The 70,258-nt window shown below is 42.6% G+C and overlaps 6 protein-coding genes across 9 annotated transcripts; 1 reads left to right on the top strand and 5 right to left on the bottom strand.

Moving 5' to 3' along the window:
* Positions 1-14,231: 14,231 nt before the first annotated feature.
* Positions 14,232-20,615, bottom strand: lrrc32 (leucine rich repeat containing 32). 2 transcript variants are annotated; one of them, XM_047043018.1, is made up of 3 exons: positions 19,741-20,615; positions 18,228-18,321; positions 14,232-16,623 (listed from the first exon to the last, which is right to left on the bottom strand). In XM_047043018.1, exons 1-3 carry the CDS (start codon positions 19,779-19,781, stop codon positions 14,695-14,697), a joined length of 2,064 nt encoding a protein of 687 aa, XP_046898974.1. In that variant the 5' UTR covers positions 19,782-20,615; the 3' UTR covers positions 14,232-14,694. The 2 variants fall into 2 exon arrangements, with proteins under 2 accessions (XP_046898974.1, XP_046898975.1); XM_047043019.1 differs by lacking the exon at positions 19,741-20,615 and adding an exon at positions 19,178-19,731.
* A 94-nt stretch (positions 20,616-20,709) lies between these two features.
* On the bottom strand, positions 20,710-25,537 carry LOC124482604 (NHL repeat-containing protein 3-like). The gene is made up of 7 exons (XM_047043020.1): positions 25,317-25,537; positions 24,582-24,737; positions 24,241-24,391; positions 23,931-24,131; positions 23,756-23,847; positions 22,692-22,804; positions 20,710-22,569 (listed from the first exon to the last, which is right to left on the bottom strand). The coding sequence occupies exons 1-7, from the start codon at positions 25,407-25,409 to the stop codon at positions 22,323-22,325; spliced, it is 1,053 nt and encodes a 350-aa protein (XP_046898976.1). The 5' UTR covers positions 25,410-25,537; the 3' UTR covers positions 20,710-22,322.
* A 4,471-nt stretch (positions 25,538-30,008) lies between these two features.
* akt2l (v-akt murine thymoma viral oncogene homolog 2, like) lies at positions 30,009-38,953 on the bottom strand. 2 transcript variants are annotated; one of them, XM_047042963.1, is made up of 14 exons: positions 38,854-38,953; positions 37,454-37,600; positions 35,838-35,966; positions 33,865-33,976; positions 33,488-33,641; positions 33,220-33,351; positions 32,936-33,001; positions 32,789-32,857; positions 32,369-32,491; positions 31,885-32,013; positions 31,587-31,801; positions 31,123-31,210; positions 30,646-30,748; positions 30,009-30,502 (listed from the first exon to the last, which is right to left on the bottom strand). In XM_047042963.1, exons 2-14 carry the CDS (start codon positions 37,497-37,499, stop codon positions 30,423-30,425), a joined length of 1,446 nt encoding a protein of 481 aa, XP_046898919.1. In that variant the 5' UTR covers positions 37,500-37,600; positions 38,854-38,953; the 3' UTR covers positions 30,009-30,422. The 2 variants fall into 2 exon arrangements, with proteins under 2 accessions (XP_046898919.1, XP_046898920.1); XM_047042964.1 differs by lacking the exon at positions 37,454-37,600.
* Positions 38,954-39,174: 221 nt separating this feature from the next.
* vaspa (vasodilator stimulated phosphoprotein a) lies at positions 39,175-49,857 on the bottom strand. Its single transcript, XM_047042965.1, has 12 exons — positions 49,499-49,857; positions 45,835-46,006; positions 45,318-45,498; positions 45,126-45,192; positions 44,250-44,553; positions 43,843-43,949; positions 43,651-43,699; positions 43,130-43,172; positions 42,976-43,018; positions 41,101-41,173; positions 40,929-40,986; positions 39,175-40,502 (listed from the first exon to the last, which is right to left on the bottom strand). The coding sequence occupies exons 1-12, from the start codon at positions 49,501-49,503 to the stop codon at positions 40,465-40,467; spliced, it is 1,140 nt and encodes a 379-aa protein (XP_046898921.1). The 5' UTR covers positions 49,504-49,857; the 3' UTR covers positions 39,175-40,464.
* A 3,563-nt stretch (positions 49,858-53,420) lies between these two features.
* On the top strand, positions 53,421-55,359 carry zgc:171929 (uncharacterized protein LOC100124596 homolog). Its single transcript, XM_047043300.1, has 4 exons — positions 53,421-53,695; positions 54,004-54,233; positions 54,458-54,644; positions 54,775-55,359. Exons 1-4 carry the CDS (start codon positions 53,596-53,598, stop codon positions 55,098-55,100), a joined length of 843 nt encoding a protein of 280 aa, XP_046899256.1. The 5' UTR covers positions 53,421-53,595; the 3' UTR covers positions 55,101-55,359.
* A 199-nt stretch (positions 55,360-55,558) lies between these two features.
* LOC124482785 (myotonin-protein kinase) lies at positions 55,559-69,939 on the bottom strand. Of its 2 annotated transcripts, none has more exons than XM_047043298.1 (15): positions 69,462-69,939; positions 65,738-65,829; positions 65,570-65,653; positions 65,241-65,336; positions 64,634-64,782; positions 63,809-63,902; positions 63,369-63,566; positions 62,871-63,119; positions 62,490-62,569; positions 62,287-62,383; positions 61,895-62,016; positions 61,498-61,628; positions 60,373-60,434; positions 60,017-60,091; positions 55,559-56,944 (listed from the first exon to the last, which is right to left on the bottom strand). In XM_047043298.1, the coding sequence occupies exons 1-15, from the start codon at positions 69,625-69,627 to the stop codon at positions 56,843-56,845; spliced, it is 1,797 nt and encodes a 598-aa protein (XP_046899254.1). In that variant the 5' UTR covers positions 69,628-69,939; the 3' UTR covers positions 55,559-56,842. The 2 variants fall into 2 exon arrangements, with proteins under 2 accessions (XP_046899254.1, XP_046899255.1); XM_047043299.1 differs by having other exon boundaries at positions 62,931-63,119.
* Between the last annotated feature and the right edge of the window lie 319 nt (positions 69,940-70,258).

Here is a 70,258-nt window from a genome sequence, read left to right as displayed (position 1 = left end):
CGATCTGTGTTTATGTTGAAAGTAAGTATTGATTAATACTACCTTAAAAAGCTGTCAAATTGTTTGAACCTCTCACCTACATGCAGTAAATCCCCCATCTGGTGTTGGAGAGAGAAATGAGATGTAGGGCTTATCCGTCTGAAAAGGCTCCAGCCACCACAGTGTCAACAGGTCACACCTCCAGGGTCGTTACCCACATTACTGCTGTCTAACTGGGCTTCTGGGAAGTTACCCATCTCTCCCCAAGTTCACTGCCATGTTAATTTCATGATTATTATTTTTTTTAATTATGCTTTTATGTAGAAGTATTTGGCTGTGACTTGGCTTCCGGGTCTACCCCCTAGCAATGAGACTGAGCCTCCAGGCAGGAATGCAGACGCCAGCAGCCAGGCCTTGGGACGTGCCCCCTGGGGAGGGCCTGCTGACTCCTCCTGGCCCGCTGCGGGCCCAGCCCAGACCTGGATGCTGGTTCTAGTAGTAAGATGGTTTAGTTAGTGCATTTGTATGTGTCATAGCTTTGCTAGTGGGTGAGTGACAACAGGATAGGTCATCTAGTGTGCTTGGTAAACTGAACCTACACTCAGTTAAATATAATTTAAGATTTTATTTTGTTGTATTCAGAGAACAAGCATACAATGCTTTTTATCAAAGCATTGTGCCAGTATTTTTCTGGAGCATTTTATCCCCTCATAAATCTTTGTATTCCAGATGTTCCAGGCCAGTAGGGTCCAACCACTGGTGTCATCTGCCTGTGTGTGAGTGCGTGCGTGTGTGTGTGCGTGTGTGTGTGACATCTCCAGGATACCTCCGATCTGAATGATGACAAGCAGCTGTGTGTATGGTATGCACATGTCACGTGCAGCCAAAATGACCATTGTGTTATCTTTTGTAGGCCATGTCAACATCTGTCACCAGTAGTGTCCCTTTACCTTCCCCAAATGAGAAACAGTGTTGTTCCAGTAGTATGATTGATTCAGATTTCAATTCTAAGAAAATAACTAATTGTTGAACAGAGTATCCAAAGCTAACAAACACTATTTGCAAGTTAGGCTATATATCTAAGGAGGTCAGAGAACTATGTTATTTAACTTCACTCAACATGGATGTTAATGTAGTATCAACCAGTGGTCCCTGTCCATAGCTTCCCCCTGATCACGTGTTCTGCATGAGACACATGTTTGTTGACCAGCGTTTTGTGTTGTCTGTGAACTCAACTGCAGTAAGTAGAGAGAGAGAGAGAGAGGCAGAGAAGAGAATGGGGGGAAACAGGAATGCGATCTTTCCTTTGGAATAAACAAGTTGGCTGTAACCAGAACAGTCACCGCCCTGCCTGGTAGAGGAAAGAGCAGGGGACATAAATAACCTGAGCGGATGGTCATCTTTGACCTCTTGGTTTCTCATGTTCCTTTCCTGTTACCAAGGACAAACTTGAACCCAGAATCCTCGTCACTGAGGGGCAGCTACCTATGGAGGAAAGCACCGAGATATGGACAGCTAAATCTGTAGTTTAGAACATTTCGAGGCCTTAATATCCCCTTTCTCTGTAAATTAGTTATACTATGCTGTGTCTAGCAATTTAACAACCTCCCAGAATCCCCTATGAAAACTTTTACTGAAGTAAAGATGAATGTTATTAAATAGATTGCAGTTGTAATTTGTATATTTGTGTTTAGTCAATGAGAAGATTATATTTTACATCAAACAAATAAGGAAGTCCCTTTTGTCTGAGAAGTACACTATCAAGTTCCCCCACTCACATGAATACAGACCTCAGCCTAGCACAGGGACACTAGACACACATATGGAGGGTTTACATTTCTCAACTGGTGAATAGATCAAACAAAACCAATGGGGACAGTACAGATGAGAGGAACTGAAATGCCCTAATTGTGAACTGATTACAAGAGATATCTTGCTCTGTGTGTGCTCTGTTTGGATGAAATATTCCCCTTCCAATTCTACATTACATCCTACGGCTGTCTGTGTCTGAAACAGTGGCTCTAAATGAGGAATGGTTTGCAAAAAGAAGTAGGCCTAATGAAGCATGTTGCATAGCCACAACAAAATCTTTACAGCACAATAGCGACAGTTGCTAGCAGTCCAACTTAGAGAGGACAAGTGCTTGGACTAGCAGCTGGGTGGAATGCTCATACAGATATCTCCGGATGTTGTAGAGGGTGATCTACACGACCGGGAGACCGCAGCAATGTGGGCTGTGAGGGAGAGCTCATCATCCATGGTCACCCCAAGGTTCCTGGCAGAGGATGAAGGGGTCACCGTCGCAGATCCCAGGGTGATTGAGAGATCGTGGGAGATGGAGGATTTGGCCGGGATGATGAAGAGTTCTGTTTTGGCGAGGTTCAGCTGGAGGTGGTGCTTGGTCAATGAAATGAAATTACCAATCAGCGTATGTCATTTTACGTATGATAGTTTTCACTGCACACAAACACTTAACAGAAACTCATTAGAACAGAGACTTGTTATTACAGCTCACCCCCCTCTCCTCCAGCACCCAGATGCTGTTGGCAGATCCATGCCACCACACCTAGAGATCATTTCCTTTGACGCACACTTCCTGACTTGGGAGTTTTTTCGGCTTGTTTGTTGTTTATGACTACAGCTTAGAACGCTCAGGAGACTGAATTGGAAGCAGACCCTCGTTCCTTCGTCTTTGTAACCAAGTGCTGAGTCACTGAACTCCAGGGTACAGTGCCCCTCAGCACTAGGACCATCTAATAACTAATTTTAACGTTTGGGGCCAACATTAACCCTAACCCCAACATTGTTGAAAGTATGAGATACCAAACAACCAAACAAAGATGGTAAGTAACGAAGTACAAATACTAATTACACTGTTGATACACTTAATATGTTGTTATTACTGTTATTATTCTGTTATTACACTTATGTTATTACACTGTTATCATGGTGTTGGTACACTGTAGCCTGTTCCCACACTGTACTCCTCTAGGAGCATAGTCTGGGGGTTGCCTTTTTTTTCTCCTCTTTCTCATCATGCTATGCTGAAATGTTCTTTCTGTCCTGTCTAACCCCTTGTCACGTTTGTCTATTAGAAACTGCAAGTGGCAGCTCGGATCTAAGATGTATTCGAGAGACCCTAGTTTGTTATATGTTTTAGATCAACACTTGTATTATTGTTTTTGTTAATTTTATGTAAGCACTTTGAGCAGCAATTGTTGTATAAAAAGTGCTATATAAATAAAGTCTTACTTTACTTACTGTTGTTTTGTTGTTACTGTTACACTGTTAGTCTCTAACCCTCACTGCAGTGAGTTTTTCCTTGTCTTTCTTGAGGGTTTAGGTTGGTTGAGGGGCAGTTCTATGGGCGTATGTGAAGCCCTCTGTGACATGCTTGCGTGTAAAAAGGGCTATACAAATAAATGTTGATTTGATTTGACTGTTGTTACTGTTACATTGTTGCTACACTGTTATTGTGTTGTTACACTGTTTTTACATTTCCTGGCCATCACGCAAAACAAATGTAACTTTTCTTTTCAAGTCTTTTTTCACCTGAGTATCTGTATTTCCACTTGAGTGAAGGATGTGTGTACTTTTGCCATCTCTGTATGTGGACCATAGCTGACCTCACTAAGAGTGTCTTAGATTAAATAAATCACCAGACAGCAGAATGTTCCAAGCAGATTTTCATCTTCAGCTTCCCAGAAGATCAACTTCACATTACGTCTCAGAACATAAGTCTATAATCATAACTACAAATGCCATGTTTTTTAAAATTGCATTAACATGGAAAAGCAATGGGAGACCAAGTATTAGACAATGGCTCAAAGAAATGTCATTATGTCTGCCTCTAGAAAAAATTACTTATACACTCAGGGACAAACAAGAGAAGTTTAAAGTAATATGGGGCCCATTCATTAACTACATCAGGGACAATGATCTCTCTCAGATGCTCGATGAAGTGGAGGAGGGATAAGTACAACTTCTGCTTTTGAGGTTATGTAGTACCCGCAGAGGATAATAAATGCATTATAATGTACCTACTTTTTTTTTTTGTTTTTTCTTCTTTATTTTCATTTGAATATCCTTTTTAAAATTTAATATTTCTGTTAACTTATTATTTATCTAAGCATTTATATATGGGTGTATGTGTATGCGTACATTTACATACTTTTTCTCATAATGTAATATGTCGGTATCCATGTATGCGTATATGTATTTTATTTTTATATATGTATTGTTATTTATACTTTACATTGTACTATTTTATTTTATTCTATTAAGTCTGTTTTTTGTGTTTTTTTCTTTTCTTTTGCCAAAAAAATTAAAACTCAATAAATACATTTTTCAAAAAAAAAAAAAAATGCCATGTTTTAAATAAGAGGTTAAAAAAACTATCACCAGTTATTTTTACTAGAATTCCCAACTCTATCTATCCAACACATTACAAACTTAAAAAGTCCAAAATATTTTGTTCTACCCTTAGGCCTATTTCAGGTCATTAAATAAAATCCTCTTATGTGTGATTTGGCTGAGACTGAAAGACAGTTTTATGTATTGCTAAAAATGTCTTTTGCAAACAATGAAGAGACCAAAGTTGCTCTACAGACTGTTGTTGGACGCAACTCAAAGTGCAGAAACAAAATGTTCGGAATGCCTTTTTCATACAAACAATGATCTGTGAACGAATAGCATATGGTCTTGTTTGTTGTTGTCATCCCCTCCACTAAGGGCTTGAAGCCTAGCAGCTGCCTAATTGTAACAATACTACTCTCTTTAAAATGCAGGAGGGCTCTTTTTTCCCAAAATGTTTTTAGTTAAATACAAAATGTCATCAGTTCTACTTCCTTACTAACGTCTGGGTGCGTAGTGTTAGTGTGACAGCCTGTGTAGCTCTAGATTCCTGGTGGGAGAGGGTAATTACTAGAGGAACCCTAAGATTACTCTACATGAAAAATGTGATTCTGTTTCCACTCTGAGTGGGAGTCAGAACTATGGACCTGGAGAGAGAAACCAGGCACTGCAAGGCCAAGCACACAACCACACATCTAAAACACACACACACACACAGATCTGTATCAGGTTGAGTCAGCGCCGTCACAGACAACCTTCTCTGACGCACCCTAAGAGCTCATATGTAGTCACACACTCACATCCGTTATCACGCACACACGGTGTCTCCTGGACTTCTGGGTCCTTCACAGCAGGCAGATCTGTTTATTTCTCCCTGTACTAACTCCAGTCTGCAAACCTCCCAGCTCAACAGGATCCATCCAGTACTGTTCAATTGTAATCTTCCAGTGTTATTACACTGTGCTTTCCATGTACTATACTGTCATTCAATCACTGTGTGATGTGATTGGTTATTTATATTAGGAAAAGGAAATGTGAGGTCATAATCCCTGATCACCACTGGTACACCACCAGGTCCCTCAGGGGAGATGTAGGATGTTGTCCCAAAGACTGACCAAAGAACAGACCCTGTGCCCTCTGTAAATACAATGAAATAATAAAGTTCGAATTGTTAGAGGAAACAGATGCTTTCCTGCTGCTTGAAACAATTTCCCAACGACAGATCAGACCAAACAAAGTAGAGTGGCTGAGTCATAAATATCTTCAGTGAAATATTGCAATACATGGCTTCATGGTTGCCATACATGGCTTCATGGTTGCCATACATGGTATTATTTTATGAAAAATAAATGAACATGACAAATGAATAGGCTACAGTCTACACTAGGGGAGCATGGTGCATGTCAACTACAACTTTGTGGCTTTGAGGAGAATGCCTTTTATGGACTGTAATAAAGCGAAACATCATGAACCCATCATCCTATCAGGCTATGTGGCTTGATTACATTTACTAATTAAGCTCCACATTCCTTTGTTGAACAGTCATTCAAACCCGACGGAATACCAGAAGTTAAGAGTCCTACTCAGTTGGCCCGTGGACACGTCACAAGGGCTGTTCTTCAAAATGACTCGTTTGTCTGACAGCCCTGTTTCCTCTTTGAATTCATAACAGGTTATATTGTTCAAAGGAGGCTGTGTGTTGTGCAAGTTCCATTGAAGCACTACTGTAATCTTGCGGTTTCATGTGAGGTGATCAACACATACAGTGTGACAATCTGCCATGTCGGAGTCAGTTTCCATTAGAGTACATAATCACAACTGTTTTACAATAATGCTGCTGCTGAAATTGTTAGGGTTAGATAGCTATTCTAAAACTGGTTGTTCCCATCCTTGATTGTGATTGGCTATATCGCATTCCATGCCGTTGTAAAATCCAGCATAACCTCACAGGTTGTCCTCGTAACATTCTTTAACATTCCATATTACTGCGCATCGAATATTTCAAATTGAAAAAGACGGCAAAGATGACCATCTGGCTGTTGCGTGGCAATGTATGTAGGAAAAGTATGTAGGAACTATACTTTGTAGTAGCAGAAGAATGACGGTTTATTATTAAACTATTTTGTTTCTGATTGTTTTTATTGATGAAACCATATCAAATATTTGTAGTAACAGTTTTAGAAAAGCAATAAGCCCCGCAAGTCCGTGGTTTACGCTGATTTTAGAACAGGTAAGGGGAGTTGTTAGGCACGACGCGAAGCGAAGCCTCTTGGGGCTTATTGCTTAAATAACAACCATATGTGTAGACAGTGTATAGAGTGTGTAGAATGTGTGTAGTGTGTGTGCAGTGTGTAGACAGTGTGTAGAATGTGTGTAGTGTGTGTAGACAGTGTGTAGAGTGTGTGTAGACAGTGTTGGCAGAGGGCTTTGTGATGAAAGATGATAATTAACTTGGCGGTACATCTGCTGACCTGCTGACAGAGCAAGGTTGTTAAGGGGTCAAATTGATCTTCTTTGGCACTGGGTGATAACAGCTCTGTTAGGCTAAACTACAGAGAGTGATGAAACAGACAGGGGAACCTTGTAAACACCAAGAAGGTGCATCTGAAGAACCAAGGAGAACCCTGCACAGTATCAAACCCCTGGACTAAGGTCTGGTTCACTGCTTCTTTCATTAGGCTACTTGGTGTTATGATAGGGGTTATTCAGGTGGGGGTCAGGTAGGGAAGCAACAGTAACAGTCTATAAAATAATACCTTGCATGGCAACCATGAAGCCATGCATGGCAACCATGAAGCCATGAAGCCATGTATGGCAATATTTCACAGAAGATATTTATGACTCAGCCACTCTACTTTGTTTACGGCAACTCGCTGCTCGCCGGTCTCCCAGCATGCGCAACCCACCCTCTCCAGAGGATTCAGAACTCGGCAGCCCGCCTGGTCTTCAATCTACCCAGACGCTCCCATGTTACCCCGCACCTCATCTCCCTCCACTGGCTTCCCATCACAGCCCGTATCAGATTCAAGAACCTGGTACTGACCTTCCGAGCAGTGAACGGGACTACACCCGACTACATCAAGTCTCTCCTCCAGCCTTACCCCCCCACCCGCAACCTACTGTCTTCTTCTGACAACTATCTGGTGGTCTCACCACTCGAGTGCCCGGTCCCAACACAAGCTCTTCTCCTGTCTGGCCCCCCAATGGTGGAATCAACTCCCCACCTCAATCAGAGTTACTGACTGTCTCCCCACCTTCAAGAAAAGGCTCAAGACACACTTGTTCCAGGAGTACAATACTACCAAAACACACATACTAACCCATTTGGTAAATTCACCAAAACACACATCCTAACCCCTTCGGTAATTTCATACAAAACACACGTTAACCCCTGTGGTAATTTCTTCCAAAACACACATGATAACCCCTTTGGTCATTTCTCATTGTTTTCCATCCAAATAACTCATGCTAACCCCTTTGGTCATTTCATCCAAAACAAACATGCTAACCCCTTTGGTAATTTTGGGTCACATTTCAGTTGTTTACCATCCAAAACACACATCCTAGCCCCTTATGTAATTTCATTCAAAACACACATACTAACCCCTTAGGTCATTTCATCCAAAACACAAATACTAACACCTTTGGTAAAGTTACAAAAACACACATCCTAACCAATTTGGTCATTTCATCCAAAACACACATACTAACCCCTTTGATCATTTCTCGGTCGTTTTCTTCCAAAACACACATGCTGAACCCTTTGGTCAATTTTCGGTTACATTTCAGTCGTTTACCATCAAAAAACACGTTAACCCCTTTGGTCAATTTTCGGTCACATTTCAGTCATTTTCCATCCAAATAACTCTTTGGTAAATATACCAAAACACACATGCTAACCCCTTAGGTAATTTAATCCAAAACACACATACTAACCACTTTGGTCATTTTTTGTCCAAATAATTAATGCTAACCCTTTGGTAAATTGATCAAAACAAACATGCTAACCACTTTGGTAATTTCTAGGTAGTTTTCTATCCAAATAACTCATGCTGACCCCCTTGGTAATTTCATTCAAAACACACATACTAACCCCTTTGGTAAATTTACCAAAACACACATGCTAACCCCTTTGGTAAATGTATCTAAAACACACATGCTAACCCCTTTGGTCATTATTCGGTCACATTTCAGTTGTTTACCATCCAAAACTCACATCCTAACCCCTTTGGTAATTTCATCCAAAATACACATACTAACCCCCTATGGTAAATTTACCAAAACACACATGCTAACTACATTGGTAATTTCTCATTGTTTTCCATCCAAATAACTCATGCTAACCCCTTTGGTAATTTTACCAAAGCACACATGCTAACCCCTTTGGTAATTCTGTCACACACAGATCCAAACCCCTTTGGTAAAATTACCGAAACACACATGCTAACCCCGTTGGTCATTTTTCGGTTACATTTCAGTCGTTTACCATCCAAAACACACATCCTAGCCCTTTGGTAAATTTACCAAAACACCCATACTAACCCCTTTGGTAAATTGATCAAAACAAACATGCTAACCCCTTTGGTAATTTCATTCAAAACACACATGCTAACCCCTTTGGTCATTTTTCGGTCACATTTCAGTTGTTTACCATCCAAAACACACATTCTAACCCCTTTGGTAATTTCTCGTTGTTTTCCATCCAAATAACTCGTGCTAACCCCTTTGGTCATTTTACCAAAGCACACATGCTAACCCCTTTGGTCATTTTATCCAAAACACACATACTAACCCCTATGGTAAACTTACCAAAACACACATACTAACCCCTTTGGTCATTTCTTGGTCGTTTTCCATCCAAGTAACTCATGCTAACCCTTTGGTAAATTGACCAAAACACACATGCTAACCCCTTTGGTCATTTCATCCAAAATACACATGCTAACCCCTTTGGTCATTTCTCGGTCGTTTTCATCCAAAACACACATGCTAACCCCTTTGGTAAATTTACCAAAACACACATGCTAACCCCTTTGGTCATTTTTTGGTCACATTTCAGTTGTTTACCATCCAAAACACCTATCCTAACCCCTTTGGTAATTTCATCCGAAACACGTAAACCCCTTTGGTAATTTCAACCAAAACACACATGATAACCCCTTTGGTAATTTCTCGTTGTTTTCTTTCCAAATAACTCATGCTAACCCTTTTGGTCATTTCATCCAAAACACACATGCTAACCCCTTTGGTCATTTAGGTCATATTTCAGTTGTTTACCATCCAAAACACACTTGCGTAACTTAACAGAGAAACAGTCCTAACTCTCACCCTAACCCTAACTTTCACAGTGTTACGTGATTAAACCGTGTCAGAGAGGTCCCGCCGCTGTCGCCTGAATGACTTCAATCACCTTACAACACATTTCAGACATGAACATAGAGCATGATCCTCTGACCCATCAGCCCTCCTCCCAGACACAGCTAACATTCCACCAGGTCTTAAATTGCACATTGACCATAATACATGACATGAAATATTACAGTTGGTAAACCAGTGTATAGTGTGTAATTTGGGCATAATGCAACAATCAAAACAAACAGTCTGAATGCCACAGACAGTGTTTTAGAAAGCTGTAGAAAATGAGCCTGTTGCTGAGTATAACTCTTGTACAAGTTGTGATGAACAAGACTAAAGAGTGGCTTTGGGGTGTAGTATTTTAGCCTGGGCACCTGTCAAAACAGAGAGGTCCTCAAGAAAACGTGTTGATCTGAGAGAAGGAGCTCCCTGGCTGCGGTGCTCTAGTCTGAGGAGGCCCCAGCCCTGTCCATCAGTCCCAGCCTCCCCCCGCATGTCTCTAACCATAACCATGTCATGGAAGAAAATTAAATCAAGCTGCTGTAGATAGGAGTTCCCTAATTGATTCCACTTGTGCTTGTAAACTTGAAAATGCAACTCTATAGCAAGAGGCCGTACTGTAGGGAAAACGCTGCAAAACAAAGGGGGCATGTTACAAGATACAGGAAGTAGAAAATATAGCAGGATCATCTGAAAATACCCAGCAGTTCATCTGGGACAGTACGATAGCAGTGTAAACTAGCAGCAGTTCATCTGGGACAGTATGATAGCAGTGTAAACTAGCAGCAGTTCATCTGGGACAGTACGATAGCAGTGTAAACTAGCAGCAGTTCATCTGGGACAGTACGATAGCAGTGTAAACTAGCAGCAGTTCATCTGGGACAGTATGATAGCAGTGTAAACTAGCAGCAGTTCATCTGGGACAGTACAATAGCAGTGTAAACTAGCAGCAGTTCATCTGGGACAGTACAATAGCAGTGTAAACTAGCAGCAGTTCATCTGGGACAGTACGATAGCAGTGTAAACTAGCAGCAGTTCATCTGGGACAGTATGATAGCAGTGTAAACTAGCAGCAGTTCATCTGGGACAGTACGATAGCAGTGTAAAATAGCAGTAGTTCATCTGGGACAGTATGATAGCAGTGTAAACTAGCAGTCCGGATCCAGCTAGTTGATCGGTTTTAAACCAGTGGAAGGGATGCAGTGGTTTACAAAGATTAATTATAATACAAATAGTAAGTCACAAAATCATTTATCTTGTCATTGTTTTATTAAAAAAATATTTGTGATAATGTAAAGAAACTGTACTCTGATATCCCCCCAAATCCCTTTCTTCAGAAGAGTAGGTGGGGTGACAGCTGTTGTGACACATGACATCTGTGAGATAAAAGACTCATTGACAGAAACCTCTTGTTTCCACAGTAGCCAGAACTCAGCAGAGCTTCTCCAGCTCTGACCTGCTGTCAATAGGAAGGAAACAAAGCTGATTTACACACAACTGTATTCTCTAGCTTGACTGTCTCTAAAGGATACAAGAGCTTCACAGGGTCAGGGTCAGTTTCACTGGAGAAGTCTCATGATGAGCCATGACTGGAACCATTAGCCTAATACATTTTATTTTGATGCTCCATGACAGCATCAAGTTATACCCAATGACTTTCGAACTAAGATTCTAACCCTAACTCACAACATGCATCCATTGCATATCTCTGTGCCACAGCCAGACAACAGAGGAAATCAGGAGTAATACTTTAGGGAGAACGGCAGACATAATTGCCTCAAACACAAACAAATATAGAGTGTTTGTTAGGAAGTCCAGGAAGTCAGGCCGGCCTTGAGGTCATGAAGATGCAGATTAAATTTGTTTGTTCCTGACAAACCACGGTCTGAATCTGCTTTGACTACTGTCCTCACTTCTAAGAATCCATTCGATGTTAAGAAGTGATTTTAGCAGCATCTATTTGTACTGACACTGAGTAGTTTTACTGATATCTTCTTGCAACCAACACCACTTGGTACAATAGCTGACCTACACTTAGTGTTGCCCATGAGAAGGGTCTGTGTCCTTGTTGCCGGGGGTGTTGGGAGGGGGCTTTCATTAGTGTGTGATTGCAGACCTCCTCGGGCCTCACAGTATAACCCTGCCATTAACTTGACCAAGCAGAGCTGTCCACCTGGGGCCATTGGACCGGGTCCAGCATGATGAGAACATGAACCACTCATATGAGACACATCCCCTTGGGAAGGAACCACTCTATTTATTTTAGAGACGTGATTGCCTAAACACATGTCTGACCAATAAAGAAACAGTTTGTAGGTCTCACGCTAGGTTTCACCACAGTACATACATTCTTGGAATACTTTTAAAATATTGTTTTACTTTTGATGAAAGGGTTCTTTCCATATGTTTTAATAATTCTATGTCTATTTGGGTTCTAACAATGCAGCCCAGTGTGCAAACTCCTCTGTCATCGAGTCAACAAACCAACACACACACTTCTTTTATTTGGGGTTTTGGGTAAAGAAGGATAATGTTACCAGGTGTTAGTGTGACACCTTTGCATGTGACATCTATAAAGAGACAATGGTCTATTTGAACATGTACTTCCCTGCCTAATCACAGTCATGACACGATCCAAACATACCATTGTACATGGAATCTTTAAGCACTTATCTCCATCTCGCCATAATAATTAAAGCACACAAATAATTCTTAAACACAACGCCTATTTTTTTAACATTAATTAACCGTAAAATAATTATAATTTTCCAGTACCAAATGTATGAGATATAACTGTAATATCACATTACAGGCTGTTCTTTAATGGTAAATTGGGGTTCATGTTGTTTATTTTGTAACTTGTATAACTGCATGCTCTTATGGGTCTTCTCTTTGGCACTTGTTTAGTTTTTCACAATGTATGCTTCATATTTTGGCTGCTTGCCATGTTTGGGACTACCTCGTTGCTATGATCAGTGACCTATGCTCTTTTGTAAAGCTCTCTATTGGAAGTCGCTTTGGATAAAAGCGTATGCTAAATGCATAAATGTAAATATGACTTTTATTAATTTATCTTCTCTGTAAAAACAGCATTTTCATCAAATCAAAATATTCAATAAAGCCCAATTAATTATAATAATTTAACATGTTCATTCCAAACAACGCGTGTGCACAACACACAGATGCTGTAATCAATATCCAGATACTACAGCTATCACCGGCACTTCAGATTACACCTGTAGCGCCAGCTGGCTGTATGAATTGGAGAGAATCGTAGCTCGCCGTACACTTATGTGAATGAAAGTAAATGTCTGCAAAATAACTGTTAAAATAGCTAGTTTTGATAAAGTGAAGTTGTCTTTTAACAGAACATTTTGGTGAAAATGTTATTAATATTTTTTTTTAAACAGACATTTTAGTGTATTTTTTATTAACAACATTTGGCTGTAATTCTTATGCAAAATTATAAATTTACAGTTTGCCATTGTCTTTCTATCTGTATTTCCTGTAATTCAGAAATACAGAAAAAAACACAAACAATTTACAGAAAAAGTGCGGTAATTTAAAAAACATGTTTATAGTGTAGTGTAAACAAATACTTGCAGATTTTGTAACAAATTGCTTCACTTCTGGGTTGACAGGTAGCTAGGTACTTTACTGATCCCAAGGAGAAATTTTAGGAATTTCCAGCGTATCATTTCATCAGACAGACCAGTACAGTCATTCGTTTCTCATTTTCTGTATCCTAGTACAGGGAAGTTAACATGCTGGGAGCTCATTCGTGTATGTGTGAAGACTGAGTTCAACATGTCAGGAAAGCTGTACATGTGCTGCTCCAGCTGGGAAAACAAGCCGCAGGTGCTCCAGCAGTGTAGCATCCTATCATGCTACTCTACCAACAGTCATACAACTATAATCATCATTATTTTCTTACTCTCCTGTAGGAATTACACACGACGTTATGTGGTTAATATATCTGCAGTACTTTAAACAAAAGGAACAGAAAATTATAGACTGATTATGTTTTTATAGCCTAGAATCCAATCATCTATTGCAGGGGTTCCCAACCCTGGTCCTCAGTGATCCCCTGTCCTGCATGTTTTAGATGTTTCCCTGTTCCAACACACCTGATTCAAATGAATGGGTCGTTCTCCAGTTTTGCAGAAGCCTGCTTATGACCATTAATTTGAATCAGGTGTGTTGGAGCAAGGAAGCATCTAAAACATGCAGGACAGGGGGTCCCTGAGGACCAGGGTTGGGAACCCCTGATCTATTGTACAGAAGACATGTTACGATATTTTTGTTATAGAAGAGAAGATTTTCTTCACTGACATCACGCAGAAGCCATTCCTTGGAAAGACTTGGAGCACAATATTCTCCTTAGTGTCATACATTTCATGTAATAAAAACATACACACCAAATAAATTGTTCTATAAAAATACATATAGTTTTTAAAAAAGCAGCTCATTGTTCATAAAAAAAGTTACATGTGCAACCCACTGCATTGATATGGATACTTTTATGTGACAGAAAAAAGCTAAGAATATCAGCCATAGAGCCTTGAGTATTCAACACCTGGGCTCATTCATGCTTATAAATTACGTTAAAAGTGACATTTTTGTTTCTGCCTTTCATTCGTTTTTGTGTTATTGTCAGTTAATTTCTGGAACTGGTGGGCTAAACCAGAGCTTTGCTGTATTAATCAGAAACCTTGTGACCTCAAGTGAATAATTGTACTTCTTGGGAAATATAATGATTCTTGTTGAAAAGATTCCCCCCCTTATGACGGCGCGGTAATACTTTTTGTATGACACAAAATTAAACATGTTACACAGCCTTTTCCTTCATGCTTGGTTTGCTCAAACTTTTGATATTCCCTCAATGTCAGCTTAAGAAGGACTAAATGCTACTTCACATTAATAGGCACCAATGTTCTTCATGTTTCCAGATTTCAGGATTGTGCTTCCACCCAATCACTTTGGGTTCAGGTTGGGGGGGCGTGTTCATCATGCCTTCATCAAGCTACTGTTGAACCTTCTTTTCCTTGGGAGGCACAGCTTGACAAGCAGCGCTAGTGCTGCTATTAACACCACCGTCATCACTACAACTATGATGATCCAGCTCCTGCTGAGAGTCTGGCACTGTTCCTGGGTCACACTCCCGATGTTCCTCTCCACAGGCTCGGGGCCCTGGGTGTCGAGGCAGGTGGCTGTGGCGATGTCGGGGACGGTGACGGCAGCCTGCTGGAGCATGAGGAGGAAGGGCAGGTTTCTGCAGCAGCCCAGCGGGTTGGAGCCCACATACAGCACCTTCAGGCTGCGCTCCAGCGCAACCACCGTCTCATACTGCACTGTCACCAGGCTGTTGTTCTGCAGGTTCAGGGACTCTATGGACGACTGCTTGTTCCACAAAGGGAAGGTGGTAAGTTTGTTAGCGGAGAGGTCCACAAACTTTAGATTGCCCAGCAGGGAGAGGTCCGGTTTCAGTTCTGGCATGTGGTTTTCCTTCAGTGATAGATGAGACAAGGAGTTTTCCAGACCAGAGAGGGCATCATCATGCATCTCTAAACCTGGGTTCAGGGAAAGGTCAAGCAGCCTCAGTGGAGTGCCATAGAAGGCATATGGGGGTAAGGCCTCAAGACTGTTCTCAGAAAGGTACAGAAAGTGTAAGGTTTGTATGGAAGAAAATGAGACGCATCCTGGAGGATTGTGGGAGGTGAAGTCTGCCTGTGGAGAGTTGGGTGGTTTTCTCTGTGTGGCACAGACCTTCAGATAGTTTTGCTGGAGGTGCAGGTATCTGATACTGGGCAGAGTTTGGAAGGTTGCAGGATGAATGGACAGGAGAAAATTTCCCTGCAGGAAGAGCTCCTCGAGAGAGCGCAGGCTGTTCGACCCTAAAGAGAAGTTCTGAAGGGCGTTGAAGCTCAGGTCCAGAGTCTTTAACGAGTTCATGGGGGTTTCCTGGTCTACCAAAAATGCTCCTATACAGTTGTTACTAACATTCAAGACCTCAAGAGACACCATGCTACAGAAAAAAGATTGTGGTATGCTCTTGATCTGGTTGTAACTCATGTCGAGGTACACAAGCCTCGAGAAATCTTGGTGTCTGCTGCTTCCAGCGGACTGGCCTGGAGCCGCCAGCACATCTCTGAGGAGTTCCATCTCCTCTGCCGTCCCTGTTGTGTTGATGCTCCTCAGACGGTTCCTGGACACATCCAGATACATTAGCTTGTTCCTTCGGGGGATGAGGGGAAAGTAGTCGATCCTGTTTTCTCTCAGATCAAGGTAGAGGAGTTCATATTCAAGGTCTGAGTCTGTGGTTTGGAATGATTCCATGCTGTTCTTACTAAGATTTAACACCTTTAGTTGAGAAAGGTTAAAGTCAGCAATGCATCTGATTGAGTTCATCGATAAATCCAGTTCAAACAGCTGTAGCAGTGAGTCGAAGGCCCCGTTTTCGATCTCTAAGATGACGTTGTTGTGAAGGTCAATTTTTCTCAAAGCCAAAGATCCACAAAAGGTGTTTTGGGCGATTTGGGTAATACTGTTGCCGTTCAGAGACAGATTCAGGAGAGCTGGAGCTTCACGCAGGAAGTAGTCAGTCATCCCAGTGAACAGGCCATTGCCTGAGAGGTCCAGCATCTCTACGGCTGTCAGTGGTCCAACATGGGTCTTTGAGACAGCAAACACATCCAAGTTGTTCCTGGAGAGGTTCAGCACTTTAAGACTGGTCATGTCTTTAAACAAGCCAGGCTGGATGAACTGTATCATGTTGGAATGTAGGTTCAGGTGATGTATACTGCTGTAGAATGCCAGACCCTCTTGGGTAAGGTTCTGTAAAATGTTCCACGATAGGTCAATTTTTTGGATGCCTTGGGGAAGCTTGTCTGGAACGGTCTCCAGGTTCAGATTGGTGCAGGACGCGTCCATCTCGATCTGTGGACAAATGATACACAGAAACAACTCCATGAGCTTTGATATTTACAGTGCTGCCTCACTCCCAAAATGTCACCTTGATGCAGAGTCAGTGTATCAGTGCTCCTGGTCTCCTGGGGAGATGTGGTGGAGCTTGTAGGGTAACTTTCATATCAACAAGCTACCCTCACGTCTCCTGCACCCCATTCAGAAAGGTGCACTACCCCCCTTTCAATAACTATTCACACTAGTGTATCAGAGAGGCTTTGATCACTCCGAGTGGCTAATAAAGGATAATGGAAACCATACAGCCTAAGCCCTGTCTCCAAACACAGCCCATAAAAAACACACATACACAATCATAAATGTTTTTTGGCAAATTTGGGGTTTCTTTAGTATGTGGCAAGGACTCCTGACTATCCTGAAGAAAAGCTTATTACTTTTTACACATAAATTCACCAATGCTAACAATTATGTGTTAACTAATAGGTTAGGTCAACATTTTACATTTAAGGTTGCATTAACTACCATTGAACTACATAGCTAAAGTACTTACGAAATGGTATGTACTTAGGTGTACACTTTATTGCGGTTAAGTGGTAAGGTATTGCACAAGAGAAACTTGGTATGGAGCACCTGCAGATGTTAACATTGATCTTGTTTTGGCAGCAACCCTCAACTGCCCCTCACACTCCTTCCCCATACTGGCCTTCTAACACTTTTGTAATGACTAACACTCAACCTAATTTAATCACATAGGAGTTTCTATGTACCTACAATGATTTTACTATAGGTGTTGCTATGTAGTTACAGGGTTACAGTAACGTTAAAGTGTTGCTATGTAGTTAAATCACAATGAAACATAAGCACTATGCCTGGTTATAAGAATAGTATGATGACTGAGGCGATGAGAGTATCCAGGGTTGACCCTGTCCATGACATCGAAATACAGCAGATATCCTCCACTCTATCCTGATAGTCTTAATGTCCAGATGAGTATCCTGACCTCTCCTGTCTGAGGCACGTTCACATTATCAGGGTGTTGAGTAACATCAGGGCCATAATAATGGTCTCTGAGAGAGGACATTCCCATCTGTCCTCTGTATCTCTGCGGCAGACCAGAGGGTTTTCATCCAAACATGTTCACGGACAGAGATTTGTCGTAGCAATAGTTAAAGAAAGATGCATAAAAACTACTCTGGTTCATTGGGTCTCTTAACACAAAGTAGAGAGTTCCTCAAGTATGAATTTCACATCTCCAGACCAGGGTGAGGAATAAAGCATTCCAGCCTCCTCCACATATCCTGGAGTCTAGAGGAGAGACAGTTTATGGGACGCCTGGTCATACTATCCGCTCCTCAGGACACAGGAGAACAGACGCTAACAAAAACAGTTTCTAGACGCCATATCTGCCCGCAGGGACTTAGAAAAAGTACCTGATGTTTCTACTGTTATCTGAACTCTGATGTAAACTATACGGCATGGATACATCCATACTTATATAAACATTAACTAAATAAAGAGGATATGCTGAGCCAACAATTGAGTCTCTAAATAACTCAGATTTCACGCACAGACATCCACATATTTAGAGCTTGGTTAGTGGGCTGGTTGAGGTGACTTACCACTTCACAGGGAGCGAGCTGGCGCAGGGGCAGGAAGGAGGCAACCAGTGGACTGGTGAGAGCCAGGAGCAGCCAGATGGAGCCTGCCATGGTGCTGTGGGAGAGAGCCGATCAGACAGACCAGACGTGAGACACGATGCTGTAGCAACACCACTGAGAGGAAGTTGGACCAGGGAGGCTGACCTTTGACTGAGCTGTTTATCTGCTGCTTTCATTGTTTTACATTTCAGACTTAGAATGACTAATGTGTGACTTTTACACGTAATACTATATTTAGTTTTAGTTCCAGTGAAACATGTTTTTAATCTTGAGTGGCACAAACGAAACTGCTATTCAACTTCAACAAAGATCTGAAAGGTCATTAAATACTAAAGGTATTTTGGCATTATTCAAGCAAACTTGGTTTTGAGGGGACATTTCTCACCATAAATACAGAACAAATCTAAGTTGTGCTGACGTTTTAAAGTGATAGTTTAATGTGTTCTTCACCTCTGGGCATCTTCTGAGGTGTTCAGAAGACACACATCTGTATTATATCTATACCTCACATAACAACAGAGAGAAAACCCCTACCTACCTTCTATGTGTTGAGCAGACCTACCTACCTTCTATGTGTTGAGCAGACTTACCTACCCTTCTATGTGTTGAGCACTATACTGTCCACCATTCAGTAAACATAAACAAAATTACCCTCTAAATTCTCAGTAAGATACTTATTGTAATAATCCAACATTCCAACCAGCATCTAATTTTACATCCATGTTCTGCAACTTTTACATAAGACATTCCTCCTTTGTTTCAGCAAACTTAAATCAGTGCTTTATCATATGTTCCTGCTCAGTCAACTTGTTGCCGAGCAGCAGACTTATAGATTCCATTTGTTCACTAAACCACACACATTTACTTTACAAAAACCTCTGTCGATGTATACATTGATATCTGATGTTTACCTTGTCCAGTGTATCTATTGTCCCTTGCAGTGTGTCCTGCTCATGCTGCCGCTCCTGCGGTACTCTCACATCATCACCGACACTCTTTCACATACTTAGAAGCCAGTACATGCCAGCAAACGCAACTAGAATATCCTGCATAATTGTTGTTTTCCCCCTTCCCCCCTTTACAGAAATGCCTTATATGGTATAGGGACATCCAGATTCCTTCTGCTCAACCCACCTCACCCTCTCTCTTCTAACATGCTCTCCCTCTCTCCTAATCTCAACTGTCCCTGAAACTTGTGGCGAGTCAGCCGTCAGCAGCCGTAAGGATGGGGAGCATTCATACCCTCTTCCTGTAAACCGTTACAGACGCGAACGTAAAATAACTAGTCTGACTATTATGTTGTCTTTCTGTGGCAAGCAAATGTGTTAAACCATACTTGGCGAAAGATATACAGCCTTTTGTTGTAGTTTACTTTATATTACGTTTTGAAAATCGAACAATTAAAACTATTAATCTGCCACGGTACTACTATAATACAAATGGTAAGTGCACTCTTGTAGGCTAGCCTACATACCAGCTATGCGATCTCCATTTTCCTCCAAAGTGTTGTGCCATATTGTACTGAAGGAGATAAATCCGTTCTTTTCTTCTCGAGACAAGCCTTCATGAAATGACTGAGAGTCCATCCGTGACCAAAGATGCTGCATCTTCTGTCCAGTAATCATTAGAAGCTCGCCGGGGAATCCCATTTCCCCTGAGTGTTTACAAACTCACGTAGGATACTTTTCGTTTAATATGCTAGAACAAATGTCTTGATGCATTGGCTATCATTTCAGATATGGCAGAGTTGAGAAATATTCCAATCTTACTGAAATTGTAAGAGTGGAGATGACATGTCGACAAATACTAACATTTTAACTGTATGCGCACCTCAGAATACAACTTTTCAGCTGTAGGCCAAGCCTAATTAGGCTATTTTATTTGAAAGTCACTGGCTCCCTCTATCGACAAAAAATGTAAGGGTCATTTAGTAAGGAGGTCAATGGAGTTTTTTGTTTTTATATTGTTAATCTGTAAAAATACAAAATCTTCTTTCTGGGGTACCATCTAGTGACCTTAAAATGTAATGATTGAAGTGATGAATTTGTATGCATGTCACTGGGGCTGCCAAAATTCGACCACCGGCCCCCAATACTGGCGTAAATAAAGTGACCAACAGTTTTTCATTCAAAAGAAAAGGATTAGGCCTACACTGAAACGGTGGATCATTAAATCGGCGTGCTTGGTAAGGTATTACAGACGACATTCCAGATATGAATGAATGATAATATAGCCTAGATGCGGAGATGTTAGTACACGTTCCTGCAATTTTAGCTCAACAGACTTATCCCATCCGCTGCATCGCCCATCTACAACGGCTTGTATCCCCAAATTCGCCAAAAAATAGCTTTGTAGTAATTTGCAACCTTTCGTTTTCTTTATCCCTTCGTTCCAATGTTCAGACAGGCAACCACGCACGGTGTCCGAAATGATCATAAACAAATTAATTAGTCCGCCCCAATGTTTATTCCATGGCTATGGCCTTGGGTCATTGAGACTACCCATTACGTTTATTTACTAATGATGACGATAACTCACTTAAAGCTATAGAGGAAAAGACGTACTAGCATACAACGTTAATATTAAATGTTTCTGGTCAAAACACACAATCGCACAATAAAAGCAGCATGGCATTACATTTACAATTAATGGTAACAATACAGGAACCACATTCATATATGACAACATAAAACCACAATATCCATTTTGAACTGTAAACATTTCTTAACCTTTTACCAAGGATGTGTAAAAGAAGTCCAGAAAATAATTACATAGCGTTCTAAGCAAAACATGAGTGGATTGTTCCCTTAGGATCATTACAAAACAAATTCATATTCATTGTTTTTGCAATACAAAACATACACAAACATGTCCATCAAAGCCACAAAAAAACATACAAATAAGATAATTATGGTCACTTACAAAATAATTACTGTGTTATACACAGATTTAAAAAAGACAGATTTGAATCCAAGTGGCACAGTATTTGTAATATAACTATCCAGTGTTTAGTTTTTACTTTGATAGAACCTTAACTAATACATATTATTTTATACTGGGAAAAAGTAGATGCCTTAAAAATAATGATAATTTATTGCATGCATTTGTTTATATTAGCATGTGACCACTGGAGTTATCGGTGATGAGCTTTTTGGACATGTACACTGAGCTTTCACACGTCATATGGTAGTATGGTCAGAGCTAAATCCTCGCTGGAAGGGATAGGCACATCCAAACATTCAAATCTTTGGGGTGCCCTGGTAACACATTTGTTCGTTTCTGGGATTTTCCTGCACGTCATTCACTTTCTCCAACCCTGCTTTTCCTGTAGCTATCTCAAATTAATAAAAAGCCCCCAAAAACATAAAAAAAAAAAACTCAAAGCATTTTACTTTTGGAATGTTTTCTGGATGTTCAGATCACCCTCACACCCCCTCTTATAAAGAATATTAAAGGTATTTTCCCTTTGACATTCAAATACTCCCGTTTCATGCCAGTAATTAAGACAGACAAATTGGTTAATCCTTTGTGAATATAATCTAAAGTATTGTCGTGTGTATATTTATGTACAGAAAAGAAAAAACATGAAGACCGAGAGAATATATATACACAGTGCCTTGCACTATTTAAATACAATAAAGACTTTAATATCTAGCGTCAGTATTCAACAACAAAGCTGGATTGCCCCCAAATACTTTAGGCTGTTTCTGCAGGAAAATACTGAAGTTGAATACTTATGTAAAAAGATACTTTTTTTTTGTCTTGTATATAATTTATTATATCATATTTCCCAACTTAGGAAAAACCAACATATAATAACTAACCTTAAAACGAATGTCACCTTACAATAGTTGATTTTGATTTTTAGTGATTTCAAAAGAAAGGGTATTTTTCTTTGACAAATTTCAATGCAGCGTTTTCAATTCCCTAACATGAGATAATTGGTTTTGGAATACTTTTGGACTGTATGCTTTGCAAACTACACACATACACACAATGGTTTGTTTTTTTTATATAGTCCAGTGTGCGTATGTTGGTATTTTACAGTATACTTACCTAGAGGAAGCTGCCGCCCAAACTGAAGGGAGTGAACTTCTGAGCCTGCTGGGCTCCCAGCTCAGCCACAAACAGAGCTCCTGTCTTCAGGTCCAGGTCCACTAGATGTGGCTTCACATCCTCGGCTAACTGGATCACACTAACCACCTGGCACTGACCAATCACACCCACTGGTGGAGCCTTCAGCACTGAGATCTGATTGGTATTCAGCTGCACAACAATAAAGTACTTCTGGTCTGGTGTTAATCTAAAAGAAGCACAAAATCACATATAATATGTGCTGGTCTCCCCTAAAAGATAACAAGACAAGACAAAAATATTGATAAGGAAAACTGCATATTTTGTGGATCTACCTGACGGTATATCTACCTGACAGAGTATGGCGCATCCTCTGTGAAGCAGCTTCCCCAGGTGCCCAGCCAGTCTCCAGTCACAGAGTTGAACACCTGGATACGCTTGTTTCCTCGGTCAGCAACCCACACCTGGGAACCCAAACACCATATCCCTTCTCTTATGAAAACAATCATTGTGAAAGGGTTCAGTTAGACCTTATATAGACCTATAATAATCTGGACTGGGACTGCCTACTAGGGCTGTCAAAATTGCTCAAAAATGACGTTCGAATATTCCCTTTAAAAAAAACATATATTCGAATATTTGGTTGCGCATTAGGCACGTCAATAACAGGACAAATTAATACAACGAGACATCACTACTTGTATACTGTAGATAGGCCTAATTTATTAAGTTTAAACATATTTAACAACATATTACCTACACAAAAATAAGTAAATGAACTAATGGCAGAGGCGATTCTAGGATTAGACCTTTAGGGGTGCTCAGCCCCCAATGAGAATGTGACATGAATACAGTGCCTTGCAAAAGTGCCAAACCCCCTTGCTAATAAATCCCTAATTTCACTGGATAACAATTAATACATTTATGTCTTATTTTGCAAAATATTGAATGAATGAAAAACTAAGGATGTCCCTTTCTTCATGAACTACCAGCATCAAATGATAATAAACAATAATAATTTATATATATATATATTTTTTTATTATTATTATTATTTTATTAATTTTTTTAGGGGTGCTGAGATAAAATCTGCTTGAGCACCCCTAAAACGGGTCTAAAATCGCCAATGACTAATGGCCAAGACCGCAGAACTTGGCCTTTCGCTCGCACACACGCACTCTCTCTCTCCCGCACCGTTGTGCTCTCTCCATGCAAGTCAACTGTCAACAGTGACACCAGGCGCGCGCCCACCCGCAAAGCAGACAGACGCGCCGCTGCTGCCGCTGTTGCCGCTGTTGTGTTTTTATTTATTTTACATTCGAATATTAATTCACATTCAAATTTCTGTTTTTAACCACTATTCAAATATATATATATTCAAATTTAGAATATTCGTTGACAGCCCAACTGCCTACCCTGTGGAAGGTGTCCACGGTGACGCTGTGAGGGATGTAGAACTGGGCGAGGCCTTGGCCCTTCTCTCCATGGATCCACAGCACCTCCAGATCTGCAGGGGTTTCAACACACAACCAGGTCAGATGGCGGCAGGCACACAGAGCTCCAGAGGCTGCAAAGATGTGATGTTCTGACCTGGGGAAAGTTTAATGAGGCGGTTATTCATGCCTCCATCGCCATCCACGATGTAGATCTCCCCAGAGCTGTGGACAAAGACCTCTGCAGGCTGGTCGAACTCCAGAGGGTTAAGCCCAGAACCTGCCTTCCCTGGTGTCCCCAGCACCTGCAGCAGCGTCCCAGCGGGAGAGTACTGCTTCACGCAGTGACCATATGGGCCTACAGAAGGTTGGGACTGTCAGCACTAAAACAGCATCATCACTTTCCAGGAAGCACAGTTGTTCGTTTAACAAGCCAAACATTACAATTTCATTGACAAATATCTCACCCTTCCCAACATCAGTGACCCAGACAGTGGGGTTGGTGTCTGCGTTGGCTAGGAAGATTCCGTGAGGCATGTCCAGGGTGCTGGTGTTCCAGGCCAAGAGGAGCTCTCCGTCATAGGAGAACACCAGCACATGGGGCACTGCCTCACCTCTCTGAAACACAGGACATTATACAGTATCAGTCAATATACCATTTGAAATGTGACCAATAGGCCATATTTTGTGATGGCCTAAACATGTTTTTATGAGCAATAACTTCATTTTGTTAGTGGGTCTAAATCCACTGATATTACAGATTATGCTGGCCTAGAGTGAAAATTATTTCTGCCGATTTTGTACCAACCTGTGCAACATACACCACACCAGAATACTGATCCACAGCCACTCCAAACACCTCACCACTAAACAGCTCAGGGTATTTTGGCCAGGATATATCCAGTTTGTACAGTGGTCTTCCTAGGAGTCTGTAATCTTGTTTGTAGCTAGGGCTTTCTGACTGCTGGAAATGAGTATACGTCAGAAATTAATTTTAAAATTACACAAAAGTCCTAACAAAATGTGTACAACCATGCTAACATCATGCAGCTAAAACTTATGGAGTTGCACATGCTTTTCACTCAGGCGTAGTTGCAATGATAGCCTTCAAATGAGTTTGAATTGTAATTGAGTCCAAGGAAGCTCCAGGTCCAGGTAAAGAACGTCGGTTACGAACTCAGGGTCGTTGCCTGCAGCGGCAGTCGGAGGTCATGCATGTTCAGGTTAGTTTGCATATTAACTTTGTATGATTCCGGTTCATCAAATGTTTCCCTAACTGTAACGTGACGGCTCGCAGAGTTAACTTTTAACTAGGTATCACAACTCGTCCTTAATACCATTATATGAAGAAACACACGTAGTGCAACATGGAGGAGACAGCGCGAAACCTGTGACCCATTATGTAAGCCTACAACGCGTCATGTCTTTTGACCCAATATGATTAGAGGTATTGCACATGCAACTACCAAAACAAGACATTAATACTGAGCACCGATTGACATGCATCTAAATAATAGTCTGCCAAGTTTTATATTGTTTTTACCTGTGAATTGATGGTGCCATACAACACCATCATGAGCAGAAAAAACGTCCCCATTGTTGTCGCTATTAGACAGTTGTGACTTCTTCTTTTCATGGGCCAGATCTTGAAAGGTAGACTAGACTAACTATCTTAATCTTTTTCTCTTCTACATTCACATTCCGTTCACCACACCTGCATTATATTCGCAGTACTTCCTGTTTTGATCATATGACTTAAGGACAGTTGTGTTGTAAACGGTCACGTGGTAACTGAACACGTAAAAATTGCATCAAATCGAAAACGCCTAATGAAAAGAGAGGAACGCACAACTTTAAATACTTTTCTTAACTTTCACAGAAAAAACTATAGTAAATTGGAGCACACCACCACGACAACACATACAGACAGGACTAACAGAGCCAATAAACGTTGACATTAAAAGCCCACCATTTCTGTGTCCCTGTTAGTTGTATGATGCTTTATTTGAAAGTCAATTAGTCAGTCGTAAACAATGTGCAGCATAGCATGATCATACATATTCTCCTTGTGTCTGACTAACGGCCATGGTAGAAAAATATTTCATCTACATGCAGATGACCACATTGAGAGGGGAACAATGTCTTTCTGTTACTTCAACTCAACATCTAGCCGCGTTGGTTGTATTCATTATTATAACGCTTCCATTCCTGTACTGTTGAATATGTACTGTCTTAATATGCATAGGATATATGTCAGTGATGACAACACTGTTTTTGGATTATTTCCTTGATTCTTATTGAGACTGAACAATTAAAACAAATGTGTACGTTTTAGCAGTCAGAGATTGTGCTGGATGGATTTGGATGAATTGATTGAAATAACAATGGTTTATAACTTCAGCGGACTTAATGTCCCACGCCAGAATGCTAGTACAAAATAAGAATAGCTGTAATTATGGGGGGTGTTGTAAATACTAGCAGCCCTGGTGCTGCCCAGACACAACTGATTTCACAGTAGACAGGCAAAGCCGTGGCCAATCCCGTGCGCAGACACGTGTGGGTGCAACACTGTGGGGAACGTGATGCTGGTTCGAGGCGGGAAGACTTTTAATTTTTAACATGTGTTCTTTTCTTGCAAATCACGAAAGTTAGCCAACACAACCCTAACCCTAACACAGTCAATCATCCAACAGACCAATCAGTTAAGGTAATGAGGCTACGCAGATTTGACAGTGAATCGCACTGGAAACAATGCCATTCATATAATCAACTAATATTTCAAGCGGAAAACTGAAAAGGCGATAGGCCTACATTTAATGCCGATCACTACTGTATATTTAACTTCTGTAATGTGGATCTCATTAAGTGTCCGTTTTGCACTGGAAGTAAAGCGAGTTAGATAGACCTAGGGGTCTCATTTATAAAACTGTGCGTAGGATTCTCACTAAAAGTGTACGTAGACCTACGCCCAAAAGCCTAAAATGGCGTACGCACACAACAAATTCAGATTTATAAAACCGTGCGTTCCCACACCTAAAGCAATGTTCCCTTTATAAATCACAGAGTATACCCATAAGTGTGCGTACGTGAATCAGCATGTTACCCCTCCCTGAACACGCCCATTTTTAACCATTAATGGTCAATGCAAAGCACCTCATGAATGCTAATCTAGTATCTCATGACCCTGGGATAAGATTGTTCTTCACGGTTAATCATGGCGAGCAAAAAAACGAAAGTTCTCAGACACTGTTAGCCCATTGGTGGAGGCCCGAAACCCACATTATTTGGTGGCCAGTGGATCACCCCCCCAAAAAACTGTGCGAGTGGCGTCAACTGTGCTAGATGATACCCTGAGACAAGATACAATTTAAAACCAAAAGCTTTTTGTTATGAACGGTAGTCTATTAAAGTCTGGACTGATAACGAGGACGTGGAGTGCACGGCAGCCTAACGACTGTATTTCCGGTTTTTGACATATGAGGATATTTGCACAGTATTAAAGAAATATATTCAGTTATACACTGTGTTCTGCAGTTATCTAAAGGTAGGATTTGTGATATCCTGTATTCCGTGCAGTTGGGCAATCTCCCCCTCCTGCACTAGCCTGGCTGCTAGCCCAACTTCTCCCCGCCCCCAGAAAAATTTGGTCGGGAAGTTGGGTCTGGAGGGTCTCGTATTGGGGACCAACTACAGAAAACCAGAATCTGGGCGAACCAATTAAATTGCCAGGGCGGGCTTTATACGATGATGGACAGATGATCAACAGTAACGTAATCACCCACGTCACAAAAGAGCGCTTAAGTTGAATTCGTTTTGAACAAACATGGCTACCGCTGGAGATCTGGGATGTTATGATACTGCCATCGAGTCTGTTTTAGAAGACATCGACAGCGCATTAATTTTGAAAGAGGAACAGAGACGCAATCAAGGCATTTGTCGATGGAAAATATGTTTTTGCCGTCCTTCCTACGGGATTCGGTAAAAGTTTAATTTATCAGATGGCCCCGATGGAGTTGTAATCCTAAACGGAGAACTTCGTAAATGCATTGCCCTTTATTGTTTCGCTCAAAAAGGTTGACCGTGTGAACAAGTACTCTCCCTACCCTTAAATTAATTTTACAACACCGGCAAAAATCGTTTGTATTCATTCTTCAAGCATACTTCAAGTCTGCTTGTAGTTTAGTTCTGTTGACAACAACTATGCGGTGCTTAACATACGTCACATACTCTGTTGCTCTGATTGGTTGTAGATCTATTCAATTGAGCGAAGAGGCATTTGTTTTCCAGGCGCGTTTGAAACACGCCCTGCAGTCAAAGCCCAACGGAGAGTTCTCAGACTCATATTTTGACTAGAATTATGAGTATGATAACGTCAGTCTACTCCTGCACTCCCGTCGTGGACAATATGATGGTGAGACAGACAACGCTGAATTTTGAGTTGGATTGTACAAGGTAACAAGTATCATCACTCAGTACAAGCGCGAATAACACTGCTGGATGTAATCTTCATGATAATCATGAAATTGAATGAAAAAAACGTGTGTGAGGAAAAGTATTACGAGTAATATCCCACATTCAATTTCTGCTGTCTGACTACAGTAGGTCATCTGCGTTGCCAATTCCAAAATAATACATATTTTTACATAATACATTAAACTGTAATTTCATTTGCTCTTGGGGGCCCTCTGGTAGCCACAGGTGCCCAAAGCAGCCGCTTAGTTCGCTTATGCCTTTGGCCGGCCCTGCTTTCTAGCATTATTTTTAGTTTTGGACACTTCGCTGAAATTAAACTTTTTTAATTGGCACCAATAATACTTGAAAGATGTTCAGTGACGGAAAATCATAAAGACCCCAAAGAAAATGTCACCCATTCGATTTGTTATGGAATCAAAATCGTGTTTTCCACTAAATGTATGAATGAGAGTATTTCAGGTTTCAGGGCAGTTAAGGGGAGGGGGTGAATTAGAAAAACAAAACATCATGGTTTCTTTTTTAAATGATTTCACACAGCACAAATGGACACAAAGGTAACATGACTGAACTCCTAGGCCTGTGGCGTACACAGGGCAGCTTTCTGCCTGGGAGGACCGTGTGCAGGCCGTGGTCAGGGTGGGCAGCCAAGCTGGGCTGTTTGTTTACATTCACCACACCCTGGTGTTGAGTTACAACAGGGCCCGTAATCAGAGGCTTCATGATGCCCCTCTGCTCCTAAACAGTACAGCAGATATGAGACATTTTACCTAATTCAGAAAGATAACATTTATACACACACGCACACACATTTCTCAACTTAACGTAAAATTAGGTCTGTTGAAGTAACTAAGTGCTGATTGATGTAATGTAAATCACATGGCTGGTGTGTTTTGATTGAGGACCAACAAGATGTGACCTCCTTCATTAAAAACGTATTTCATAAAAAAATATCTGTCTACCTTGTGCAGTGAGGGATTCCCAATTCCCAGTCATTTCTGTGGCATTTTGTTGATTTCATTAACAACATTCAGTCAAAGCCAGAGCTGTTCATGAGTACATGTTCTGGTTACAGTTCAAGGTCATTTCCTGCGTCCCGTGTTCCTCAGTAGATTCTGACATGTCAGCTGTGTTGCATCATCCCCATGTTCTACTATGTCACCAGGTTGTCTCCAGACGGCAAGCATACATCAATTACACACACAACGCATTCTCTCATTGATTAAAATGTGGACGTTCAGTTTTGATGTTCTCTCTTCCCAAACCTCCCCTCCCTCCGAGTCTCCTAGTTCCAAACCTCCCCTCCCTTCCAAGTCTCCTAGTTCCAAACCTCCCCTCCCTTCCAAGTCTCCTAGTTCCAAACCTCCCCTCCCTTCCAAGTCTCCTAGTTCCAAACCTCCCCTCCCTTCCAAGTCTCCTAGTTCCAAACCTCCCCTCCCTCCTAATCTCCTAGTTCCAAACCTCCCCTCCCTTCCAAGTCTCCTAGTTCCAAACCTCCCCTCCCTTCCAAGTCTCCTAGTTCCAAACCTCCCCTCCCTCCTAATCTCCTAGTTCCAAACCTCCCCTCCCTCCTAGTCTCCTAGTTCCAAACCTCACCTCCCTCCTAGTTTCCTAGTTCCAAACCTCCCCTCCCTCCTAGTCTCCAGTCTCCTAGTTCCAAACCTCCCCTCCCTCCTAGTCTCCTGGTTCCAAACCTCCCTCTTCTCCCTGTAGACCAGTGCCATCACCATGGTAACAGATCATTCCAGAAAAGAACACTTGCAAATCACAGAGAAAGAGTATGTCTCCTTATTAAGCAAAAACTCCGAAATATGGGTATTAATTTGAGTGTTTCTTGTAGCTCCAGCAGTTGTGTGTTAATGTAAAAAGAAAAATGAGAGGAATTGAAAATCAAGACCGAGTTCCATCTGCGAGTACAAGAAACGCAGAAAGGAGAGCAGCGCTAGTCGTCTGCAGGTGTGTCCATAGGTGCTAGAGCTGTTCCTGTGTGTCCTGCTGACCTGGTATGCTGCAGGGACAGCCAGGCCTGAGGGTAGTGTGGCTACAGTTTATACATAACATTGTGGTGGTGAGTTTTGGCACAGATCCCACCAAGACCAATAAACCACCAGTTTATGGCATCATCAGATTCCAGTCTTTGATACGACCGTGTGTGTGTGAGAGATTTGTTATGGGGGCATCACTCTCTTATGCTGGCAGAGTATGAGAACTGGGGAAAGTGGGCAGGTTGGTTAGGGTCCTCACAATCCAGATTGTCATCTGGAAGCAAAGAAGAACATTACAATGTTAACAGTTTCAAAGTTACTGTAAAGATCAGTGTAGATCACCATGTAACAGGAAAGATCAGTTTAGATCACCATGCAAGACAGAAAAATAAATACAAAAACACGTTAAGTACTTACATTTATCTGGAGGCGTGAGGGTGATGGTCTGTGCTGTGAACTCGTCGTCAAAATAGCGGGTATCTGTTTCAGAAGTCACCTGAGGCTTGAAGGGCGGAGTCAGCTGGGAGGAGAGAGACAGTCAGGGAGGACACTGCTTAGCTTATCTCAATCACACAGCTTTCACATGTTACCTTATGGAACTTCATTTAAGTCATGTTTTGTTTACGCAATGTGTACATTATGCTAATTTGGTGATTACGTACATAGAGCCCCCTGTAAACTTCCAAATGTTTTATATCCCATTTGATTCAAATATCTGTTACCTTGTTATTATTATACTGTTTCACAATAGTGTGAGTAAGCATTGCTCACAGTCTATACTCCCAGCTATTTTCCTGTTATTCAATTTAGGTTTTACTCAAACATTCAAAAGACATAGGCCAATGACGACAGATCTGGGCAACCCATGACAACAGGTGCCAAGTTCTCCCTCACCTTCCTCTGCAGAACATCTTGCCAGTTAATGGTGGCGAAGAACTTGTGTGTCATCACCTCTTTGGCATCATTGGGTCCACCCCCTAACCTGTCATCAACAGAAAGAAATCAGAATCAGGCTTGACCCCGAGGACAATGTGCTCTCTGAGTAACCATGATATTGTCAATTTCTCCAGGGATGTTAGATAACGAGTACACGCCTCTATCAAACGGCACATATAAAAGGACATTAATGTGTGAAGCTGTATGCTAAACCAGACCTGCAGAGCTAACCCTACCCCCAGCCCACCAGACCTGCAGAGCTAACCCTACCCCCAGCAGACCAGACCTGCAGAGCTAACCCTACCCCCAGCAGACCAGACCTGCAGAGCTAACCCTACCCCCAGCACACCAGACCTGCAGAGCTAACCCTACCCCCAGCACACCAGACCTGCAGAGCTAACCCTACTCCCAGCACACCAGACCTGTGCTTGGGGTCCTTCTTCAGTAGGCCGGCCAGCAGGGCCTTGCCTTCGGGCGCCAGGTTCCTGGGGAAGCGGATCTCCTCCATAAGGATCAGCTCGAACAGGCGCTCATGGTCCTGGTTGTAGAAGGGCAGTCGGCCGCACATCATCTCGTACATGACCACGCCCAGGCCCCACCAGTCCACCGCCCGGCCATAGTCGTTGTCCTCCAGCACCTGTGGAGGGAGGAGAGGGCTCGTCTGATACACTGGATATCTTGGAGAACGTCCCTATTGTCTGACGAGCCTGACGAGCGTACCTCTGGTGCCAGGTACTCTGGAGTGCCACAGAAGGTCTTCATGGTGGCATCAGGGGTGATACCCTCCTTGCACAACCCGAAGTCTGTGATCTTGATGTGGCCGTCCTTGTCCAGCATCAGGTTCTCCAGCTGGGGGCACAACAGCGTTTCAGAGATAGACACATACTGGTGCTATATGACACATGCTGGTGCTATGTGACACATGCTGGTGCTATGTGACGTAGCAAACTTTGATTTTCCTAAATGTTGAAAAGAGATTAAAAAAAAAAAAAATCCTGTATGACTATCCTTTGAATGTATTTTGTAAAGCTCTCTCATGGAAGTCGCTTTGGATAAAAGCATCTGCTAAATGCATAAATGTAAATGCATTTTGTGAAAAGGAACATTTGAAGTCATGTCGGTGAGATGTGTAGGACCAGTGATCAGCGGTTCTGCTACCTTTAAATCCCTGTAGACAACATCACGAGAGTGAAGGTACTGCTACCTTTAAATCCCTGTAGACAACATCACGAGAGTGAAGGTACTCCAACGCAGACACAATCTCTGCACCATAGAAACGAGCTCGGTCTTCTGTGAATACGCGCTCTCGAGACAGGTGGAAGAAGAGCTGCGAGGACAGGAGTCAGATTCAGTGAGAAACTAGAGGTGGCATGTGACTATGGGAGTAAATGATATTGGTGACTATGTGATATAGTTGACTGTGTATATGATATAGCTGACAGACTGACAGTGTTTATGATATAGATGACTGCAGGGTATATGATAGAGTTGACTGTATGTGATATAGATGACTGCAGGGTATATGATAGAGTTGACTGTCTATGTGATATAGATGACTGCAGGGTATATGATATAGCTGACAGTGTTTATGATATAGGTGAATATGGGCTGTGTTATCACCAACCTCTCCTCCGTTGGCATATTCCATAACAAAGCACAGTCGGTCATGTGTCTGGAAGGCATATTTCAGGGTCTGGGAGACAGGGCAGATGATGAGCAATCTGACAAAGTTTCCTGTATGTAAATCGTGTGTAACAGCTGTGTGACTTACAGTGAGGAAGGGGTGCCGTGTGTTCTGCAGCACTCTGCTTTCTGTAACTGTGTGGGCCACCTCATCCTGGACATCAACACAGTCACAGGGGGGTTAGCCTGGCCATTTAGAATACACACACCCATATTCACTGATGCAATCCAACACACATAGTAAGCTCATGTACTAACCCAACTAACTTGCACGTCCAGAATATGTAAACAGACGACAAGAATAATCTACAGATCCAGTAATGCAGCAGATTCTGCTGTTCTGTTCAACAGAGCCCTGAGACCCAGTCTTACCTTGGCTATGATGACCTCCTTGCGCAGGATCTTCATGGCGTAGTGAACACCGGTGGATTTCTCCTTGACTAGGATCACCTTACCAAAAGTTCCCTTGCCCAGCAGCTTCAGGTACTCAAAGTCGCTCATCGTCTGATAACACAGTAGAGCTGGATCTTAGCCATCTTATAGACCTATTCACTTGTTTTCAAATGGCAAAATAAATGAACAGGTGGCACACACCATCTTGCACGCTAGACAGATTCTCAGTCACTTGAGACACACTTACCACTTTAGAGCTGCTTTTGGACATGGCCACCTCCATCTCCTCCAGACTGCAGTCGCTGGGAGAGTGGAACAGATCCATGGGTTCCTCTTCCTCCTCCGGTTCCCTCCTCTTTAGACCGTTAGCCACCGCCTGGATGGACCGGATCCACTCCTCTCTACACACAAACACACACACACACACACAACGCTACAAGGTTATCCAGCAGTTTCGGCAACACCTCAGGCATGTAAACAGATCCTATAGCTAACTGCATTGTCTCCTTCCCCCCTCACCTATAGCTAACAGCATTGTCTCTCTCCCCCCTCACCTATAGCTAACAGCATTGTATCTCTCCCCCCTCACCTATAGCTAACAGCATTGTCTCTCTCCCCCCTTACCTCTCCTCATTGTTCTCCACGTGGAAGGTGCGTTCGATGACAGTGGTCCACTGCAGGCAGCGGATCACAAAGGTGTTTGGGCGAGGGCGCTCCGTCTTCATCAGCTGACACTCTGGAAGCAGGTAGAACAGGAAGCAGGTAAAACAAGAAGCAGGTAGAACACTTACAACAGTATTCACACAACAGCAGGTATAACAGTTACAATAGTATTCACTAGTGCTGTCAAACGATTTGGGCTGTCCCCACTCAGTCGACTAGTCGATTTTTCTGGTCGATATGCTCTTGGTCGACTAAGATTTTTTTTAGTCGAGCTGCCATATGGCAGTGTGAGATCTGATTCCCGCTTGTGTCATCATTGCTGAATTGACAAAATGTTTTACAGAAATTGTAGATTATATTATTTAAGACAAATAAAGAAACTCTAAAAACATATAATCTAAAAGAAAAGGTGTTACTGTTTTCCCTTTCATTAATCTGCGCTTTGTTTTGGTATTTTGCACACAGCACGAGCACAATTGGCTGCAGAACTATAAACTCTGCCATAGCCTACTTTGTCAGCGTTATTAGTCAAAATGGCAAAGACATCTGTGGTATGGCAGCATTTCATTAAAGTACATTTACATTTACAAAGTACCGGGTGACTCGAAAAACGTTGAATGCAAACTCTGCCAACAACGGTTTATTTTTCATAGTTCGACGTTGAATATGATGTAGCGTACCACCTGAAAAACACAAGTTGGACTAGCCCTACTTCGCTCATGCTAACGCGCTGGGTTGAAAAATGAATATGCCTATTATAAGAATCACATCCAAATTGAATGCCATTATCTTCTCCGGCCAAGACAACAAAATATTTCTCTGTTGCACTGTTCCCCACTCAGCTTCTACGTAAATTCACATGCTGCAAGTTCAGGCAGTGATAAGCGCGCTCTGATGATTTGCATGTTAAACAAACAATATTTTTAATTTGTAGTAGATTATAAGAGATACTAAATACCATCGGCATTCTGTTACAACAGGACTGGTGATACGAGTCTTATTATTAGTAGGCTATTAGCGGCTGAATCTACAATGTCCAGCAGCCATTGAGTCAGATCGCGAAAATATTTGTATGTTGTTTTTTGTGTAAAAAAAAACCTGTTAAACAGGCTCTGCTACTACTCTTTAGCCGGCTCGCAAGCCCAAACAAGTGTGTGCGGCGTGCCTGTTGTTTTGTTTCCGGTCTAGCTAGATCCGGTGTGGTGTTGTAGTTTTTCTAACGTCAGTAGTTGTTGCAACAGCATGTGAAAAAAAACTACAACGTTTGCTAGGCCAAAAAGAACGTTAATCTCGCGCAAAACATTTTTTACGCCGTTAAAATGGGTTTGCGTTAACGCCGTTAATAACGCGTTTAACTGACAGCACTAGTCTTCACACAACAGCAGGTAGAACAGTTACAACAGTATTCACACAGCCACATTTTATGTGAATAAACCACCCTCTTTGCCAAAGTGTTTCCCTTGCTGTTGCTAAATGCCACTTTCAGCTGCACACTCTAAAACCAACATTTACATTTAGTCATTTAGCAGACGCTCTTACCCAAAGCGACTTACAGTAAGTACAGGGACATTACCCCCCAGGCAAGAAGGATGAAGTGCCTTGCCCAAGGACACAACTTCATTTGGCACGGCGAGGAATCGATCGCAGAACCTTCTGATTACTAGCTAAACTCCCTCACCGCTCAGCCATCTGACTCTCAGAACATTACACTCCCAACAGGGGTGTAATGTTCTGAGACCGAGAACGTGATCCTTTCGTAACCCCCCCCCCCCCCCCCCCCCCCCTCCAAGGTGGATAAAACCAAGGTATGAACTGCATTGTGGATAAAGAATCGTTACACCCCTAAAAACCAAGGTACACCTCTTACACCAAGGTTTGGTGTAAGAAAATCTACGATGCATTACACTAAAACATTTCTGTTATGTGAGACAAACCTGCCACTGAGAAGTTGTTGAGGGGTGGTACGCTCTGGTCCGTGTGGTCTGGCCTCTCCTTGTAGCCAATAAAGGAACCATCACTCTTCAGAATGAAATACCTGGGTCTCCATGTCTTAATATACTCGCCTATAGGCAGAAAAGGTACTTGAATACATGGATCTCACGCAAACAGACATAACAAGATTCAAGGACAAGTTACTTTTGTCAATATTCAGAAAATATTTGGTACAAAACTGTGTGAAACAATAGACTCTTCATTACAATACAAAAATACACTAAATGGATGCATTTTTTTCCCCATCAGCCTACACAAGATCTAATTATGAGCCCAAATCATTTTTTTTTTTACACATAAAAAATAAATGCGACATCAGCATGCGACATCAGCATACTTAATCAGACTTCCTTATGACACTAAAGACAGCTCTGGTGCATCCTGCTTCCATTGATGTTTCTACAACTTGTTTGGAGTCCACCTGTGGTCAATTCAATTGATTGTACAGACAAACACAAGGTCCCAGTTTGTTGTGGAGACAACCAAGACCAGTCCGGGTCACTCAGGGCTCCAGAGGACCCAAGATGGGACACCAGGCCGCCTTTATGATGTAGTAGCCAGGTGGAAATATAAGGCACATGACAGCCAGTGTAACACCTAAAGCAGGGGTGTCGAACTCCGGTCCTCGAGGGCCGCTGTCCTGCATGTTTTAGATTTTTCCCTGCTCCAACACACCTGATTCAATTAAATGGTTTGTTATAACGACCCTTCATTCAAATCAGGTGAGCTGGATCAGGGAAACATCTAAAACATGCAGGACAGCGGCCCTCGAGGACCGGACTTCGACACCCCTGACCTAAAGTATTCTGACTATAAGAAAAACAAAACAGTGGTCTGCAAAAACTGAACCCTTTAGCATGAATCACCTGATCTACAGTAACCACAGTAACCACAGTAACCAAGTACCAGGGCTGGGCGGTATGGCCTAAAATGTTAATCACTGTATAATTCGTAAGCACTGACGATATCGGTATTTATTACGATAAATTAGTTAATCTTAAAAATGTCATGACAATGCCATCTGCACTGCAGCGGCTAATCTACTGCATTCGGACGGATTTGGATTGGGTAACTCCGGTGTGTCACTGTCACATGAGTTGACTTTCCAAATTTTGCAGCGTTTAATTGCCATGGAAGATCGACTTCTCAGTAGCCTACCCGTTCAACAGTAGCCTACGTTTATGGGATCGCAATTAACTGTTAAATATTTGCAGAATTAGCTCTAGCTATAACCCAGCCTGTATACGTCCCTTGATGGACAAACCTGAGCCAACATCCCTGGAGAGGCCCTGGAGCGACACACTCAACCTAACAGACCCTGGAGCGACACACTCAACCTAACAGACCCTGGAGCGACACACTCAACCTAACAGACCTTGAGGATCTGCAGACAAGGAAAAGCCCCAAACAAAGGAAAGCTAAACTTGTACAGTCACCTGTACAGTCATTTATTGTATCAATTTTAGGTTAAGGTGTGGAATGTGGAAAAGGGGTCTGAGTCCTTGAAATGCACTACATGAGAACTGTTACATGTAATTAGTAGGATTTGGGTTGTCACCTCTCTTGTGGAGCCATCCCTCTCTGACTAAGCTGATTTCATTCATGGTGAAGGTTGAGAGGTTTGGACGGGTCAGGGATGGGGGTGAGGGAAGGGGAGCCTGGGAAATGGTTTGCCTAATCAAGTCTCAATGATGCTGCACAGCACCTGCAGATGAATAAGAGACAAATTACAGTTCTAGGCCCCACAATGTCCATGCCATGAATTTAATCTAATTGTTAAGTCTATTTGTAAATTTATAGATCTGACATCTATATGTAGTTCTTTGACAGACTGAGTGTGGTTGAACTAGCTAGTGGTTAATTTTTAGCCAATATATGACTAAAGTGATTTTACTTGTAATATCCCACAATGACTAGATTGCTAACAAAACTTCACATTTATAGATTAGGAAAGAGGAGAGCGCGAGGTAGCTTGCGGACAACAACTGTCTGAAGTTTCTGAAGTTAACTGTAACTTGTCATTACAGAGGGGAAAATATGTAGCGTTAAGTATTCACATACATACATTGATTAAATATAAACTATCTAGCCTACATGTTTTTAATCCAAAGTTTCTTGTTAGTGTTGTGTATCTGATCATGTTATCTTGATTATTGCTCAACTAGCTAGTACGTTAAACACGTAACTAACGCTAGGTGAGCTACGTTAGCTAGTCTAGCTAACGGCGATACTGTAGTATCGCTAAGTCATGTCGATCAATTAAGTGCAAGTTCTATTTTGAAGCAGGCTGCGACGGTGCTACTGTACTGCTAGTTTAGCAAACCAATAACCTCGTTGCTGGCAAACAACAGTAGAAGTTCAGTTAGACAGTACTACTAGCTACTGTAGTTACACGACCACAGATGTTTGCTAGCGTAGCCACGCGTTATTTAATCAGACAGTCGTATTACATATATAATTTAGATTTAGCGTTAGCATAGTTGGGCTAGATATCTAGTCATACTGCTAAGCTATTTTGACTTTAGCACAATACGTCTCGTAGCTTGTATGCTACATTACCTGCTTGGCTGGCAAACCAACAATAATTTCAATGAAGGAAGTAGGCTAACCTGAGCATGTAAAACCTGATTTATAATTAGACAAAATTAACGTGCAAGCATGGTATGTTGCTACAGCACCGGTGGCTCTAACTTTTGGTAACAGTATGCTAGCTACTGTAACGCTGTCAACTCAGTCTTGCTGTAGTTTACGTGCTGTAATCTAGCCTTGCTAGTTAGTCTGGACATAGTGCTAGCTCCAGCTAGTTTGCTGCTTATGTCAGCATGCAAGTTAGGCTAACAAATCGGGTTTAACAATATTAGTTTGTTTCAAATTTGTTTAACATTTTTAAATAAACGGCTACCAAACATGTAGACTATATATATTATTAAAGGATAACATATTCTATCCTTTCTTTACCCCACGTTGTTCTTGTCGCAAAGGCAGTTTTGGCAGGCTAAATCCAGAACAGGCCAACATCAGACAAGAAAAACATCAGGTAACTTCTTTTTCGTTTGTTTAATGGTAGATTGCAACCAACGTTAAGAGGTACATCACTGCCACCTACTGTTCAGGAGTGTGAAGTAGGGGCCTACATAAGAAAGAATAGTGCATATCCTAGGAATACAGTGTATACGTCCATCATCTAGACAGAGGAAGTAGTGCAATATCCATCCATGGGAACTTCCTCTTCTTTTTGTCTGTAAAAGTTCTCTCTAAAGAAAACTCACTTTCAATGAATCCAAAATAACAATTATAATTTATTGAAAATTAAATCAAAGATACATTCCATTGTCATTTCCACAGTACTTCAGTTGGAAATAAAAACAATAAATGCATGTAATTCAAACATTGCTTGAAAACAAGTATATGCAAATGTAGGAGAGCTAGGAGGTGAGAGGCAAAATATTAGAAAAGTAAATTGGCCACTGGTTTGATAGAGGTTCCAAAGTCGGTGAACATAATGGGTATACTGTAGGCATCTTCCATAACAGCCAGTGATGCACAGCAGTAGCCTGCACTGCACCAGCATCACAAAGGGACAGTCTTCAAATGCCCCACCTCTCTCTCTCCGTATCCACCCCTTCTCATGTGGCAGTAATGGGTACTTACAAAATAGAATAGATAGAAGAGATATCTTTTTCCTTTTAGTCAGACAACCTCCAATCATGGAAAGCGGAGGAAAGTGTGCATGAAAAAGCTGACAGCCACTAAAGTACTAAAAGAAGTATTTCAACTTTTGAAATTCAAGTATTTCCTTGAAATAGTTTGACTCTTATGTTGTGTATCATACTTGCAGAAGTACTTCTTTGTAATTGTAACAATTTTCCCTAGCCAGTTTGAAATTCTGCTCATTTGGTATGTCCCTGATTGTAAACAAGCACACATTATACTGGATGATATATTTAAAGGGGAATTTTGGTTGATTTAGGAGTCTAACCTTGAGCACTCAGATGCCGTTTAGTCCAAGTCCCTAAGGAACAGTTCATTTTCAGTTTAGGTTTAGTTTAGCAAAACTCACTCAGTACTATGAAGGGGAGGTGAACACTTAAAAGGGACATGGCTCTGTGTTCTGGCCAAATTAGCTTCACTGCGACTGAAATAGACTGCTGAAAAGGCTTATTTCCAGAACTCGCAGTAACTTACTGTGTCAAACAGTGCAGTTCATTACAAAATATACAAAACCCTATCTGCAGCAATGATGTCCACATGGTTTAGGTAATCAAGACTACATTAGAATTTGAAATGCTTGAAAAGTATTAGCATTGTATTTACTGATATTCCCTGAATTCTCAGAACTGAGTGGTTAGGCCAGAAATTCCCCAAGACCCAGGCACAGGTGAGATACAAGAGGACTGATACAGGAGACGATAAGGAACAGATGATATTGCTGGAGTGCAAACAAGAGGATCAGCTAGCCTAAACAGTGCAAAAAATATTGTTATCAGCCATCTGTCCATTTCTCGTTTAGAAATGTTTTCTTCATTGTCTTGTTGATCGGCCATTTGCCAGTGACTGTGCATGTACTGGTTACATGGGGCCTCTCCTTTGCAACTCCTGGATGAATGCTGAAAGACGAATAACGTGGAGTTAGAATGAGAGGCAGAGAGGGAGAGTGGGTTTGGTGACTGACAAATTAATGACCACTGTTAGGGTTTACTGTGGGGTACAGGGTTAGGGTTTACTGTGGGGTACAGTGTTAAGGTTTACTGTGGGGTACAGGGTTAGGGGTTTACTGTGGGGTACAGGGTTAGGGTTTACTGTGGGGTACAGGGTTAGGGTTTACTGTGGGGTACAGGGTTAGGGTTTACTGTGGGGTACAGGGTTAGGGTTTACTGTGGGGTACAGGGTTAGGGTTTACTGTGGGGTACAGGGTTAGGGTTAACTGTGGGGTACAGGGTTAGGGTTTATTGTGGGGTACAGGGTTAGGAGTTTACGGTGGGGTACAGGGTTAGGGTTTACTGTGGAGTACAGTGGCTCAACAGGGAACTCACCTCCAATTATTTCATCCTTCACTTTATGGAGTTCTTTTTTCACTTCCTCTAAGATGTCCTATAGACACAAAGCTATCATTAGCAACAACAGATAATCCAAGAAAGACAATTACTACTTTGCATACCTTTACGATGAATTGATTTAATGTAAGTGAAGGGAAGGAAAGCATGCCTGTTTGATTTTCTCCATGTTGGTTTCTCCACTTCCTGTGCTGCTGTCTGCATTGCTGTTCAATGCTCTAATCCTGAGAGGAAAAAGAGAGATGGGGAGATGAGAGTTCTTCTTCCAGATAAGAGAGATAGGGAGATGAGAGTTCTTCTTCCAGATAAGAGAGATACGGAGATGAGAGTTCTTCTTCCAGATAAGAGAGATAGGGAGATGACAGTTCTTCTTCCAGATAAGAGAGATAGGGAGATGAGAGTTCTTCTTCCAGATAAGAGAGATACGGAGATGAGAGTTCTTCTTCCAGATAAATTACCTAAACCAAGAGAACCAGAACCAGGGGCCATGCAGTCTCAATAGCAACTGTTAAAGCTTCATATAAACTGTTAGTGGTGAATGAAACTGTGCTGTGGTTGAAGTAACATAGAAATTCAACATATGACCCATGAACATGGTAGTATTTTTACCCAAGGTTGCTGATATAAATGTTTCTCATTTGTTGTTTGTTGTTTCTCAAATGTTTCTCAGCTTTGGGTTAACATTACATTGTGTAGCTTTGGGTTAACATTACATTGTGTAGCTTTGGGTTAACATTACATTGTGTAGCTTTGGGTTAACATTACATTGTGTAGCTTTGGGTTAACGTTACATTGTGTAGCTTTGGGTTAACGTTACATTGTGTAGCTTTGGGTTAACGTTACATTGTGTAGCTTTGGGTTAACGTTACATTGTGTAGCTTTGGGTTAACATTACATTGTGTAGCTTTGGGTTAACATTACATTGTGTAGCTTTGGGTTAACGTTACATTGTGTAGCTTTGGGTTAACGTTACATTGTGTAGCTTTGGGTTAACGTTACATTGTGTAGCTTTGGGTTAACGTTACATTGTGTAGCTTTGGTTTAACGTTACATTGTGTAGCTTTGGGTTAACGTTACATTGTGTAGCTTTGGGTTAACGTTACATTGTGTAGCTTTGGGTTAACGTTACATTGTGTAGCTTTGGGTTAACGTTACATTGTGTAGCTTTGGGTTAACGTTACATTGTGTAGCTTTGGGTTAACATTACATTGTGTAGCTTTGGGTTAACATTACATTGTGTAGCTTTGGGTTAACATTACATTGTGTAGCTTTGGGTTAACATTACATTGTGTAGCTTTGGGTTAACATTACATTGTGTAGCTTTGGGTTAACATTACATTGTGTAGCTTTGGGTTAACATTACATTGTGTAGCTTTGGGTTAACATTACATTGTGTAGCTTTGGGTTAACATTACATTGTGTAGCTTTGGGTTAACATTACATTGTGTAGCTTTGGGTTAACATTACATTGTGTAGCTTTGGGTTAACATTACATTGTGTAGCTTTGGGTTAACATTACATTGTGTAGCTTTGGGTTAACATTACATTGTGTAGCTTTGGGTTAACATTACATTGTGTAGCTTTGGGTTAACATTACATTGTGTAGCTTTGGGTTAACATTACATTGTGTAGCTTTGGGTTAACATTACATTGTGTAGCTTTGGGTTAACATTACATTGTGTAGCTTTGGGTTAACATTACATTGTGTAGCTTTGGGTTAACATTACATTGTGTAGCTTTGGGTTAACATTACATTGTGTAGCTTTGGGTTAACATTACATTGTGTAGCTTTGGGTTAACATTACATTGTGTAGCTTTGGGTTAACATTACATTGTGTAGCTTTGGGTTAACATTACATTGTGTAGCTTTGGGTTAACATTACATTGTGTAGCTTTGGGTTAACATTACATTGTGTAGCTTTGGGTTAACATTACATTGTGTAGCTTTGGGTTAACATTACATTGTGTAGCTTTGGGTTAACATTACATTGTGTAGCTTGATACACTGTGCAGGCATGGGTCCTACCTGGGCATGGTGGCAGATTTCTCCCAAGATCTTTTGACATTGTCTGTTGATTATAAGAATTCAATTGATTTAATATATCACTTACTCAATGTTTTTGTACATACAATGACGTCATCATTCAATTGAATAAGATAAAAACAAAATATCCACCCACCTCCTTGTCCTGAAGACCTGGAGCTGGAGGAGTCTGCATCTTCCTGGGGTTAGGGTTGGGGTTAGGGAGACAGTGGGGGGAACTCATGTTGTCATAATAGTCTGTTACTTTGAATGGAAATTAAATGAGTGAAAAGCAGTATTACGGGTAGAACATTTAACATAACATATAACCTAACATATCTGTGTGTGAACTGAGTTCCAAACCTAATATCCTGGATCGGGTTATGACAACACATCAGCCAAGTATTTGGGCCTGATACTGGATGCCGACACACAGCTGTATCTCATCCATCATCTCTAATTCCTTCATCTCTCATTCCTTCATCTCTCATCCCCTCATTCCTTGTCCCCTCATTTCTCATCCCCTCATTTCTCATCACCTCATCTCTCATTTCCTCATTTGTCATCCCCTCATCTCAACTGACACCACCAGGCAGATCCATGTTATGTGACAGTAACAGTGACCAGTGACATGTTGAGGATTTACATCTGAGCAAAGATGATTTACAGGACACTTACGTTTCCCAGTTCATCTTTCTTCACGACAGGAACATCTGAAGCTTTCCTCCTGCACAGCAACAAGAACACTGTCAGCCTTCGTAGCCTGGTGTCTCTCTCTCACTCAACCAGGAACCAAGCTCATTAGCTCTCTCTCTCTCTCACACACACACACACACTCTAACATTCAGTCACCAAACAAGCATGGCTCACCGTCTTGCCAGAATGGCACTCATTTCTCCCATCAGACCTCCTCCTCCTCCTCCTCCCCCCCCTCCTGAGGCTGCTTTGGCAGCAGGGGCATCAGCACTGCCATCATCCTGCAGACAGAAAGAGATCATGACAAGGAGATCTTCTTGGCGTTAACATAATGTTTGTTTTGGTTTTATGATTCTTGGTTCTTCAGCCTTCTTCCATTCACACTTCCATAGACATGGTGGGTCTCTTGAGTGAGCAAAGTACATAGCAACAGAATAGGGAATGTGTTAGAACTGTTAAAGGTCTCATACTTATATATCCATACATAGATGAATATGAACTGACTCAGATCACAAGCACATTGCATTCATCTGTTCCTTCCCTGTGCTAGTTATCATGGATGAGAATAGAGGAATTTTCACCTTGGGCACTTTGCGCAGTTTGGCTCCAGACAAAGCTGCAGCTAGCCCCCCGTCCCCCCCGCCCCCTCCTCCAAAGGGCAGGGGAGGCGCCGCTGCTCCTGAAGTAGGCTGGGGGCCCGCGGAGGGTGGAGGACCAGGAGGTGGAGGGGGAGCAGGGGGAGCAGGGGGAGCCGGGGGGGCAGGAGGGGCACCACTGGAAGGGACTACCGCCTGTGGCTCCCTCTCCTGCCCCTGGGTCTCCTGCCCCTGGGTCTCCTGCCCCTGGGTCTCCTGCCCCTGGGTCTCCTGCCCCTGGGTCTCCTGTCTGGGAGTATAGAATAAGTTACAGGTTGTAGACAGACACATGCACGCACACACACACATGCAGTCTTACCAACAGAAATATCTTGACTCTACCAGTATTGTTTGTAGTGTTTTTCTGATGACATACCAGGGTTAAAACAATTACCCATCATCATCATCCCCCACCAATCTAGTGCTATTAGCGAAGCAGGTCACAACTCAATCCCTTCAAGATACAACTATCCCTGACTCATGTCATATTGTCACTTTTAACAAGTTAGACTCCCACTCTCTCCAGCCTGACCACATGTGATCACCTCCCAGTCGGAGATGAGTAGTCGCACACATCTGAGGAGGGACAGTTGGCTGAAAAGGTTATCATGTTGTTTGAGGCAAAATATATGAAGTTTGTGATATATTGAGATCAAATTAAGGACAGTATTTGTTTTCAAATGCAATGTGATTGCATTGTTTTGTTACATACACCAAAACCATGTTATGTCAGGCCCATTACTAACCCTAACCCTAGGCCCAATACTTCATTGTGTCAAATGTAGTTTCTGCATAACCCTGCTTAACCCTAACATGTGGCACCTTCTCTGGGCCTCCTGCTCCTCCAGGAACGAGCCATTCTGAGCAGCTTGGGGCAGGGATGAGTAACCTACAATGAGACATACCAGAAGACATCAGGCATTTCTGAAGTAAAAAGATATGTTGTATTAAAATCCATATAGGATACCTTAAGTTCTTCTAAATCCTTGTTGAGTTTAGTGAATAAGGTGTGACCTGAGTCAGCCAGTGCGCTGACCACCTCCAGAGCATGCATCATTCCACTGGCGAAGAGGGTGGCGTCCTCTTTACTCCCGAAGTTCAGCCCCCACACCTGCCTGGCGTCTCGCCACTGGTGGAAAGTGGGAGTGGCCTCGTTGTACTTGAGCCCTTTGACAATTGGGCAATTGATGACCACCTAGAACCAGAGAGTGCCAATTGAATGATAATTTATCATTCATCGGCCCATCGGAAAATTATTAGTGTTTTTTCTCCCTACACACACATGCAAGTGGTTGTTCCGTGTGACAGTTGGAGGATCCTAGTTCGTACCCCAGATAGGCAAGTGAGGGAGAAAGGGATACTGACGAGAGATACGCTGACAAGTCTAGGAAATGCACTAAGACTGGTTCTCACATTCACTGCAGCATGTTGCTGCACGGTCATGTGTCAGCTCACGAGCATGTTGAGTCTGACATGCAGAGACATGAGCCATCTTCTGCATCCTTACCTGCTGGTCTGGCTGCATCCTTACCTGCTGGTCTGGCTGCATTTTGCGTCCCACCACTCTGAAGGTGTTGGCTGCAGGGTTGTGGTAGATCTGCACCCGGCTAAAGGCCTGCCCTCCCGCCCCAGCAGGGACCCAGCGCTTGTTGGCGTCGTCATACAGCATGACTGTGGCCCGAGCCTGGCAGATACTAGACTCACTTGAGGAATGAAATGTTGCAAAGTAAAAGGAGGGGAGACAAAAATAATTTTGAGAAAAAGAGGACCTTCAAGACAGATGAGTGAAAACCTGAAGTACAATGAAGTTTGTTGTTGTGTTTTCATCCTCTCATAAGAAACAATGTTTGACCACAACAACTCATATGTAAATGTTGATTAGTTATTGTCGCCACAACCATAAGAACATTTACTTTATATAGAAAGGATGAAAAGATCATGGGTTAGGGCTAACCCTATGTACATTACAGATCTGGGAGCTGTTTGTTAGTTGTTGTGTGCCACAGGATCCTAATGGGAGAGACATCTAGCTGTGTTGCCGTGGTCACAGAGGAGCTCTGGCTGCTTCTGTCTCTGTGCTCGAATCCAAGACATGATACAACCTCGACTTCCTCTTTCTAGACCACTTCCTGCTCTCTGCCCTGCCTGGTAGGGAACACGGGCCCATTCACACTGTACAGACACACAGATTCATGTACTCCAGGTACATGCATGCACATGCCTTTGCATGCACATGACTTTGCAAGTCGGAGCAAATTTACAAATTAGCCGTTCCATCAATAAAATACGCACATTTTCAGAAACTACACTGCCCATTTCTCATCACATTTTAATTCAGATTCTGATTTACATGTACCGTTTAGCTGAAATATGAATTGTAAAAACTTTACAAGCAATGGCGGTCAAAGGATTCTGTTCGTCCTGCTATCACGGCAACCCCGCCCCTACCCCTGACGCAAGCGTTACTTAATACTGACCAATCACAGCCAAGAGGGTCTCCGTAGCTCTCCGTAGCTACGACGGATAGTTACAAAATTAAGGAGGTGCACGTCAAGCTCTCCGAGGCTCTACGAGGGCTAACGGAGAGCTTGTAGAGGGCGTTCCACAGAGATGAGGGCGTTCCCATGTGTCAGTTTTTCGAAAGACGCAGAAGCATATATCGGCCTTTAGGGTTAGGGTTAGAGGGCTCTCCAGAGCTAGAGTTAGAAGAGTTAGGGTTAGGGGGCTCTCCAGAGCTAGAGTATAGCTCCAATAGCTGGCCCCCCCATCGTGAGCCGCACATTGTCTGTCATCCAGATTTATTTATTTATTTTTCATTAATGGAAAATGGGATTTCAACTTCACTGTAGGACAAATCAACCTCAGAAAAATATTTTTAAACATTTTAGCCTATATAAACCACAGTCTACAATTGAAACATTTTGTCATAGCAATCCACGTATCTCCACACTAAGATCCTGACACCCCTGTGTTACCCCTCCCCCCACAAGAGGTTACACTGGGCCAGGTGACAGTGCAGTCTATAGCCTAACGGTACATTGAAGCCAATATATAAGTCTATGATAGAAGCTGAGGGAGTTAACGTCAATAAAGGCTAGCCCAGTTGGACGCTGCTAAGTGCAGATACCAAGTTAAAGAAAAAAGTAGGCTAAGTACAAATATTCAATAAACTGTTTTTGAATTTTAAATGAGCTATTTACAGTAGGCAACCTAGCTTACGTTGGTTAGCTACAGTAGTTGGTCTAATTAGGTAGTGCTAGTTAGTGTTTGTCTAGTTTCAGACAGGAAGCATCTGACCCCAAACATGCACACACACGCACATGCACGCAAACACACACACATAACAATACGCAACACCACAGACCTTTAAGACAAAGCCTGTGTAGTGTCAGTGTAGGTCATGATGCTCGTGTGGATAGAGGAGGAAGCTGTTACTCAGGTTTAGACCAAAAAGGAAACAGAATTTAGTTTGCTCATTTTTTACGAAACCTTTTTATCTTGTTGACACGAGTAGCAGTCATTTCCCCACCATCTCTGCATGTGAGGGCTGACAGTTTAATACGAGGGCCCTGACTCAGACTGATTTTGAAAGTAAAAAAGTAGCAGGCAATGCATGTGGGGGGGGGGAAAGCTCATCTAAAAAAAGCGGATCTTTGACCTTGCATTCTTTCTGGTATCTAAAATATCACTGTTCACTGTGTGGACTTATCTGGGTGCCTCAGAAAGACTTAGTAGAAGACCATTTCTGTGTGTTTGATCTGTTTTGTTCTTAAGGACTATTTGTTGTCTGGTGTTACTCTCTCCTTTCAGCTGACTGATGTGTATAATCTCCAGAACACCAGAAATCACACTGCTGTAGACACTGATGGAAAAGTTAGCGAGGATTCATTCATACAAGTAGATGATCTTTATTTGTGAGAAAGCCTGTATGTATTTGAGCCCTACAACGGGAACAGGAAACAAATTTAAAAAACATATAAATTAAAATATACTCTGGCCACTGTGTCTGTCGTGTGTGTGGTTTACCAGCTGTTGCACAGACTCTGCAGCGTGTTACTTTGACACAGGCTGGAAGAAACCACAACACATTTCATCTTAGTGTCACAAAGTGAATGTCACACAATCTGGCCTCACTTCCACTTCCCCTATCAGTGATGTAGTGAGCTCTAACACTCCCTGGACGAGGGAGATGCAGGTACAGAGGAACTCGTGCTCAGGCGGGGGTCAGTAATGGGGGAGTAATGTTTGGCCCAACAGCTTGTAAAGACATGAGGTTATATTGAGAAAGCTTCTCTGATCACCTTATCACCCAGCCTGTCTCACTATGTGCTACTGTACTCACACCATCATCTCACCTGGTGCTGGACCCAGAGACAGAGCAGAGGAAGCCCTACACTGTAGAGTCATGAGACGGCTACTAATCTGATGGAACACTAGTGAGAGGCTTTGACCACCTTCATGCACTTTATGTATTAGTAGAGTACTTTGTTAGGGTCTCTGTGATTACACCTTGATATTATTATTGTATTTGAGGATTTAGGTTGGAGGTGCTTATCTCTCGGCAACTGTGAAGCCCTATGGGTAAATGTTATTTATTTTATTTGACGATCATGTTACAAAAGCAGTGTAAAGTGTCTGCCTAGCATATAGCACAGTGATGTACAACTTTGTCTTAGTTTGACATGCATAACCAATGTCTTCAGGTCGTTAGGCTGATAGTTCATATCCTACCCTATGTATGAGCCACTGAAATATCGCCTCTCTTAATAATTGATTATTATTATTAATATTCTATATTGTACAATATATAAGTAATACCAGAATTTGACAAACTGTGCCAACCAATACTCTTTTTACAATGGGAATGCGAACATAAATTAGGAAGTACTTTAACTAATACTATTATTATTAGGTTATTTGTATTCACAATTGCCAAATTACCAAATTCACCCTTTAAAATTGATCAAATCTGTCTAGTTAACAGCTTTCGCAGTTATTATTTAACACAATCACTAGCTGCCTTTGTGGTGTAGGCTACTGTCAACTTTGTCTGAACGGAACCCACGATATTGTTAAATATCTATTCAATAAATACTGAAAAAGCCACTTTTTCTGGAAAAATACACGACAGTTTACTGTGATCCATTCAAGAATAGCGTCACTATAAACGACTGAAAATTGATTCACGCCCTTACCTCATTGTAGAATAGGGAGACAAATTTCCGGTTTGAATCTAGCTTCTTGATTCCGGATTACACGCCGGTGTTTAAATATAAAATGCATAAATATTATGAAGGTAAAGTCGATTGCGAACACACATCTGGCTGGCTGGCGTGCCACTGTGTTGGGCTATGCGAGAGGTGGGAGCCGCGTACACGGTCGTTTCCTGGTTCGGACCGGGAGGATGGACCATCCAGGCATGCTCGGTCGGCTGGCGGGAGGGGTTGGAGGGGGTTTAAACCAAATGTAGAATGTGAGGAAAAAAATTCTGCGAAATGACGTCCTCAATGTATGTGTTGGGTGATGGTTTCAGAACCTCAGCAACAAATATTCTACATTTTCTCACGCACGACAATGATAGTGGTTTCAGTGTTGTGAATAAATATCATAGCCTATCATTACATTTAACGCTTCTCTTTAACCCTTTGTCTCCAAGTGTTCTCTCCTTTCCTCATTTACCAAACAGTTTCTTCCTTTAATAAGTGATTTTATTAATCAACGTAGGCCTATACCTTTTTTTCAGGATTTATTGTCAAGTAAAAAGATGGAGGTGGACTGTATAGGCTAAGGGATTTACTGAAGGGCAAAATAGATAAGAAATAGACGCTTTATTCATCCCCTATCGGAGAAATGATGGCATTACAGCAGTAAATAAAGACAGGATGACATACAGCCTATATGCAGGCTAAACACAAGGAAAATGCACAAAGGTGACAAACAATAGCTAGTTAAAAAGAAACGAGTAGGCCTACCATATGACCGTGCTAAAGTTGGATAGAATATCCAACAGACACCTGCAGACATCTGTTCCAGACTATCTTGCTTTGACCAGGGGTTCACAGATGGAGTGCAACGGTCTTCACAACGTTGGATTTTCAACAAGTGATCCCTGAGTCTTCACTGTGTTCACCCGGGGTTTAGAATCAATGGTACAACGGTGTTTTCAATCGGCCGCTCAGAAAATGCTCATAGTTAGGGACAGTCAACACATTTTAGGCCTAGATGACACATTTGTAGCCTTCCTAAATATCTTTTGACACCAAATTAACTGTCAAAAATAGTAAACTATACTCCTACATGCATGTTACACATTGTCTAATTGTCATATTGTTGCATAAGTGTATACCTATTTATTGTCAAAGTAGTTTTGTTATAAATTTGAATATAACTGTTTTTCATATTTTAATATATTTTATAATATTACTTAGTGCAGCTTTAAATTGTTTGTAATCAATGGACACGTTGCACACCCTTTGGTTTCCAAAAGTCTTAATTTACATTTATGCATTTTTAGCTGACGCTTTTTTTACTGTTAATGTAGTAAGATTGAGGATTATAAGATATCTACTGTCATGTGACTTAAAACCATTTTACAATATGTGCATTCAGCAACGGCAGCGCGGCTTCATGTCAGCCGGCTGCATACGGCTGTCGGGGCCGCCGGCGCCGCCGGCGCGGCACGATGTCGAAGACACCTAGTGATTATACTAGTGCACATGAAGCACAGCTTTTGGCTATGGTGGCCAGTAGGGGTCACTGTTGACAAAGGTTTCAAGCGTTTCATAAAGACAAGTCAAATGTTTCAGTTGTTAGTTATTGACAGTTTGGTTCTGCCCGCACCTAGAGGAGTTACAGTAATGAGGAAAAGTGAAAAAGTTCCTTTGAATATTTGTCTTAAGTATCATTATTGTGTGGTTCCACACTACTATACTATTTAATATGGAAGAAAACGTTTTTTAATATGCCCCAATACATAGTGTGTCCAAAACAGGCCCCAGTTCCCTGCATGCTTTCCCCTCCAGTACAAGTAGTGGTCATGTGATAAAGTATATGTCCTAAGCATGTTGCATTGAACTGTGTGTATTTTGTAAGGGCAGCTGCAGTCTCTAATAAAAACAAAAAGTATTTATTTTTGCTGTAAGTTCGTGAGTATCTAAATGGACATTGGGTACCCCATGAGTGTGACTGTCACTACTAACAGGATGGGGGTTTCTGTTCTCTCTATTCACCCTGACAAAGTCATTCACGTGCCCTGTCCTCATTGGCAGTCAATTTATTTTATTGTTCAGCATGTTACTCTGTCACCTGACAGATATATTTCCCATTAAAATCATAGTACCTTGAAACTGAATATTCAGACCAGAGTGCTTACATTACATCAACAACTCAATAGCAACTCTTCAAAATGTAACATACAAAGTAGAGACAGACTACAGTAATATATCCTGAAAGCCAGGAGTGTTTACAGACAGCACCTGTCCTACCTTGTCTTTGTGGTGAGAACCTTCCAGGGATTTCCATGCTGCATCACTCAACCTGGGATTTGCATACAGTTAGGCAGCTCTGAAGGACAGCAACACACAGTACAATCAACAGTCTCCAGTCTTTGTAAGGCAGTTCTGCCTAACCCTTTCTGACCTCCTGAAACCCTGAAAACCAGTTTTGAAGTATTAGAAGAGAATAGTCCATTGGCTGAGTAGGTGTGGTCCTGTACTTTGCTGAGGCCTGGTGGAGGCATGAAGGGAAGGTGACAGCCAGTGATGCTCTCCCATCCTCACCACCCTCTGGAGGGAAGGTGACAGCCAGTGACGCTCTCCCATCCTCACCACCCTCTGGAGGGAAGGTGACAGCCAGTGACGCTCTCCCACCCTCACCACCCTCTGGAGGGAAGGTGACAGCCAGTAATGCTCTCCCATCCTCACCACCCTCTGGAGGGAAGGTGACAGCCAGTGATGCCCTCCCATCCTCACCACCCTCTGGAGGGAAGGTGACAGCCAGTGATGCCCTCCCATCCTCACCACCCTCTGGAGGGAAAGTGACAGCCAGTGATGCTCTCCCATCCTCAGGATGACAGGGTCATCTTTCACTGAAACCACGCTAGGTCTCAGCGCCAGGTGCCACCCTCTGGAGGGAGATCAGCAGCTGGCGTACCAGGAAGTGTACCAGGAAGTGTATCAGGACCATTATTGCATACTTGTATGTTATCATACAAACAGCCAACGTGAAAGCCTCAAGGGGAATTAAATAACTGACTGCTCTTTAAACCGGTATAATCTTCGTTCTTACCAAAGAGGTCACCAATGATCATCTTGTCGAGTTGTGCTTCCAGTGACCTCCAGGGTATTTGCATGAGAGTTTTCTGCAGCTACATTTGCCATGCAGAGTCCAGTGAAATGAGCCTTTCAAAGTTCCGTTTCAGTCCTTTGTTACTGAACAACATGGTGTGGTAACATCAGACATGTTTCAGGTTTGACCTTCATGACTTGTGAATGTCAGAAAGGCCAAACATCAATTACTTTTAGTTTTTGTGGTTTGTGTTTGTGTTTCAATGAACAGATAATTTGTGAAATATAAAGTGTGACATGGTAGACATATAAACATGTATATATAGCTAGGGAACAAACCAATTAATTAAAAATTAATCCTTCAAATAATTGTTTTTAAAGCATTGGGGGATTATCAGATTACAGAGTGGGTGAGGACAACAACAATACTTGACAGTTCACAAGTTCTTTCAACTGAGCTGTCAACGGATGGCAAACAGTCCAGGGCTTAGTCCCTTTCACAGCATTTGAAGGGCCTTTGTCTGTGTTGTACTAGGGGCTCAGCCTCACCAGACCATCAGAGCCATGAGGAGAGGAAAGTAAAGGCAGATTTTACTACCAGTTCTGAATGCTGGCTTCTCCGTGCACGCTCCTGTTACTCAGGGCCTCAGGTCAACATTTGCATGCCAAGGTCCACTTGAATGAGGAGGCCAGATTCTCACTGCCTGCCATGCAAAACCAGCGGGGGACCAGTTAAAAGAGCATCATGTGCACAGTCAACACAGGTGCACACCAGTCAAAACACCCCCCCCCCCCCACCCCCCCCGAGCCAGCAGTCTCACTCAGCTCAGTTCAGGTTATGGAAATGAGTGCAGTGATTTTCTTTAGCTGCTTAGTAGGTGGACGTTGGGGTGGGTAAAGTGTGTCAGTTGAAAGAGGTATAAGGTCCGCCTGGTCCCAACCCTAATAAGGGGGACAGTCAGATGTGAAGGCAGAACCTAGAAGGTCTTGGAGGACAGCAGAGGAGAATGCCACGGTCCTTCCTTGTAAAGAAGAAGCAAGGAAGGTGTGGGGGGTGGAGATGGAGACATCCCCAGCAGACTGGCGGGCAGGAAGATAACCAGACGCGTGAGTGGTGATTTTGGAATCTACTGTATTAATGCTTTATATGTTGCTCCCTAATATGCAGTGACAAAGAAAGCAATTAACACACTTGCACATAATTGCACATAACACATAATTAGTTCATTTGTTAGAAGACATTCTTTCACCACATTTGTGTATTGTTTGTGCCATTGAAATCAATGATAAGCAATTTTATTGTATAGATTTTTGCTGAGGTATCATCTGTACAGATTTACACAATAGATTTTTGTGACAATTCTTTATAAATATACTGTGTAACTCACTGAGTTTTCCTGTCTTCTGTTTGACAGTAAGTGAGGAAAAAGAGCTGGCATCTTCTCCTTTCACCAGCCCTGGACCCTCCCAGCCCTCCAGTCCTCCCTGCTCCTCCACAGGACCAGGGAGAGGATCTGGAGGTGCCACACAGAAGGCAGTGGCGGTGTCTGGACCAGGTCCAAGCCAGAGCTGGCCGACTCTCCTCACACAGACCCTGGCCCCAGCCAATTACTTCCATCCTCATGCACTAGCCTCCAGAGCCAAGGTACTTTAATTCCATTCGTCCCTAGGGTTATCATTTTTAGACAGCAAATCCACATGCATGGTTGCTGTGTATAAATCTGTAGAACCAATAATGTATAACATGTGTATGGGACGGTATACAAATGTAGCTGAGTGCCTACTTTTGTTGGTCAGCTTAGTAGCCAGAGTAACAGTTGTGATTGTAACCCTGCTGTAGTAGTGAAGCTGTGCTGTCCTCTCCCCCAGCCCCGCTCCATGCCCACGTCTGCAGGGGACCACGTGTGCGCGCTCTGCCACAAGGTGTTCCCCCTGCAGCGCATGCTCACACGGCACCTCAAGTGCCACAGCCTAGTCAAGAGACACCCCTGCAGATACTGTGGCAAAGGCTTCAATGACACCTTCGACCTCAAGAGGCACATGCGCACACACACAGGTGAGGATTCTGCTTACACACACCATGGAGAATTGTTACTGTAACATCTCAATACTGCTGGGAAACACAATGTATACACGTATATCCAGGCACCACAAGCAAACAGACACACTCTACACCTGCTCCTCAGGTATACGGCCATACCGATGTGAGCTATGTGAGAAAGCCTTCACACAGCGCTGCTCACTGGAGTCCCACCTGAGGAAGATCCATGGTGTAAGGCAGCAGTACGCCTACCGCCAGCGACGCTCCAAGATCTTTGTGTGTGAAGACTGCGGCTACACGTCCAACCGACCAGACGAGTACTTCCTGCACGTGCGGCAGTGCCACCCTGGCAGCCCCGCCCTGCGGCGCTACTACCGGCGCCAGGCGCATGAAAATGCCGGCACGCCCGGCGCTGGGGAACCCAAACTGAGCCCCTTTTTAATGTACTCCACCCCGGGGTACTACATGTGATGGTCTGATGCTGCCAAGAGACAAACCCTTCTTCTTACTCTCCTGGATCACTAAAAAGGATTTAACAATCAAGACATTTGTGAAAAAAATTGCTGGTAGTTAAGAGGAAACATACTTTAGAAATCAATCTTAGGAATTAACTAATAAATATTTTATGAATCAATACTCCAATAATTTGATGGGTGAAATAAAGGTTTATGTTTAAGTATAATTTCATTGCTTTAAATACAAGTTCAATATATAAATATATCAATCTTTAGCTGTGGGTGAATTTCTTTTGCTCAACACCACTTTGCAAACCCAACATGCGTTCTCTCAGGAGTTCCAGTATTTTCCTTGCGCCTACTTTTTTTTGTTTTCATTTAGCAGACACTCTTATCCAGAGCGACTTACAGTAAGTACAGGGACATTCCCCCAAGGCAAGTAGGGTGAAGTGCCTTGCCCAAGGTCACAATGTCATTTGGCACCGGCAACCTTCTGATTACTAGCCCGATTCCCTAACCGCTCAGCCACCTGACTCCCTGACTACTTAACATCACACATGCAGCTTCCTCTTCACTGAGTAAGATGCTTACAGTCGGCTGAAGGAGCTCTTAAAACATCAAGGTGCAGACATGGCATTGTATATAACAGAAAAGTCTAAAGGTCGAAAATCGAATGAGTACATCTGGAAAGTATTCAGACCCGCCACAACCTTTGTCTATAACGGTGTATTTTTAAAATGGTCCTTTTGAATATCACACAATACCCCATAATGAGACATCAGAAATAGTTTGAATTGTTATTTATTTTTAAAATGCACCAAATGCCACATTTATCTTTGCTATAAAATTGATCTTTGGTGCAAAGTGTAAGGCTGTATCAAAATGGCAAAACATTTAAGGGGTATGAATACTTTCTTTATGCACTGTGTATTTGGGATATGAGCCTAAAACCATGCTACAATTTCAGTTCTAACCATCAAAATACATCAATCCACAGAAATATGTTCTCTCATTGAGCCTTATTTCCCTCAAAACAAGCTCTGGAAGATCAACAGTGAACATTACTTATGGACCCCTATATCTCCACGATGTTGCTGCCAACATACTACACATACTGGTAATGCATAAATGTAATGTACTGTGATGGATATTCTGTAGAGGCACAACCTGCCCTAGTGCAATGAATACCTCACACTCAACACAACCCACACCTGGATGCATAGATACATGTATATGCATATGTAATAAAAACACAAACAGTGTAACTGGTCCTGCAAATTCACCAACGAGGTCTGAGCAGACAGCAGTGTGTCTTAGTGTCCCCTACGTTTGCTACTCCAACCAGGGTCCCTAACTTTAACCCTAACCTAGGGTCCAACCAGGGTCTTCTGTCCCATTGATGTCCTTGTTGTTTCCATGCTTTACTTTACATAAACCATCTTAACCTCTCTTGGGTATTTCCTTTGTTGATCCATTTGAAAATGTCCTTTATTTCTGAAATTCCATTTAATTTCTTCATTTCGTCAGTCTAGAACTTCTGTGTCCATCCCATGATTCCCAAATTCAAATTACAACTCCATTAAGTGACAGCAAATCTGAAATCTTATTCCCCTGTTTTGTAAACCAGGAAGACCCTGTGGTTTGCCTCCTGTACCGAGGTGGAGTCCACCTGGTTCCATCCTGTTGTCTCTGTGGGGCCTGGCGGGGAGACAGGCGAGGGGAAGAGATGCTCCCGCTCGTTGTTGGTGAGCAGGGCCGTCATGAGAGCTCTTTACAACACTTTCTCCCCCAACCCAGCAGATCACCCCCCTCCGCACACACCAGCAGGTATGACTCACACCTCGCCTGTGGCCAACGCACCTGTGTGTGTGTGTGTGCGATAGAGGAAGAGAGAGAAAGAGGTAGAGTCAAACAATAATATAGAATAACAAAATGTTAAAGTATTCCTTTTCCCTCAACATTGATAGATCCATCTCTCAGGTGCATGGTGTAGTGTGATCCCTTGACCAATGTAAAGCAACAAGATGTGGTGTGGTATCTTGTGTAGCAGGATGTGCTCAAAGAACTTATATTGACAAGTGAAAGCCAATAGAATTGCAACACCAGTGCCCGGTAGCAGCGCTACGTTCCCGCCATTTTGGAGAGAAAGCGACTCGGCAGTCCCCTAACTTACTGTTGCCTTTGGCAATATCAGCTGCTTTCTTAAACTGAATGATGACAACACAGAATAACGTAATCACTAGACTAGTGATCATCAAGTCCCTTTTAACAGTTGATTTTACAGACTTACAGACAAGTCTTACACTTTTTTCCACAAAAAAAGTTTTGTTCGAAATTCTTTGATTGAAGCGCATTTTCTATTGTGCTGAATTGGCTGTGAAATTCACTAACTTTGGGTGTCCAAGATATGATGGATTCTGATATGTATCAAGAATCTAGCCATGTACAGGGCTCAACATTAGCTTGTCTGGGACAAGTGGAGTTTTTTGTAGGGCAAGTCTGGAAGAGAAATATACTTGCCCCACTGGACAAGTTAAAACTCAAACAAAATAAAATGCCATGATACTTCACGTTATTTGCCACTCATTACGTCTATTTTACCGATTTTATTTTACCGAAAAAACGCTAAAGTAGGCAAATGGGTAGTACATAACATTTCATAATACTTTCAGTAAATCAAGCATGCTGAAAGACCCCGTGAAATGTTAGCTATGGTCTACAGCTAGCAAACTAACGTTAGCTAGCATCGACATTTGCAAACTCAACTTCGGTAGGCTATCCTCAGTATTTGTAAGCTAGCTAAACTTATACTATATCTAAAATAATTTTGCAGACATAACAATGGTTTTTGCCAAAAAATGTTGGTGTTAACTTTACATAAAAAAAAAAAAAGTCCCTTTCACGGCAGAGGCTGTTTCCAAGGGATCCTTTAAAGGGGCAATTGACTGGGTTTTTTGGGTATTTCACACTGTTCCTTAAGGTCTCCGAATAGGGTATGTAACATTGGTTGGGTTGAAAATGGCCTGGGTGCTGTTCTATGCCCTCTTACAGATCGTCTGAAATGTTCCCGGGAAAAAACACTAGCTTTTCTCCTTTTATGGTATGCTCATTAATATTTAGATAAGCTGCGCGCTGATTGGTTGGTTATCAACGAGTGAAGCTGGGAGCAAAAACGCAACACGGCCAACAGCAGCACTCGCTGAAACACTGAAGTTGGAGACTTGAAATAAAAACGTGCAAATAAATCTATTGTGTCTACACAACACTGTTTTCAACAGATTGACTATATAACATTTGAAATGATAACATTACTTGTTTCCACTTCTGTTGTTGAAGCAAACTGGATTGACTTAGGTGGGTAGAACATTAGGCTACAGCTTAGCAACCAAACATTGTTGCAATCGTGATTCTACTCGGCTTCAGTTAGCTAGCTAGGCTAGCTCTAGATATCTTGCTGTAAAATAACATGACAAAGATCTGGACAAACATGCATCGTGAATTGTAGATTTTCATTACACAGGTTATTTATTTGAATGAAACACAGTCAGGAACATGAATCAACGTTAGCCCCATTGCCAATAAACTAGGCTAAATTATCACACATTCTATGCTCTTGCGTTAACTAGCAAGCTAAACTTGTTTACATGCCTACAGTCTAGGTGTTACTAGTAACAGTTAGCAATGCTAATGTATCCTGTATCTAAAACCTGCCTTTCTCCAGTTCTTTCAAATAGATTATCTAGACAGGCGTTAGCAATAAGCCAGGCTGCAGTTCGTTTTCTGGCTATTTTTCGGAAGCTTCCCTTCTAATGCCGACTACAGCTAGTCTAGCTAGAGTCATTTTATGTGTGTAGAAACGTATTTAGCATTCTACCTGGTATGCTATATACAGGAAACTTTAGCATTGCTAATAACTGTTAGCACAACATCTTACTGTCCTTATAGCTTGCGGTTGCAATGAGCATATGGTTGGAACAGCACCTCTTTCCAGGTTCAGCTTCCTAGCATATCCTGCTTGAAATTGTCCAAGGTTGTCAAAACTGTCTTGGGTGAAATGTTCAGAGCAAATTAATGATTGAGTGTCGAACTTCGCCTGGATCTTCTCATAGACAACAGCAGCCATGCCTGTTGAATGTTTGGCTCCTTGGGAAGACTGTAAGTGTTAGCCTTCCCTGTACAGCCTGGAACACAGCATTTACGACCGTGGTCCATAATCAATATCCTTGTTATAATTCAAAACGTTCTTCTTTGTAATTCCTTATAAGTAGCCTACACAGAGCAGCGCGCAGCTAAACTAGTATCGGAGATAGACGCTACCTCTGGCTGGTCTGGATGTAAATTCTGGGGCGTGACAAAGATACAGACCAGAGCCAATAAGAGAGCGATCACCGGTCCTACGTAGGACCGGTGGCTTTGTTGAAAAGCTAGCGTTTTACAGCCAAATTTTTTCTTTTTGAGATTTGAATAGGAAAGAGGTGTCAATAGACTTTGATATTCACGGTATGTTCAGTTTACCCTCCGAACTGTCGTTTTTCAACAATGACAAGGTAAAATCGGTTTTGCAGTCAATTGCCCCTTTAAAAGGTGTATACTTTACAGTTGAACATTAGCTGATATTTAACTACGTACATTTAACCGATACAAATGCTGCTAATGCTTGCTAGGTACACAGCTGCCGACACTAGCTAGCAAACGTCAACACAAAAAATAAAATGATCTGTTACCTATAACTAGCTAGTATGTAACTATCTGTGCTCAGTGTTCTCATGTAACTCCAGTTGGAATATTCACTCCACAATGGCGGCGCGCTACCGAAGCTTCACCTATTGACTGTTATCAAAAAAGCATCAGAGTTTTGCCTCTTGTGCCTCTATACTCTTTGATGTGGTGTGGTATCTTGAGGAGCAGCAGTATGTGGTGTGGTATCTTTACCCTGTGAAACAGCAACAAGTGGCGATGTAGTGGGATCACCAGCGGGTAATGACAGGCGGGAGGCACTGTCTTCATCTGGAACACAGTCAAATCAGGGCATCAGTCATTGGGCACAAGAGCTTAAAGCAGTAAAAGACATTGGCCCTGATTACAGGAGAGTTTATGGAGTTATAGAAATTGTTTTTGGCACTTTCTTGACATGTTTGCTTTAATTACACAAACAAGCAGGCTGTGAACCGTGTATGCTGATCCACCTGGCTCTCGGCAGCAACAACAGCTACGAGCTTCCATAAGTCAGACCTATGTCAAAAGTGTCTCAGATAGAAATGGAGAAAGAGTGGAGTGAACAGGCTTACATGCCCCGTGAGGTCCACACAGTGGGCAGGCTGACACAGAGGTGGAGAGCAGACGCACAGCTCTGTGATAGGAGAGAGAGGCACATTAAGAGAGCAGCTCTGTAATTGGAGGAGAGAGAGGCATATTAAGAGAGCAGCTCCGTGATTGGAGGAGAGAGAGGCACATTAAGAGAGCAGCTCCGTGATTGGAGGAGAGAGAGGCACGTTAAAGGTTAGGGTTACTGAACCAAGGATACAATGAAGATGCAAATTGGGAGGTGTGTTGCCGAGGACAAAAGGATGTGCAATGTGAGTGAAATTGTATGACCTATTAGAACAATAAATACATCTATACTATTTTCGCTGCCATCTTCAGTGGGTTCCCTAGTCTCAAATTGAATTTTCTGACCAGTAGGCTAACCCTAGCTAGCTAACTACCCATATGACTAAAGATTGTATAGCCAGCCATCTGTTGTAGTGGCTAACTGACAAGCTTATTCAACTAATTGTTGATTTAAAATAGGGACATTTATGTCTGTTTAATTAAAAGAACTAGCAACCTGAAATATATTCCACGGGCTCTACACTAGTTCTCCAGAGCTAGGGTTCTGACATTTTACCAATTCAACCTCTTCTACTGGAAAGACATTTAAGGAGACTTTTGCATAAGTATGGTACTGCTATTGTGCATTGTAGGAGACAAATCTTTGTTTCCTGAAGAGTAGATCTAACATTCCATCTACAAAAGGCTCACCACACCGTTTTGATTTACTGAGCGGAAAGTCCACTCACTGCATACCAGGTCTATTCTTAGCATTGATATTTACTGCTGCGACCAGAGTGCTCCAACATATGCAGATGCAGCTTAGGCTTGTATGCTCTGTGAACTTACTGAGTCTCATATCGTCTGGACCTCTTACCATACAACATTTATTTTGAGACTGCAGACTGTTGAGATGCTAGGCAGTATGATCACCTGTATGAAAAAGTTGATCTGATGTGCTCGATGCAAACCCTAAGCCCACCACAGGTTATGGATAGGAGGCAGAAGGAGCAGCTGCTGCTCAGAGGATAACGAGTTTGGAGGGGATGCGTCGGGAGGGGACGCGTCGGGAGGGGACGCGTCGGGAGGGGACATGTCCTTGCCTGTGTCCCTGCAGCTCCTCAGACCCTGGATCTCCCCTCTCAGCCTCGCCAGTTCCCCCTCTAGATCTCCTCTCAGCCTCGCCAGTTCCCCCTCTAGATCTCCGTTCTTCCTCTCTGCCTCTTGTAGCCGTCTGGGTGGATGGATGAAGACATTTATAAATGAGAAAAGGCTGAATTTAAAAGCATTTAATGGCAGTAAATTACAGTAATTTATTGTTGTGTTATTCATTGTAATTTATTCATAGGCTATCCTAATTACATTCACATTGCCTTCTACATAGTACAGCTACTATATGGATGTGATTTTGCAGAATGAATCAAAAGGAAAGGAAGGGAGTAAACGAATTTAAAAGCTCGAACTGAGTATTTAGTGTGTTGCTCATGGGGTTCTCTGCACCTGTGCAAATCTTCATCAAATCTCGTAATGTGGTCCTGAGCTGTGCTGTGAGTGCACGCTGCAGAGCTCTTGTCCAGAGAACCAGGCAAGTCTTCTGCCTCTCTGACCTGCCACACCTGAGTCTGAAACCCACACCACCGTCACTTATCAGACTGCCTGTCCAAGAAAACACAGTCAGGTGGGAGATACAGCAGCCACTAAACCCAGCTAGCCGTCACAGCTGACAGACACATCTAATAAGATGCTGTCAGTGACAGCTTGCATTCTCACTTACAGATGCAAAGGACTTGGGACGGTACTTCTGCTAAACCAGACCAGGAAAAATATTTATAGTCATTTAGCAGACGCTCTTATCCAGAGCAACTTACAGTAAGTCAACATGGCCAACCAACCTGCTTCTCTTGAAGATGAAGACTTTCACATTCTCTGAAACGCTGGTTATCAAATTCAATCATGATGTCACAACTGCGATCCAAGGCCCCTGTCTGCCTGTAAGAAACTGACCTATTAGCTTTTTTATATTGCCTATATTATATTATTATCTGATTCAAACTTAAAGTATTCACACAACTGCTGGGATATACCAAACATGTACCTTGTGGCTGTGTAGGAATATCCAACAAAAGCCAAGTGAACGCCAACAGGGGCCCTGTCCATCACATCAGACAGAGTCTCCTGCCGGACGATACCAAACATTTACATTTAGTCATTTAGCTCATTTAGCAGACGCTCTTGTCCAGAGCGACTTACAGCAAGTACAGGGATATTCCCCTGAGGCAAGTAGGGTGAAGTGCCTTGCCCAAGGACACAACGTCATTTGGCACAGTCGGGAATGGATCCGGCAACCTTCTGATTACTAGCCCGATTCCCTAACCACTCAGCCACCTGACTCCCACGATAAAACATTTAAATACTTGACCAAATAATTTAAAAGAAAAGAGAAAAACAGTGATGTCATAGTGTGTGTACAAAGTACCATTTCACTCAAACAGTCATCCAGCACATCAAAATTGGAGGTGTCGGTGGGATTGGACACCTCAGGCTGGAAGGGAGCGGGCAGCTGGTGCAGGGAGCCCCAGTCCAGCCCACTGAAGAAGGGATGATCCCAGAAGTCTCCTGGGCCCTGACGCCCCAGACGGGTCTCCCGCTCACAGATCAGCCCTGAGATTAAGGAACGTGCCACTTCTGACACCTCAGGACCAGATGCTGGGAACTCAAAATACTCCTGGAGGATAATACGATGGACCCTTGTTTGTTAGGAAAAATATACAGATGTAATGTATCTCAATATACAGTATCTTGTTGGTAGATGTACAAGACCTTTCATGTTAAGATGTTAATACCTATTATATTTCATTTGTCAACATTCTGTCACAATTATATTTTAAGTGCACAGTAACTGCACTACCAACATTCCACTTTTATCATACTTGTCTTCATTCTGAGCCAGCTGTGTCTGAGCCTGCCCTCTGACCTGGAAGTGTACGATCTTTGCGTACGTCTGGGAGATGGACTCTGTGTAGAAGGGTGTGATGCCCAGCAGCATCTCGTAGGCACAGACTCCCAGTGCCCACCAGTCACACTCCGGCCCATAGACCCCACCGCCCTCCACGGCTCGCAGGATCTCTGGGGACAAGTAGTCAGGGGTCCCCACCGCCAAGGAGGAGTGCACCTACACACGCACCGTAAAGCATGAACACAATCATCAACACACACACCGTTTGTACTGTACACATGAAAGTGGGCGACTGATGGGAAACGAGGGGCAGGTTTCCCCAGCAGTGTTTTTGGGGCTATCTTATTGTTATTATCCGTGACCTATGCACTTTGTAAAGCTCTCTCTTGGAAGTCGCTTTGGATAAAAGCGTCTGCTAAAGGAAAAAATGTCAAATGTAAATGATGGTCATATCTCACCATGCCATCCTCCTGGACCCTGAGGCAGGAGCCAAAATCTCCCAGCCGGATGTGGCCTGTGGCGGTCAGCAGGATATTGTCAGGCTTAATATCGCTGAAGAAGGATAGACAAATAATACACACAAACACAAACAATGTTTATAGACAGTTGTGTATGTTTGTAATGATAGAACAGGTTTCTGCTAGCCTGACGTTGTCATACTCTCAGTTGGGCTGTGACTATGGGGCGTGTGTCAACCGAGCTCGTAAAACAAATGCCTCTTCGCTCAATTGGATAGACCTACAACCAATCAGAGCAACGTAATATGTTGTTTGTTGAAAACGAATTAAACCCAAGCGCTCTTTGGTGACGTTGTTGATTACGTAACTGTTGATCATCTGTCCATCATCGTATAAAGCCCGCCCTGACAATTTAATTGGTCCAAACAGCTCCTGTTCGGATATAGTTTTTCCGCAATCGAGCCCCTCCAGACCCAACTTCCCGACCACATTTTTTTGTGGGTGGGGATAAGTTGGGCTGGCAGCCAGGCTAGGTTTCTGCATCTTTACACAGTACATTTCCAGATAGCAATACCTCATTAAACACCTTGGGGGCAATCACACTGTGTTGTTAGCTGTGTTTCTTGATAACTAGTGTAAACGGGTTGTGTTTCAAGGCAAACTCTAGACTATGGTTGGTCAATGCTGTTGTGTAACCGATGCTTCAAATGTTTTTATAGCTTTCATTGTATTCACACTATTTTAAATGTCTTAGTAACGCCAAAAACATGTTCCCTTGCTGACCTGTGAGCTGTGTGTCTGCGTAGCCAATAACAAGAGACTCACCGATGCACATAACCCAGTCTGTGGACCGAGTCTATGGCCAGGATCATCTCAGCCAGGTAAAACTGGGCCATGTCCTCTGGGAGACGGTCCCCAAACTTGCTCAGCAGGGTCAGCAGGTCCCCCCCCACATAGTAGTCCATCACCAGGTACTGAGAAGGAGACAAACAGGGACACAGGATTCTTAAGATGGAAACTAACCTTGTTTTATCGTTCCGTTGTTACAATTGTTTGTGATACAGAGATATTAGCAATCTGATGTTGAACAAGTATGCAGGGTCTCCAACCATGTTCCTGGAGAGCTACCTGCCTGTTGGTTTTGCTCCAGCCACACTAATTTGACCTGATTCAACACAAGTTACCTGATCCACTAGCTAATTATTCGAATCAGGTGTGCTAGATTAGTGTTGGAGTGAACCTACAGCCAGGTAGCTCTTAAGGAACAGGGTTGGAGACCCCTGCAACAAACAACAGATATAGTTATGCACTAACCTTAACCCCTGACCAACTTCTTGCAATCCCTGACCTTAACTCCTCACTACCCTGACCCTTAACTCCTAACCCCTAACCTTAACTCCTCACTACCCTGACTCGTTAACCCCTTACCTACCAGATAGTTGTCATCCTGGAAAGCGTAGTGGAGCTCAGTAATCCAGCGTCGGTCGCCCTTCAATAGAACCTCTCTCTCCTCCTGGTAACATGCTGTCTGTGTGGCACACACAATCACACACATGCACACACATGCACACACACATGCACACACACATGCACAGACACATGCACACACACAAACAATGAGACTAATACCAAGATAAATGTTGACCCACATCACAAGCTACAAACAACAAAGGAAACTTGCTCCTTCTCAACTTTGCAAACTTTGAACAGACTTCATGTAGTTCTGTGTTGGTGTGTATATGTGTGTGTGTGTTTGTGTACCTCTCCTCGTTTCAGCATGTCCCACTTGTTCATGATTTTAAGGGCATAAACCTGTTGCGTGTTACGCATCTTTGCCACGGCAACCTACAATAGCAACGTGAATGTAAACATGGGAATCATATTAAACTGCTGAATGAGGCTAGTATGATCCCAGCATCCTCTTCTCACCTCACTGAAGGTCCCTCGACCAATCACTTTCAGGATCTTGAAGTCGTCCCTTTTAATGCGAGTTTTCTTCACCTGCCTCACCAGGGGGTCAACTGTAATTGGATAGAAAGGGGTTAAGGACATAAACACAAAGGGTGTACATTTTATTACAAATGTGGTCATTTGTCTGTAATACTGTGTACATCCCCTCTGACAGTAACGTGTCGTTAACAACCATCCCCTGACTATCCTTGTGTCAAACAAAGTGTCAAGAGTCTTCAGCCTCTAACGTGTGTATGAAAGAAGCCGAGACTAGCAATAACTTAGCACCCAGTTTCCCTTTAAACCCCAGCGGCCCAAAGTAGAGCCTGCTGTGTGGTTTCTGAAAACAGCTGGCTGGCTAACTAACAGCTAGCTAACCCTAACCCTAACCCATTTAAGACTTTTTTAAGGCACATTTATCCGTATCGTTTTTTCCTCTCACCCTTGTGGGGAAGAATGCAAGCAAGACCAAAGCAACGGTGTACAATATTCAATCAGTGAGACAGAGAGATAGACAAACAGACAGAGAGCGACAGAGGGGGGGGGGGGGGGGGGGGGGGAATGAGAAACTGCCAGGATTGATCTCTGATCAACACCATCATGTGCTTTACAGACTCCCACAGTGGTAATAGTAGAGTAAGGTACTGGTCTGCCACTGTACTGAGACACACCAGGCCTCTATCATCATCAGTACACTGTACTGAGACACACCAGGCCTCTATCATCATCAGTACACTGTACTGAGACACACCAGGCCTCTATCATCAGTACACTGTACTGAGACACACCAGGCCTCTATCATCATCAGTACACTGTACTGAGACACACCAGGCCTCTATCATCAGTACACTGTACTGAGACACACCAGGCCTCTATCATCATCAGTAAACTGTACTGAGACACACCAGGCCTCTATCATCAGTACAGTGTACTGAGACACACCAGGCCTCTATCATCAGTACACTGTACTGAGACACACCAGGCCTCTATCATCAGTACACTGTACTGAGACACACCAGGCCTCTATCATCAGTACAGTGTACTGAGACACACCAGGCCTCTATCATCATCAGTACTTCTCATCTGCTCTGACCCCAGTATGGTAGAAAGAGAAGCCTGAGTAAACATTTCATTTCAAGTGCACGTGCACATCTCTGGTACTGGTCGGGTACTCTCTGGAGTGCATGTGTTTGTGTGGTATCCTCTGGAGTTCATGTGTTTGTGTGGTACTCTCTGGAGTGCATGTGTTTGTGTGGTATTCTCTGGAGTGCATGTGTTTGTGTGGTATTCTCTGGAGTGCATGTGTTTGTGTGGTATTCTCTGGAGTGCATGTGTTTGTGTGGTATTCTCTGGAGTGCATGTGTTTGTGTGGTATTCTCTGGAGTGCATGTGTTTGTGTGGTATTCTCTCTTGTGTGAGTACCTTCTCTGGGTGCCAGTGTTTACCATAACCCTTTACATGGTGGAACTGTGCCAGCCTTTCTGGCTCATAAATGAGAATAACTCCCATCTAAACAGACATGATCAGAGAGGTGAGAGAGAGAGAGAGAGAGAGAGAGAGAGAGAGAGAGAGAGGAAACAGATACAGGGTTTACATTCTTTAACCTTTTCGTATTCGTAATGATCTATCGAAACTGTTTAACTATTAACTTATTTTACCACTAGGTTTTAACTTTCAAAATACTTTAGTTAGATATGGTAAACAACTCCTTTCTAAAGTATACCATGTTACCAATTAATACAGGAATACGGGAAAGATCAGTTAACTTTTACAAAAAAAGATTAATGCAGACAAGGAAAGACTGAGCAGACACACTCAGCTGTGTTTAACAGCACACTCAGCTGTGTTTAATAGACAGACAGCTGTGTTGAGCAGACATACAGTTGTGTTGAGCAGACAGACAGCTGTGCTGAGCAGACAGACAGCTGTGTTGAACAGACACACTCAGCTGTGTTGAACAGACATACAGTTGTGTTAAGCAGACAGACAGCTGTGCTGAGCAGACAGAAAGCTGTGTTGAGCAGACAGACAGCTGTGTTGAACAGACACACTCAGCTATGTTGAACACACAGACAGCTGTGTTGAACAGACACACTCAGCTGTATTGAACAGACAGACAGCTATGTTGAGCAGACAGACAGCTGTGTTGAACAGACACACTCAGCTGTATTGAACAAACAGACAGCTATGTTGAGCAGACAGACAGCTGTGTTGAACAGACAGACAGCTGTGTTGAGCAGACAGACAGCTGTGTTGAACAGACAGAGAGCTGTGTTGAGCAGACAGACAGCTGTGTTGAACAGACAGACAGCTGTGTTAAACAGACAGACAGCTGTGTTGAGCAGACAGACAGCTGTGTTGAACAAACAGACAGCTGTGTTGAGCAGACAGACAGCTGTGTTGAACAGACAGACAGCTGTGTTAAACAGACAGACAGCTGTGTTGAGCAGACAGACAGCTGTGTTGAACAGACAGACAGCTGTGTTGAGCAGACAGACAGCTGTGTTGAACAGACAGACAGCTGTGTTAAACAGACAGACTCAGGTCTCACCACTCACCATACTCAAGCTCAGTGATTTGCCCCATTACTGGTCAACTGTTTAATTCTGACACCCTGCCTACAAGATAGACAAATGCTACAACTAAAATAAGAATCTCGATCACTGAGATATATGATACTACCTTGCCATGGCCACAAACACACACACACTGGCACTCACACTTCTACCATACTGTAGCCAAACTATTTGACGTTCTGATTATTGAGAGAGATGTGAGTGAAATGGATGTTTAGAAAACATAAGGAGCTGCCCAAAGACAGAATTAGAGAATGTGAGTAAGTGAAGGAGAGAATGTGTGTAAGTGAAGGAGAGAATGTGTGTCTAATGTTCCCAATAAAACACACATACATAGTAGTGGATATGTTGAGGCAATGAGCCAAGTTCTGTGATATACTTTGTATACCTGTATGTATATATTTGTGTGTCTATATGAGTTGAAATGAGCTTGTGTGTGTGTGTTTACATATCCAGTAGTGTACATGGGTGAATGTGTGAGTGAGTCAGGGAGGAAATATCCCTGGAGGGTCTGACCGCGGGTTAGGAGTGTTATCTTGCATGACCTTGTATCTGCATTTTTACACCCCCAGTCCCCTCCCCACCCACCCACGCACATGCAGACACACCATGACTCAGAACTCTGGATAGAGACATAAACTAGGTCATTCATTTCATTTATTTTATAAAGTATTAATAGATGTTAACGCCTCATGGTTTAAATGAAAGATAATAGGCTATGAGTTAAAATCAGTAATTAAAATATGTTTTAAATATCATCAACAGTTGCTACCTAACAAGGCTCTCTATATACAAAAGCTTGCTAGCTAGCAACAAACTAAAAAACGCTTGAAATAGCTAGTTATTATTCTCTTCCGTTTTTTGTAAATAAAAAAAGAAAACCAACTTGGATAATACTTTTTTAAATGAATATTCAAAGTATGGAATAACATCCAATACCAACTTAACCCCAACTAAGTGTGTGTGTTTTGTAAATAAAACTTGGATTAAATGTTCACATTAATAAACAAAGTGTGTATTCACACCCAATATACAGATGTATGTGGCAAACAATTATTTGGAAGTGGAAGTACAAGTGGAAAGGTCATGATCTGAAGCACACAAACACACATCTGAGGGCCACTCACCCCATTGAAGGAAGCCTGAGATGTACTTCTCTCTGGCCAGGTGTGAGCAGCAGAACTCCTGATACACTCCCACCAGCAGGTCTAGCAGCGTCTGTAGACCCACGGGCCCTGCAGTCTGAGGACCCTCCAGCAGACCCGTCTCCTGGTGCTCTGGGCCTGCTGACATGCTGGCCAGCAGGGAGCCTTGCCTGGGTTCAGCGACAACACCAGTCCCTGGTGTCCATGGGGCCTGTCGTGCCTCTGGTGCCTTTCGCTGGTTGAGAGGGGAGTGTCTATGGAAGCAGTCCAGTGTCCACTAACTGAGGCAGCTGGGAATTCTTGTGGGTTTACAGTTGTCAACCAGTCTGTTTCCTTCCTTCTCTGGATAGCCCTCCTTCCCTCTTTTTTAGGATTGCCCTCCCTCTTCCTCTCCGGACAGCCCCCTGCTCTTTCTCTGCTCACTCTGTCTCCCTCCACCTGTCTGTCACTGTCTCCTTCCACCTGTCTCTCTGCTCTTGGCTCACTCTGTCTCCTTCCACCTGTCTCTCTGCTCTCATCTCACTGTCTCCTTCCACCTGTCTCTTGACTCACTATTTAACCCCGGACTTGCTCTTCCTGTTTGACTGTGTATGCATCTCTCTCTCTCTCTCTCTCTCTCTCTCTCTCTCTCTCTCTCTCTCTCTCTCTCTCTCTCTCTCTCCTCTCTCTCTCTCTCTCTCTCTCTCTCTCCTCTCTCTCTCTCTCTCTCTCTCTCTCTCTCTCTCTCTCTCTCTCTCTCTCTCTCTCTCTCTCTGCTGCTCCTCTCTCTCCTTATTCTT

Source organism: Hypomesus transpacificus, chromosome 20 (assembly GCF_021917145.1).
Source record: "Hypomesus transpacificus isolate Combined female chromosome 20, fHypTra1, whole genome shotgun sequence".
Lineage (NCBI taxonomy): Eukaryota > Metazoa > Chordata > Actinopteri > Osmeriformes > Osmeridae > Hypomesus > Hypomesus transpacificus.
This window is presented reverse-complemented; position numbering and strand designations above follow the sequence as displayed.

Bases quoted from the DNA above. Each gene is read 5' to 3' on its own strand.
- LOC124482785 (XM_047043298.1), bottom strand. From the start codon at position 69,627: ATGTCAGCAGGCCCAGAGCACCAGGAGACGGGTCTGCTGGAGGGTCCT. The intron at 64,783-65,240 runs GTAGGTAAGGGG...TCTCCTTCTCAG, and splicing joins TCCAGGATGACAACTATCTG to TACCTGGTGATGGACTACTA. The intron at 62,017-62,286 runs GTTGGTTGGCCA...TGTGGGTTTCAG, and splicing joins TTCATCTTCAAGAGAAGCAG to ACTCAGGTGTGGCAGGTCAG.
- LOC124482604 (XM_047043020.1), bottom strand. From the start codon at position 25,409: ATGAAAAGAAGAAGTCACAACTGTCTAATAGCGACAACAATGGGGACG. The intron at 24,132-24,240 runs GTGAGATATTTG...AACCTTCTGTAG, and splicing joins GGTCACTGATGTTGGGAAGG to GCCCATATGGTCACTGCGTG. The intron at 22,805-23,755 runs GTAGGCAGTTGG...TTGGGTTCCCAG, and splicing joins CCGTGGACACCTTCCACAGG to GTGTGGGTTGCTGACCGAGG.
- vaspa (XM_047042965.1), bottom strand. The intron at 43,173-43,650 runs GTAAGTGTCCTG...CCCTAACCCCAG, and splicing joins AGAAAGATGAACTGGGAAAC to GAAGATGCAGACTCCTCCAG. The intron at 41,174-42,975 runs GTAGGACCCATG...TTTTCCTCTCAG, and splicing joins AAATCTGCCACCATGCCCAG to GATTAGAGCATTGAACAGCA.
- zgc:171929 (XM_047043300.1), top strand. From the start codon at position 53,596: ATGCCACGGTCCTTCCTTGTAAAGAAGAAGCAAGGAAGGTGTGGGGGG. The intron at 54,234-54,457 runs GTACTTTAATTC...CCTCTCCCCCAG, and splicing joins CACTAGCCTCCAGAGCCAAG to CCCCGCTCCATGCCCACGTC. The intron at 54,645-54,774 runs GTGAGGATTCTG...CCTGCTCCTCAG, and splicing joins GCACATGCGCACACACACAG to GTATACGGCCATACCGATGT.
- akt2l (XM_047042963.1), bottom strand. From the start codon at position 37,499: ATGAATGAAATCAGCTTAGTCAGAGAGGGATGGCTCCACAAGAGAG. The intron at 33,977-35,837 runs GTTTGTCTCACA...ACCTGCTTCCAG, and splicing joins CAACAACTTCTCAGTGGCAG to AGTGTCAGCTGATGAAGACG. The intron at 31,802-31,884 runs GTACGCTCGTCA...CTCCCTCCACAG, and splicing joins CAGAGTACCTGGCACCAGAG to GTGCTGGAGGACAACGACTA.
- lrrc32 (XM_047043018.1), bottom strand. From the start codon at position 19,781: ATGGCACAACACTTTGGAGGAAAATGGAGATCGCATAGCTG. The intron at 18,322-19,740 runs GTATGTAGGCTA...TCTCTCCCACAG, and splicing joins AAATGGAGATCGCATAGCTG to CACCATGGCAGGCTCCATCT. The intron at 16,624-18,227 runs GTAAGTCACCTC...ATTTGTCCACAG, and splicing joins AGCTCGCTCCCTGTGAAGTG to ATCGAGATGGACGCGTCCTG.